Raw genomic sequence first — 72,089 nt, forward strand, 5'->3', positions numbered from 1 at the left:
ATTTTAAACACACACTTTATAACTTAACTTGCTATTTTAGTGTCATCCAGAGCTGGCCACAATTGTTTTGTGGCCAGAAAAAAATATCCAATCAGCATCTTCCCTTTTTTCTTTGCATTTGGGAAGGGCTCACCTTGTTTCTTTGACCTCTTTCTTGATTACACTATCTCTATTTGTTATATGATTTTTCATTGACCTTCCTCCCCTTGCATCTCTCTCTCTCTCTCTCTCTCTCTCTCCCCCCACACCAAACTATATGGGAGATTAGTTATCCCAAATTCCCTCTCGAATAACGAGACTTGAGTTCAACACTTGTCAGGGATGATCTTTGGGGTCTTTCGGAATTGTTCCTATGACGTTTAAAACTTCTCTTTTTCTTCTTCTTCTTCTTCTTCTTCTTCTTCTTCTTCTCTCTCTTCTCTCTCTCTCCCTCTCTATGCACACCCAAGTGCACACGTTCACCCCCTTTTTCCTTCTCCCCCACACTAAAGTTAGCATACTCAAGTAGTCAAGCATCCCTCAATACACACATATGCAAACATGTCTTTTCTTTTTCTTTTCTTTTTTTGTAAAACTCACAAGGGTGAGTAGATTATATTGATAAAACCAAAAAATTATAGATTCTTACCATGCTCGAACCGAGCCATGACATCTTCGAAAGATCATAGATACATCGGTTGAAAGGGGAGCCACCCCAAGACCATGGATGAGTTCATTTTTTTACATATGCAAGTCCATCATTGCAACGTCCATGGTCCTGCACCACTCTTCAGAATTCCTCTGTTTTCCAATGGCGATGATTGTCCCCGTCCTTTCTTGGATTATCTCCGTGAACTTAGTTTTAACAAGATATATGCAAACATGACTCAAACTCTAAAAGCTTAGTGCATATCTTTTGCATGCACACGTCCATCCCTGTTAAACACTCACACACACAAAATACATTAAATGTAATTGTATTTGTCATGTATTAAAAATATAGTGGGCAGATGAATTTTTTGTTTGATTCTTAATGGCTTGAAAATTGGCATGTCAAGCAAGAAAATTTATCATATTATTTACTTTATTGATCAACCTAAAACTTAATACCGTTCATCTATTTTATATCTTGTCAAAGAAGGTAATAGTCACAATGGCCTGCATAAGGTTGTGTGTGTGTGTGTGTGTGTGTGTGTGTGTGTGTGTGTGTGTGTGTGTGTGTGTGTGAGAGAGAGAGAGAGAGAGAGAGAGAGAGAGAGAGACCCTCGTTAATGCCTCTCTTTTCTTTTTTTACAATTCTTACATAAAATGAGAGAATATACTGTATAAAAAACCTACCATATACAAAGCCTGCCCATTTAGAGACTCTGCCATGGGCCATAGCTACAAATCAAACAAGTTAATGCCTCTCTAACCCACTCCTTCAAAAGTAGGAAAGAACATCAAGTTTTCCATGTGGCCCTATTGAACAAGTTTTATCCAATGGTCCACAATTGCTAGCAAGAAGCTTCCACTAGTCCACAATCCCCCCAAACCCCAAAATTAGTTTTTGGAGTATGTGCTACCCATTTTGAAAAAAAAAAGTATGGATGGAATCTTGTGTGGATGCCTTCCCCCCACACCCCAAAATTAGGTTGGGTTTAGACTGAACCGGCGAAAGAAACAGGCATTCCTAAATGTGCCGCCGCCTAGTGTGAACAGTGTGGAGGAGGAAAAGTGAAAAAGTGAAGGGGGTTGAGAGAGGCCATCAACTCTTCCCAGGGGCGGGGGGAGGGCCCGGCGGAAGAGTGCCTCAACTCTAACCAATTAAATTTCACCATGGAGGATCAACGCCCCCTTTGCATTTTTCTTTCGCCGCCTAGTCTGAACACACCCTTAGTTTCGTGAGTATGTGCTACCCATTTTGGAAAAAAAAAGGTACGGATGGAATCTTGTGTGGATGCCTTGAGCAACCAAAGCAAACGTCAACTCACGCATGTGGGGGAAGCAACCAAAGCAGAGGTCGTCAATGTAAGTGGCACAGACATGAGCAGCAAGGCGGTGCCCTCAGCAGGAGACGATAGTGCAGATGGAGGAGGAACTGGGAGGGGATTGTGAATTTTTTTTTTAGATTAAAGATGTTGAAAAAGTCAACATTGAAAGTATCGTGCTGAGGTGGTTAGCATAGGGAAAACCAGACTCATCTCTCCGAGTTCAAATCCTCCCCTGAGTTTTGCTACTCCATATGCGCCTGAGAAAGGCACGGAAGGAATCCGAATTTGGGAAAATTTGCTTCCCCCAAAAAAGGAGAGTTTGGGGGAGTATTAAGGCGTTATGTAGACCAATAAGGACGGTCTTTGTTATGATGGTTTTTTTCTTGATGTCTCGTTTAACTGCATTCATTTTGATGCAAGTAAAAGAGACTTTTTCTACGTTTTCTATCACAAAACCGTTGTGCACACCAATGTATTCACTTTAATCGATGCCTTCAAGAAACTTTGATATCTTTTTTTTTTTTGCAAAACTCACAATGGTGAGTAGATTATATTGACAAAATCAAAAAATCACAATGCTCGTGCCAAGCCATGACATCTCCAAGAGACCATAGATACATCGGTTGATGGGGGAGCCACCCCACAACAAAGAAAGGGCCCACATCTTCAATTATGTAGGTCGGTCAAAGCAACATCAATGGCCTTGTTCCACTCATCAAAGTTAATCTATTTTCATATGGTGATAATCGCCACTGGCTTTCTTGTATTATCTCCGTGAACCTGTCTGTTTCCATGGTGTTTTCGAAGACACATCAGTTCCTAGTCTTGCAAACCTATTTGAAGGAGCAAAATCTAACAATTTGTGTTTTAACAAAGTACTTTGAACTTGTAATCTAGTTGACCTTTGCCAATTTGTTATTCAATGTCACAAAGGGTTTGGTCCCTTATAGCTTAGTTCATGTATGTGAGCATGCACACATGCTAGTCTGTTTTCCTGAGCACGTTACTTTTTGTCATCACACTATACGTGTGAATTGCCCTTTTGTCTCCTTTGTACAGAGGCCGACACAATACTCTCTATTAGAAAATTGGTAGCCCTACATAATGAGTGATTCACATGATAAGAGTCATTGAACTACCTGCAAATTACTTTTCAGCAATCCACAAACTCATGACATACTTGTACGCATCGATTAAAGTGAATACATTGGTGTGCACAACCTTAGTGGCCAGAAAGATCATGCATACCTCCTAGTCTACTAGGGTAGTACCTACATTCTCCTATAGGATGCACAATTTCTCACTAGAGAGGAAGTGTTTCAATGGTACAACAAGTATTTTTTCCTCCAGTCATGTTTTTATGATTAATAAATTGTGACATTTATATGGAAGGTGAAACAATGGTATGATGTGTACACTTTTTTTTTTTGGTGAAACTATATATGCATACATGAGGCATGGAGTGGCTAGAGCGTGAGAAGAGGAGAAAAGGCTTAGCACAAAGAGCATGGTTGAGTGAATTCTAAGGGAACTAATAACAATGTATATAAATCACCAAGAGCCATTGGGAGCTCTCACAAAGAGAGATTATATGAGGTAGAAGAACCTAAGATTAAAATGGAAGATCATAGGCTTTTCAGTTTGCATATAGTCTCTTTATTTGCATCCATACTAGGGTCTCACTATTGTGCAATTGCTACATATGGTGATCCATTTAGTAGATGTGCATATTTGCCATCCACAGGCACATATGTACCTAACCGAAACGTGACCCAAGAAGAAATTAACATCTTTCATTTTGCTCTTAACCTTGAGTTCATGGAGGCCGAATGGTTCTTATGGGCTGCATTTGGATATGGACTACATACTGTTGCTCCATATTTTGCCAGAGGACCTCCACCCATTGGTGTTCATCGCGCAAATCTAGATGAACTTACTCATAGTATTAGTGCCCAATTTGGTTGGCAAGAAGTAGATCATATAAGGTAAGTAGCATCCTTTCTAATCCAAAATAATTATCCTTTAAGAAAATCATGTTTTCAGCCTTGATTTTCTAAGGCAAACTAAGTAGCAACCAGGGGTTATTATGAATTTTAAGAAATTAATCGAGATTTATAGCTATGAAGCCTTAATGTTGACCTTGAAATTCAAGGCCCCACGAAATTATGACAAAGATTTTTAATTATAAAATAGAAAAGTTATAGGATTATGTTAGAATTAATAAGTGTATTATCAAAATATATATATTTTAGCCTCCCTTTGAAGTTTCCAAAGGACTTCCCAGGGGGAATCAACTTTCAATATTACCCATAGCAAGAGAGTTCAATAGGTATTTATAAAACCCCTCTACACACGCTTCACCACCGTGAATTAAAAGACTCCTTTTCTTCCATAAACTAGTAACCTTCTTAAAAACTTTATTTTCTTAACCCCTCTTGTACGTGTAGTGTAATTCTATACCTCTTTGAAATATAAAAAACCCCTCTCGGTGAACTCACATGCTACACTTATACATTTTTAGGTGGATCGCAACCAACCACCCCCCCCCCCCCCCCCCCCCCCCCCCCCCCCCCACCCCCAAAAAAACAAAAACCAAACACGAAAAGACCAATGCGGAGTAATTGCTAGACATTGATGCTAGCTACTAATTAAATGGGGTTGTGCCTTTTTTTCACAAATTAAACATATTGTGTTAACAAAGGAGGTATTCCAAAAATCTACTCTCTCTCTCTCTCTCTCTCACTCTCTCTCTCTCTCTCTCTCACACACACACACACACACACACACAAATGTGACTTAGATCATTGTTTGATGTGGTGTATAGGCTTCAAGCATGGAGATTTGAAAATATTTCTTGACTCGAATTCCTTTTTATGATCTATTTGTCTTTCTAGCCACCTCCCAAAAACTTGATAGTCCGTGTGAATTTTCATTTGCGAAATAGTAATCGTTTTGTAACACGCTCTCCATTCCTCAAGAATGTTTTATTAGATACATTAGTCTTGAAAAGCTTATTACGTTTTCACTTTGATTCGACAGGAAACAATAATACTGGATTGCATGGCACTAATTGACTACAAATCCTCCTTCGATTAAAAAATGGATATCATATTTTTTTAATTGATTAAAAAAGTTTTATGTGCTCAATGTTTCTTTGGTTGAGTGTATGTTTGTTATATTAAAGCTCCATATACGATTCAATAAATACTTGATAGCACCGAAAGGCACAATACCAAAGGGTATGTCCAACTGGGAGAGCACTTGACTTATACACACATGTTGCTAATTTTTCCGCTAACTTTGTGACAAGATCATTTCTAAACTCTTTTCCCCTGATCACTTACAAGCTCCAATGACACTCCAAGCTACATTCTAGATAACTTATCCCCTCCATTCTTTGTATGTGGTTGTTCCCTTGGAATATTTTATGCATCTATTTTTGGTATGCATGCATATATAAATACAAAAATGTCAATGGGGTTGTTTGTATGCTTAGGTGAGTAAAGACCCAGGGTTCAATCCCCAGTAGCACAATCGAAGAAAAGCATACACGGTCTTTATTTTTTACAAAGTCCCTTGTGTTTTGACAACTTCCTCCTCTAAATATTATTTTGGTAAAGTAGCAAGAGCCCATTCCTCATGACTATCTTGATGGCAACATGATGGAATGATGAGTTGCACTTGAGGAAGAGGAATCACTCCAATGTTGAAGGGAAAGAGCTTAAGCAACAAAAGCACAAGCTTGGTGTCCCTTTTTTCATGAGTCAGCTGAAGGAGACTTGGAATTTTCTCTTGGTGTCCTTTTCTTCAAAAGAGTGTTGAAAAGGACTTGAACCCTTGACCTTGCTGCTATGAAGCACGAGCAATACCCTTACACAGTGGCCTTTTCTCTTAATTGTTGCAATATGCATGTTGGTGGGGATCTATTTATGTCAAATTAAAATGTTTATAGTCGCATGCATTTAATCATACAAAACTTTGTCTTAGTCACAAAAAAAAGGTGAGATGTCATAACTTAATAACAGACACAAGGCATTGTCGATCGATATCACGTGATAAGAATATGTGATTGGACCGTCATTTCTTTCCTAGAGCAATTTGGGTGTCAACTTGACTCATTTCTTGATACATGTGAGGAAAACAATGTAAAGAATTGCAAGGGCTCATCATCATGAGAATTTTTTTCACAAACAGTAGTGCTTTCACTCAAAACTTCTATTTTGTTTAAATCGCCACATTGTGTTCATATATGATATTCCTTATATTAACCATTGTTACCTAAATTAATTTGCATAATAGGTGTTTTAAGTGATTCATTTCAAGGTGGTAAATACTTAGCTCAAACAAATGCATTGTTTGTAGAAGTTTAATGATAATTAATGTCCTTTTTACAATCAACATGACTGAAAAAATTATTTTATTTTATCTTTCATAAACTAGAGCAATATGGGAGACTACTGGCGGAATGCCTCGTCCCTTGATGGATCTGAGTGTAGATGTGTGGGCAATGCTAATGAATGAAGCTTTTGGATTCACACTTGAGCCCCCATTCAACCCCTATGAAGATGGCTTAAAATTTTTGCTTGGTAGTTACTTTATACCCTACATTGGCTTAACAGGATATGTTGGTGCCAACCCATCACTAACAACAGCAACAGCCAAAAGGGTATGTGAATTTAGAAACTATTTTGTATGTAATTAAACTTGGAATTTGTTTTTTTTTTTTTTTGGGCGGGGTGTGTGTGTGTGTGTGTGTGTGTGATGGGGAGGGGGGGGGGGGGGGGGGGGGGGGGGGGGGGGGGGGGGGGGGGGAGAGAGAGAGAGAGAGAGAGAGAGTGCTTTGCATACATAATGAGAGTGTAATTGTGCAGCTATTGGCAGGACTAGAAGGAGTGGAGTCTGGGCAGGATGCAGTGATAAGGGCATACTTGTATGAGAGGAGAAATGAACTGGTGAGTGGGTACATCTACACGGTGGCGCAATTCACTATTGCAATTTCCAACCTAAGGAACCGTCTGGGGATGACTGGGGTGGTGGATGAAGGGCTAGTGGTGCCCATTTGCTTGGGTGCCCACAGCTCCACCACCCAAAACGTGTTGTCCGCTGACTACTTCTCGCTCTCCTACTCCCGCACTCCCGCGCAAATCCTACGCATTCTATATGGCACTGGGAATGAGTCCTTCCCTGGTGCTTTCTACCCCCAAGGTGGTAATGGTCGCATTGCGAGACAATATCTTGATGGTTATCCATACTAACCACACCAATAGTGTAATAGGTTTATCTAGCTATGTATTTTCCTGATTAACCAAACTTCTTCTACAACCGGTAACAATGCACATGAAGTCATGGAAGCATGTCTCGATGAAACAACAGTGACACATAAAAGGCGACAGAGAGTAGGTTACAATGAAGCAAAATAAGTAATCTGTTGTATGGAAACACAATTACTTGGATTGACAATGTCATAAAACCTTGCAATCTTCCTCAGGTAGTTGTAGGCTTCCTACTAATTGTATCTGGATTTTTAAGCTTTAATACATATAAGTTGAAGCTTCATGCACTGTAAGCATATCAGCTCCTGGCTTTAATCATAACACCATAGTCAGCAGCATATTATTCTTTTAAATTCGTTTCGAAGTTCAGGATAAGTCTCTTGGTTGTGATGTCTTTATGAAATTTAGATAAATGTAATTCTAATTGTCATCAAGAGCTGCCTTTGGACTTCTTGAAATGCAGAAGCGGTTGTGGAGAGTGTGACTACTGACATTAGATAGAAACCATGTACGAGGGCAGTGGCTGTGACATATGCTAGATACACACTTTAGAGGCGGATGATTATCATGTTAGATCAGCACCCTGCTTGTCAAGTAGACTGTCGCCAAATGACTCCACAGCGGACCAAAAACATAGGTATGCCTCTTCTTGTAAGCGATCATAAATTGCCCTAAAATGCATGATGTAAGATTTCTGAAGAAAAGCTGCAAAGCAAACATACAAACCCATGCCTCTTATCACAATGATGGCCTTATTCTGAGTGCACATTACAGGAGAGCATAGCAACGGATCTCCAGCTAGATTCATGGTATGGTTTTTCTGTGAGGTAATGCAAGGCCCTATTTTCAATATAGAATGTAAGCAAGACAACCAGCTGATGAATAGAATATGTACGCTTCCACACATGGACCTAATGTTTTTTTCTCACATAAGTTTATTCACTGCAAACAGTAGTTGTCACACTGCCGCTCATGGTATCCAACAAATGGAATTTTGTGAAGATCTGGGACCTTTATGTATTCATCAAATCGAAAAAACTGTGACGGATCCATAATAGATATTAGATAAGCATCAGAATTAGAGACATTACATATAAACATTATCAGTGCATAGCAAACGAAAAGAAAAGAGCCAGAAGGTTCTGCATTTCACTGCGATTAATGATGGTCACAAACCAAAACACATCCCACTTACTCTCTCGTCCCACAATCAAATGCCATCACTTACAAGTAGTGCATACATTTGAATGTTTGCATGCATGCTTAAATTCTCTGCTTGCCAGAGATGGCACAAGTGGGTGACGAGTCACAATTCATTTCGTGAGTATCCATACCATTTCAAAGATGGCACTCTGTATTGCTCAAGATGTTAACCCCTGCTTGCCAAGGCTCATAATGCTTTACCTAATCGAAAGTTGCGTTCGACAGGATATAAAGTTTTACAAAAGAATATAAGAAACTGCCTCATCCATTATTTGAAACTATTGCCATTTCAGGTGACTAAATTATATGTTGTATCTGTTTCTTGCTTACATGTATCCACCTAAAAGATTCTGAGCATATTGCGAAAGCTCAAACATTTCATGATCAACTGTCTGTGGATATTGATCAAGACCATCAATATGCATCAGGCACATGACTACCTCCACTTGAAATCAACCTTGTACACCGTCATTTTCCAAGGGGATCCAGCCTTGCACGCCAGCAACAGCCCAAAAAGAAAGATCACCAAGCAAGCCTCTTTGCAACTCCTTGTGTGTGCGTTGACACCATTGGGTCACATGACCAATATGAAGAGGGCACCTCATTCAGCAAAAAATTTGGTTTGCTCCTGCTTTTGCTTTATGGCAGAATACCTTTCCCTAAAATACACCCTGTGGATAAACTTAGGACAAACAGAGAACAAGGAATTTCAATTGCAGATTTAGAGGGTCTACCCTCAAACCGCAGTCCCATCCTTGATTGTAGAGTTTTTAAGAATAACTGTAATGCCAGAGCGAATGTAAAACCCATCTGCAGACCTATCTCCTTCCTCAACATTCTGGAACCAGGGTAGACGAAAATATGAGCTGACATTCAAACTTCTCATCGAATGGCATGACCAACAGGTCCGAATCATGTGCAGTGCTTACCTCAGAATTGACCAGCATTACATTCTTCCCAATTCTAGCATTCTTGTCAATGATGCAATTTCTGCAAACAATGTCAATTTGAGAAGATTAAGCATAAACTAATAAACAGTCTTTCAAGTATAGAAGCTTCAAAAATTCTACGACGCATGCAAGGGACGATAAACCAGCACCTTATTTTGGAGTTTTCCCCAACTCCCACTGGCACTTTCCCTTGAGCAAGAAGGGCAGCACGCTCAGCGTCAGTTTCATAATAATCAGCACCGAGCATGACGGTGTCCTGGAATTTAGACCAATTTGACACTCAGAAACAGAGCGGGATGGTAAATCTATGCCTCTCAAAACACCACACACACTTCGCTTATGGTTCGAATCCAACCTACGCTAGCTATTTCTTACCTTCAAATCTACACCATTCTCAATGCGAGACCTGATACCCACAATTGAATGCTCGACCGAGCATTCCCGCAGGAAGCATCCATGTGAGACAATTGAGCCTAATATCTGTAGACATGAGTCGGATGAAATTGCTCAGTTTAAAAAATAAATGATTGTATGCTATCCTCAAAATAGCCTTCACCTTGCAGCAGTCAACTTTTGTGGGTGGAAGGTAACGAGCAGATGTGTATATGGGTTTTGAAGCATCATAAAAGCTGAAATTAGGTGGCTGCAGCATTCAAATTGTCCATGAATAAGAATCACGATATAGTAGTGCAATTTGATTCAAACCTATCCTCAGGTACCTGAGCAGTAAGAGCCAAATTGGCTTCATAAAAGGATCTTATAGTTCCAATGTCCTCCCAATAGCCATTAAACAAATAAGCCTGTCCAGATGCAGCTTCAAAAAATTAAATCTCAATAACCAGAAAAGATGACAAATGTTATGTATGTGGTATGTCAACGAGGCAGCTCTTATACAGAACTCTACATAGGCCTTCATCTGTTCTTTAGTCCTATTTATGTTTGGCTTTGACAGGTTGATGATCAAGATGGGCCCTAAGTAGCTTAATGTTCCAGGCTAATATTAATCAGGAGCCACACACAACCATCGGATTGATCTTAGTAGCCAAGTAAACTTTTACATATATAGCACCCTCCTGAATGACATGCAATTATTAGAGCTACACATTGAAACCAGTAAAAATAAATAGAACAGTATAAACAAGCAATCCTTACCTTTACATTACATTCTTTGGTAGAGGCAGGAATTATTTCAGAACCAAAATCATTTGCCGTGGGATACCGCCATCTGCATTATTTCAGATTTCAAATTTAAAAACCCAACAGTTGGAAGTGGCCAAAGACTGCTCAGATCAAACGGGCACACGAATCAGCCTACCTAAGGAGTTTCAAAAGAATATCCTTTTTGAAGACATAAACTCCCATAGATGCAATGTAAGGTGTCTCTTTTGCTGCCTCCGGGGACAGGCCTAGAACAGTAGTGTCAACCTCCTGATGTAAGAGACAAGTAGCAATGTCCTGATGAGTTCATAGATAATAAACCCAATTTATATGAAGCTAAGCAAAGCTGGCACACTACTGAAAAGCACAACCAATCAGTTGCTTGATCCATACGCATTTCAAATGGACTTACCATAGCTTTGAGATCATCTCCTTTCGGCTTCTCAGAGAAATATAAAACACGGCCTTTACCGTCAATCTTCATCAAACCATAATCTGAAGCTCGGCTGCATCAATCAAAACACACTAAAGAATCAGACTGCTGGGCAATCAGTAACTTATGGTCCCTAACATCATAGAAGGAGTTCAATACATATGCAGGTATCCAAAACACTACGACACAGACTGCATTATGCCTCTGCAAGAAAATAACATTTGGCTTTACTACACAATTAATAAACGGTTTTCTAAGTGTATAACACTTAAAGAGTTGTACAAAGCCCATCTACCTGTCATCTATGGGGACACAAGATATTGTAATATCAGCATCGCTGTCCTTATGCTTCTGCAAACACACAATGCATTTCCTTATTATAAGACTTTGAAGGCATGATTAAGTGCCCATAAATTTTCAACAGTGAACCTGCACGAAGTCCATGTAGTCCATGCGATACAGATGGTCACCAGAGAGAATAACAACATGCTCAATACCTGCATTCTTAGTATCCTGTAAGCACTCCCACATACTTCTTGATGTTAAGCACGTGAGTCTAGACTTCCTCTATGGCTGTCCAGTTAACTACCAAAAGAAAACCTTGCGCAAAACTTCTCTTTTGCTCAACTTGAAAACAGGTTTTTAAAAACAGCACCTCAAAAAGCCATGTGAACTGTCGCACGGCATCAGCAGTGCCTTGAAACCAGCTCATCCCAGCCTCTCCAGGCCTTTGTGTGGCTGCCAACACCTAAAACAATCTTACATCAACTCAACAAGGCATTAATCAATTATGTGTCCTACCATGAGAAGATTATTCCAAAGTTATACTTAACAAATATCTAAGCTTAAAACAACAAGTATCTAAACTAACAATCTGATAATTGCATTGAAAATCACATCAAGTTTGCTGGAGTAAAACAGAAATTACTAGATTCTAATCTCAACCATTCAATGTTTATAACATGAAATTGAAATTATTTTAGGAACACACATCAATTTTGGTGAATTGAAAAAGGAACCAGTTAATTGAATGAAGATTGAATTCTGTCAAACTTTGAAAGATTGCTTTCCCACCCAGAGTACAAAGATCCCTGCTAATATTTTCAGTGAGTTTGGCTGCACAAATCCAGCATGTCTACAAAGACATCAGTCGCTGATCAGATCACATTTCTGTTGAGTTCTCAGATACAAATCATGATCATTGTCACCATTTAGCAATCACGTCCAGACCGCGCTGATCTTTTCACGGATGTCTTGATCTACTAGATCTTGTTACTATCAGATTCATATCCTTTCTTTTCACAATTCAAGCTAACCATGCCCATGACCATCCCCACAAGACAGTACATTCACAGAGCATGCAATTCACAAAATCGCTTTTGAACACTGTTTCAATCATTCAATCTGGCCATCTCATCTTTCCAAACTCTTCATGCACTCACAATAGTATCTAGTCATCTCATCTAGAGAGAAATCTTGATGCATTGGACATTCACTTAGCCATCACATCCAGATTTCGCTCATCTCTAACAGACGTCTAGATGCACTAAGTTCAAATCATTCATCACATAAAATGTTGCATACATTCCATCTTTTCATCACATACCCTAACAATACACACATGAAAGAGCAAATTCAATTCCAAGTAATTTCCAATGCAATGTACCTTTTCATAAAGTCATTCGGTAAAATATTGTCAGCTTGTTAGTATCCCTACAATCTCAAGGAGAAATTAGTGACTTTATTCAATCTAGGCAAGCTGTGACAACTTGTGTAGTCCGTACCGCACGAGATTCAACCTCCTGATTCATCGGTAACTTTCAACAGACACTGCTAATAATCCAAAAGCTTCAAGGTACACCTCAAAAACTGAAGAGAATCTGTGAGGTTCTCTTCCCCCATCCACTTTGCATCAAGAGCCAGAAAAACTTGCCCTTGACTAAACCCGTCACGGACCTAGCTTACCTTTTTTGTTCTTTTCTTGTGCCTTGTGAACTGTTGGTAGCCCTGCTAGCCTCCCCTATCCACTGGCACCTCAATATGAATCATCAGAATTCTCTAGCTGATTCCCTAGCTTCTTTGGAACTCTCTGATGAACTAGCATGCATACCAAAACCTTTCTTGGCATGGCCCATAAGTCTCTGAATAAGTCAGACTTCTTTTGCAGACAATACTGTCAAATCTCTTTGGAAATCCACAGCAGATGCGCTCAATCTAGTCCTTCAAAATGTCCTCCAAAATGAGGACACTAGGAAATAGATATCCCAAAACCTCTGGCAATAGTCATCCACAGAATCTTCTATATTCATTCTCATATGATGTAAAGCCGTGATGACATCTTCTTCATATTCTTCCATTATTCAGGTAAAAGTGAAAACTCTCTTGAATTTTACCGACTTCTTAGGTGCTTCTCTGTCCAACAACAAAGCAGACCACCATGTTTGTGCGTTTCCTTTCAAGTAAGATACCGCCCTTCATACCTTGGAGCATTCCGAAAAACGACCTCCCAAAAAGGTGACGTCGAACTACTGTATGAATTCAAGGGCTCAATGGGTGTCCTGGTAGCTTGAATATGTGTCAAACTTGACTACTTTGTCTTCTTGTTCTTTTTCTCACTGTCTAAACTATCAACAAGGGAAGGGGTCTCCTCCTCTAAACTGCTAGATGGCTCCCTGTGACTTCTAGATTTTTTCAAGAATCTGCTTTTCTTTCTTTTTCTCTGCTTTTTCTCATCCTCATTGGAGCTAGAGGACGACAAAGTGTCAAAACTCTTTGAAGACAAAAAACTTGTGGTGGATATTTTATCCTAAGTATCAGTATTAGGGCTCTTGCTGCATTCCATCTCTGCAAGTTCACTGTATATATGGTCCTTACGTTTCCTTCGGATCTCTGTTACTTTTTTCCTGAACATTATGAGTGTTTTTTGAGTGCTTGATATTGCCATTGTCCACGCTTTGGATGGAGTGAAGCTCTTTGAGAAAGCCTGCACCCATATTGCCTTAATGCTACTCTGTACCTCCTCCAATTGAAACAATGAGGTGTCTGTGTGGAGCCAGTGATTCCTAACTTTCCTACATTTGTCGTCCAAGGTTATCACTAATGGATAGTGGTCGGAAGTACAGGACGTGTGTCTCGGTTTGGCTTTGCTTCTATTAAAGCTTCTGGCAAGGGAGGTGCTTATATAGCATCTATCTAATCTGGTTTTTCTAGCATTGGGGCCTTTGGAATAGTTTTGCCATGTGAACTCTCTAGGTGACCCAACATCCCACAGATCGAGGTGTTCTTTAAGTTGATTCCACTCTCACGTGCACATGGCTCTCTGTGCCACGTGGACATGCTTCATGTCACAAAGTGATGACGTGGCTACCGACAGCAGAAACCCTAATTTCTGCCAGAAACCCTAAAATTCCTGCAAACCCTGATTTCTGCCAGAAATCCTAATTTGCAGAAACCCTAATTTCTGGAAACCCTAACCCTAACTGCTGGCTGAAACCCTAAAGTGGCTGGAAACCCTAAAAGCAGACGGCAAATGCCACATGGCAGCAGTACGGACACTTTCGGATTTTTCGGAGCTGAAAAAAAGCAGCAAGCGACGCAAAACTGCAGCTTTTTGGCTACGCAAATTTGAGTTGTGAGAGAGAGAATGGATATGCTTTATTTTTACGAGAGAGAGTGAAACAGGCCCGTAGGGCGGTACGCGTTGGCTTTCACCCGAAATTCTTTACTTTAAACACACACACAGAGCACTTTGCAAAGAGAACCTGCGACGGGAGTTAACACTTGAATACACACACGGCTCGGAAGCTAGAATGCTCTGAGCAGACGCCGACAACCTGTAGGCCCCAAAATTGGCGCCCCTTTCGGTATTTCTTTATTCTTTAGGAGGGTAAATTACAAGGTAAGGTCCTGGGAATCCTTCACGTGTATCCACCTAGATACCATTTGATTTGGCCAAATTTCGGCAACATAACAGCCCCAAAACTTGCGCGAAACCAATTCCCCTACTGGAACTCGCTTGCACTGTCATATACCCTCTGATTCCTGTCCAAAAACAGTAAATTCAGCACGCTGTATTTATTGGTTTTTGCCCTGTTTTCAGCCCCAAACAGTCCCCTAACTGTCCTTTGCCAGTGGGACACGATTCCCAATGATCCTGGCGTCCGTATGGCTGAAAAACAGTCAAATTACAGCGCATACACAGCGCTGATTTTGCACCTGTACGGTGAGGTTATGACCCTCACCAGTGCCTGCTTTGGAGCAGCAGTTAGCTACCCCTGTTCCTGCTCAAGGAGGCTCTTGCCTCAGCACAAAAGCATGAACCCACACAACTGTACATCAGTCAAATGAGTAGCCCTCTTGTGGGGCATCACATAACTGCACGTAGGGGAGAAAGAGAGCAGTATGTAGCGTGCGGGGCATCACTCCCGTCACCATACTGTGCATAGAGGGCAAGGTAAGCATTCCATAGCTTCTGTACCTGTTACAATCCGCCTGTGGCTGAAAATGGCGCCCCCTTTGATGATATGCAGCTCGTTTTTGCCTCCCAGAGTGGCAGAATCGCTCACAAGCTGACACGTCGCCCAGTTTCCGAGTTTGGGCTTTCCCTGCTAAAAATATCTCAACTGGTGCGTCAGTTGACTTCGCGGCAGAGTTGTAAAGTGTTCCCCTAGTCATACCGAAGGTAATGACGCGAACACATTTCGTGGCCCAAAATAGCAGTTCCCTAAATTTTAGGAGATGCTTCCGTTGGGCTCCCACTGGTCTTCTGACCATCTATCCTCATTGGGACCGCATCCAAAAATGCAATGTGGCCCAACTGTCGGATACTTTTTGTTGGTAGTCCCACCTTGACTTTACGCCTTAATTGAGTTCACTTCCTAGTATCCACCAACTTGCTAAGTGCGACGGGGGGACCTATATGATCTTGCTCTGAGCCTAGACATCCTCTTACCATACGAATTCCAGTGCCGACCCCTTCCCGTCTGCGGGTGAATCTACCGTTCACATTGGCCATACAATGTCCGACCGTTTGCTACATCAAAAAGAGGGTCTTAAACAAATAAAATAAACCCCATTGGAAAGAAACCAACAACCAAGGTTAGCAGTTGCCACATCTCTGTGACATGGTTAATAACTGCCACGTCCTCGTGACATACCCCCCTCTTGAAATCGCAAACGTCCTCGATTGCATACCATAAATACACGCCACTGATGATCTTGTGCTATTAACACTCTTTTATCATCGCATGTATCCGCAAGAAAGGTCGTAACATACATAGATACAAATGACTTAATGAGGCCTTCATACTTTTGCCATTTCCATCTATGGCACTGAATTCATATGTACATTTGATGTACTAGCTCTATCATTACCCCTCCTTTGCACACGTTGGGTTGGGGCATAAGTAGGCTGTAACCCAAAGGCTTCAAGGTAAAGCTGCAATACATTTGGTGACTCTGACAGTTCATGCTCTTCCATCCACTTTGCATCCATAGGCGGATAGTTCTTGAACTTCACCAAATAGCGTCTTGCAACTTGTCCTTTAACTTTTCTGTCCTTATGTGCCAAAACTTGCTCAGGTACCAGGATCTCATCAAGTTCCTCAACTTCTGGCTGATCCTCAACTGGCATATCTTCTGGCACATCACCCACAAAGGGTCTTAGAAGACTCACGTGAAACGCATTATGAATCTTCCACGCATCAGGCAATTTCAGCCTGTAAGCCACATCGCTGATCTTGTCAAGCACTTGAAAAGGCCCATAGTAACGCATGCTGAGCTTAGGAAACAGCCGTTCCTTGCCCTTCATCTTCTTTAATCTTGCCTTTTCGAACCTTAAGAGAACCCAATCACCAGGTGATAGTAGCAATTCACGACGGTGACGATCAGCAGCCTTTTTCTGTTTTGCCTGAGTCTTCTCCAAGGCAACTTTAATCTTCTTATACATCTCATCCATGTTCTCAACATATCGATCTGCCTCAAAGATCTTGTCCTTTGTGTGCAAAATGGGAGGAACCTTTTTGCCGCCTTCAACAATTTCAAAAGGTGCTTTGCCAGTAGACGAATGCACCGTATTATTGTACGCATACTCAAGCATAGGCAAATACTGTTCCCACTTGCCCTTATTATCTGACACATAGCATTTCAGCAGATCTAAGACAGTAGAATTGGCCTCTTCTGACTGTCCATCAGTTTGTGGATGAAACGAAGACGAGAACTTGAGCGTAGTACCCATGTTCTCAAACAATCCTCTCCAGAACAAACTGGTCATGCGAGGATCACGATCACTGATAATCGATTGTGGCATACCATGGTACTTAAACACATTGTACATGAACAAGCGTGCCATCTGATCAGATTTTATCTTCTTCCTGACAGGGATAAAATGGGCCTGCTTGCTGAACCTGCAAATAATGGTCCATATACCATCATTCCCTGTTGGCGTCCTTGGAAGATCAAAGATAAAGTCCATAGCAATGCTTTCCCATGGCTTATCCGGAATCGGCAGTGGTTGTAACAACCCTGGTGCCTTTTGCCTGTCAAACTTGACCTTTTGGCAAACTATGCATGCTCGCACAAAGGCATCCACATCTCTCCTCAAGGTAGGCCAATAGAAGAACGTCTCTACCGCTTTAACTGTTGCATCAATGCCACGATGCCCTGCATACGGTGGGACATGACTCTCTTCCATGACCTTATGTCGCAATGGCCTAGTGACACAAAGTCTGCCATGCATCATCATAAAACCATCTCTGAGGAGGTAGTGCTCGTGATGTTGCCCCTCTTGTAACTGTTCAAAGATCCTTGCAAAATCTTCATCAGCAGTATACTGTTCCTTCATGTCATCTAACTCATGATGATAAGGAATTGACACAGCTGAAATTTGTGGCTTTCTTGATAACGCATCAGCCACAACATTCTTCTTGCCTTCCACATGCATAATCTGGAAGTGGAACATGGAAAGAATGTTTGCCCATCGCATATGCTTTTCGGATAACTTTGACTGTGTCAAGAAGTATCGCAAGGTCTGATGATCTGTTTGGACAACAAAATCAGCACCTAAGAGGTAGTGCTTCCAGCTAGAAAGCGCATGAATAACGGCCAAGAGTTCTTTCTCATAGACTTGCATAGTCCTCTCTGGCCCTTGCAAAATTCGGCTTTCATATGCTACTACCCGTCCATCTTGCATTAGCACTGCTCCGATGCTACTGCCACACGCGTCACATTGGACCACAAATGACTTCCTGAGATCTGGCAAAACAATAATTGGATCTGAAGTCAACTTTTCCTTTAAGAGACTAAAAGCTGAAATCTCTTTTTGGGTCCATCTGAAAGTGACCTCTTTCTTTTGCAATGCGTGAAGAGGCGATGCTATCTCTGCAAAATTTCTGATAAACCTTCTATAGTAGGAACACAATCCCAAGAAGCTTCTGACATCGTGCACAGTCTTCAAGTCTGGCCATGTCTTGATAGCTTCGACCTTTGCGGGATCCATTCTAACACCATCCTTTGAGACTATGTGGCCCAGAAAGTGGATCTCTTCAAGGAAGAATTCACTTTTCTTAGGATTGACAAGTAACCTGTGACTGCGCAACTCTTCGAACACAATGGTCAAGTGACGCCTATGCTCCTCTTCATTCTTCGAATACACAATCATGTCATCGAAGAATGTTCCAAAAAACTGTTGATACGAGCGGAAAATCCGGTCCATCATTCTGTTGAACGTGGCAGGAGCATTTGTTAGCCCAAACGGCATCACTAGAAACTCATAAAGACCAAATGTCGTTCTAAACGCAGTCTTGTGCACATCCTCTGGGCTTATACGAATCTGATGGTACCCACTCTTCAGGTCTATCCTGCTGAAAATTGCAGCACCCTCTAAACGATCGAGAATATCATCAATGCGAGGAATAGGAAACCTATTCTTGATGGTATTCTTATTCAACGCACAGTAATCAATACACATGCGCCATGAGCCATCCTTCTTCTGCACTAGGAGCACTGGGGAGCAAAAGGGTGAAGAACTAGGCTGAATCAGCCCTTTCTCTAATAACTCCTCAACCTAGCCCATAATCTCTTTCTGCTGCGCCGCACTAACCCTGTAGGGAGGTCTATTTGGTGGGCTACACCCTGGCACCAAATCTATCCGATGGTCCTCAGGTCTCTCTGGCGGTAATTGCGACGGTAATGAATCAGAAAAACAATCACTAAACTTTTGCAAAAATGCTGACCTTTCTTTATCTAACACAGATAAATTTGACTGATCCCTATCTGAGACATCACGTGCAAAAATCAAGTACACAGAAAGATTATTCTTTATTACAGAAGTGATAGCAGAAGCAGATACAATAGGGACTGGCTCTCCTTTAAGCTTTACATCCAAGATGTGAGTTTTGCCCCTATGCTGTACAGTGATCTTTTTGTTGTAGGCATCCAAGACTCCATGCACTCGGAACATCCACGGGATCCCCAACAAGGCGTCACAACCTTCCAGCGGCATAATGTAAAACTCTTCAGTGTCCACATACGACTGAATATGCAGACGCAGTTTTCCAATGATGGGAGTAACACACTCTGAGTGGCCAGGACATGCCAACCCTGCCTCTGCTGTGTACCCCATCTCTTCAGCTTTGATGCCCAGCTTCATAGCTAACTCTGGTGAGATAAAGTTGGCTTTGGCACCTGGATCAAAGAAGATGAGTGCCGTCTGATCCCTAACTTTACCCCATGCCCTGCATAACTCACTGGCATCTGTGCTGGGCCTGTCACCCACCATGTCTGGCACTAAACCTGCCGTGGGTTTAGGTTTCTTGCCTTTCTGGTCTTCTTTATCCTCTGAGTCAGCTGGCCTTTTCCTTTGTGGACAATTGATAGAAATATGACCAGGCTGCTCGCATATAAAGCATTTGTTCTTAGCCATTAGGACCTTCTTTTCCTCGAGCGACTTGCGCACAAAAGGCTTCCTTTTCTGTTTCTTTGCCTGCGCTCCAGAAGTCCCAGCTGAATCCTTGTCTTTGGTGGCCTGTTCAGACCCCTGTGACGCATCAGGAGCCGTTTTCACAAAGGGCTTCTTCGCTGAATTTTTCTTTTGCTGCCCTCCTTTATCACTGCTCGGAAATCCACTGTCCTCTCCTTTCAACAGGGCAAGACCAGTGTTCGCAACTTCCATAAGCTGAGTAAGGGTAGCCACTCTATTCTTTGTACAATAATCGCAAAGCCCTTTAGGCAACCCACAACAATACTTCTCTATCTGCTCTGTCAGTGGCACAAATCTGTAGGAGGTCACTGAGAGTAATGCTTTACAAAACCTCCTATTGTACTCCAGCAAGCTCTTGCACGAAGCTGCCGTAAGCTGCTGCCAATCTGTCAGGACATCGGCTTCAAATTCATTTGATAGCCAAGCAGATGCAAACATTTGCTTGAAGTAAACCCAAGTGGCGGGTGCCTGTCCTTGCATTAACAATGTCGTCCACCATGTAAGCGCATTGTCCTTTAAGAAAGTGGCAGCTTTCCTAACCTTCGAGGCCTCTGTAAAATTCCCTCCCGCATAAGCTGTATCAAACTGCTGGAGGAAAGTGAGTGCCTTTGTCTTGTCCTCGAAACCACTGAAGGTACTGAACTTTACCGCTGCACCACCTTCTTTGTAAGCCTTCGGCTTCTCTAGTGCCCCCAAATTGTCATACGGAATGGTCTGTAACATGGGCACTGTACTAGGCATGATCGGCACGTGTTGGCCATTCACATTTTGCGTCAGAGGTGCGATATCTGGCTGCTGTCCAGAAAAACCAGCCATGCCAAAATGACCCTGTCGCACCCCACACTGGCCCTGGTTGCCGTGGAAACCTTGCTGCATGCCGATAGTACCATACATGGGGTTTGGCATGATGCCTTGCATACCCCCGAACACTGTTCCTGGCATGTACGGCTGACTTCCAGACGCATAACCAGCCATACTTTGGAACACTGATCCACCCCCGAAATACCCAGGATGTACCGTGGGTGGTGGAAAAACTGAGTGCATAGCCTGGTATCCAGCTCCCTGTCCATTCAAGACAGCATGCTGGCTCTGAAAGGTGGCGGGCTGAACTGGCATAACCTGTGGAATAGGCGTTCTAGCCACCTGTTCAAGCACGGGAGGAATCTGCTTTGGAGCCCCCGACTCCGCAACATGCGAGTGTTCCCTTTCCTCCTGCGCCTCATGAAGTACCTGGGCTTGAGCTTCAACAAGCTCCGTACGCGGCATAGGTTGCCTATTTTGCTGTTGCACTGGTGGCGCTTGCAAGAATTCCATAAACCTCGGATTCTGCACCAGCTGCGAAAAGACATTCACCGCGGCAACTAACTGAGTCTTAAACGCATCATCCTCAAGTTGCCCTGTCATAAAGCCCTGTACTACTGCAGGGACATTCACGTTGACAGGAGGTACAGACTGACGTGGCCGTGAGCTCTCGCCAATCTCAAAAACCATAGGAATCTCCTGCCTGTCCTTTTGGAGAGGAACCCTCTTCCATAATTCCCTTCCCCTTGTCGGCCATAGTGTAATCCCCGCGTTCTTGCACTGTGTGTCTTTACCCTGAACAATCCAGGCTCACTCTTTGAGGAAAAAGTGATTGATATCCCGGCAATGGAACCATGAAACCGGCCCATAGGGCGGTAGGCGTTGGCTTTCACCCGAAATTCTTTACTTTAAACACACACACAGAGCACTTTGCAAAGAGAACCTGCGACGGGAGTTAACACTTGAATACACACACGGCTCGGAAGCTAGAATGCTCCGAGCAGACGCCGACAACCTGTAGGCCCCAAAATTGGCGCCCCTTTCGGTATTTCTTTATTCTTTAGGAGGGTAAATTACAAGGCAAGGTCCTGGGAATCCTTCACGTGTATCCACCTAGATACCATTTGATTTGGCCAAATTTCGGCAACATAACAGCCCCAAAACTTGCGCGAAACCAATTCCCCTGCTGGAACTCGCTTGCACTGTCGTATACCCTCTGATTCCTGTCCAAAAACAGTAAATTCAGCACGCTGTATTTACTGGTTTTTGCCCTGTTTTCAGCCCCAAACAGTCCCCTAACTGTCCTTTGCCAGTGGGGCACGATTCCCAATGATCCTGGCGTCCGTATGGCTGAAAAACAGTCAAATTACAGCGCATACACAGCGCTGATTTTGCACCTGTACGGTGAGGTTATGACCCTCACCAGTGCCTGCTTTGGAGCAGCAGTTAGCTACCCCTGTTCCTGCTCAAGGAGGCTCTTGCCTCAGCACAAAAGCATGAACCCACACAACTGTACATCAGTCAAATGAGTAGCCCTCTTGTGGGGCATCACATAACTGCACGTAGGGGAGAAAGAGAGCAGTATGTAGCGTGCGGGGCATCACTCCCGTCACCATACTGTGCATAGAGGGCAAGGTAAGCATTCCATAGCTTCTGTACCTGTTGCAATCCGCCTGTGGCTGAAAATGGCGCCCCCTTTGATGATATGCAGCTCGTTTTTGCCTCCCAGAGTGGCAGAATCGCTCACAAGCTGACACGTCGCCCAGTATCAGAGTTTGGGCTTTCCCTGCTAAAAATATCTCAACTGGTGCGTCAGTTGACTTCGCGGCAGAGTTGTAAAGTGTTCCCCTAGTCATACCGAAGGTAATGACGCGAACACATTTCGTGGCCCAAAATAGCAGTTCCCTAAATTTTAGGAGATGCTTCCGTTGGGCTCCCACTGGTCTTCTGACCATCTATCCTCATTGGGACCGCATCCAAAAATGCAATGTGGCCCAACTGTCGGATACTTTTGGTTGGTAGTCCCACCTTGACTTTACGCCTTAATTGAGTTCACTTCCTAGTATCCACCAACTTGCTAAGTGCGACGGGGGGACCTATATGATCTTGCTCTGAGCCTAGACATCCTCTTACCATACGAATTCCAGTGCCGACCACTTCCCGTCTGCGGGTGAATCTACCGTTCACATTGGCCATACAATGTCCGACCGTTTGCTACTTCAAAAAGAGGGTCTCAAAATAAATAAAATAAACCCCATTGGAAAGAAACCAACAACCAAGGTTAGCAGTTGCCACATCTCTGTGACATGGTTAATAACTGCCACGTCCTCGTGACAAACACAGTCCCAAGAAGCTTCTGACATCGTGCACAGTCTTCAAGTCTGGCCATGTCTTGATAGCTTCGACCTTTGCGGGATCCATTCTAACACCATCCTTTGAGACTATGTGGCCCAGAAAGTGGATCTCTTCAAGGAAGAATTCACTTTTCTTAGGATTGACAAGTAACCTGTGACTGCGCAACTCTTCGAACACAATGGTCAAGTGACGCCTATGCTCCTCTTCATTCTTCGAATACACAATCATGTCATCGAAGAATGTTCCAACAAACTGTTGATGCGAGCGGAAAATCCGGTCCATCATTCTGTTGAACGTGGCAGGAGCATTTGTTAGCCCAAACGGCATGACTAGAAACTCATAAAGACCAAATGTCGTTCTAAACGCAGTCTTGTGCACATCCTCTGGGCTTATACGAATCTGATGGTACCCACTCTTCAGGTCTATCCTGCTGAAAATTGCAGCACCCTCTAAACGATCGAGAATATCATCAATGCGAGGAATAGGAAACCTATTCTTGATGGTATTCTTATTCAACGCACGGTAATCAATACACATGCGCCATGAGCCATCCTTCTTCTGCACTAGGAGCACTGGGGAGCAAAAGGGTGAAGAACTAGGCTGAATCAGCCCCTTCTCTAATAACTCCTCAACCTGGCCCATAATCTCTTTCTGCTGCGCCGCACTAACCCTGTAGGGAGGTCTATTTGGTGGGCTACACCCTGGCACCAAATCTATCCGATGGTCCTCAGGTCTCTCTGGCGGTAATTGCGACGGTAATGAATCAGAAAAACAGTCACTAAACTTTTGCAAAAATGCTGACCTTTCTTTATCTAACACAGATAAATTTGACTGATCCCTATCTGAGACATCACGTGCAAAAATCAAGTACACAGAAAGATGATTCTTTATTACAGAAGTGATAGCAGAAGCAGATACAATAGGGACTGACTCTCATTTAAGCTTTACATCCAAGATGTGAGTTTTGCCCCTATGCTGTACAGTGATCTTTTTGTTGTAGGCATCCAAAACTCCATGTACTCGGAAGATCCACGGGATCCCCAACAAGGCGTCACAACCTTCCAGCGGCATGATGTAAAACTCTTCAGTGTCCACATACGACTGAATATGCAGACGCAGTTTTCCAATGATGGGAGTAACACACTCTGAGTGGCCAGGACATGCCAACCCTGCCTCTGCTGTGTACCCCATCTCTTCAGCTTTGATGCCCAGCTTCATAGCTAACTCTGGTGAGATAAAGTTGGCTTTGGCACCTGGATCAAAGAAGATGAGTGCCGTCTGATCCCTAACTTTACCCCATGCCCTGCATAACTCACTGGCATCTGTGTTGGGCCTGTCACCCACCATGTCTGGCACTAAACCTGCCGTGGGTTTAGGTTTCTTGCCTTTCTGGTCTTCTTTATCCTCTGAGTCAGCTGGCCTTTTCCTTTGTGGACAATTGATAGAAATATGACAAGGCTGCTCGCATATAAAGCATTTGTTCTCAGCCATTAGGACCTTCTTTTCCTCGAGCGACTTGCGCACAAAAGGCTTCCTTTTCTATTTCTTTGCCTGCGCTCCAGAAGTCCCAGCTGAATCCTTGTCTTTGGTGGCCTGTTCAGACCCCTGTGACGCATCAGGAGCCGTTTTCACAAAGGGCTTCTTTGCTGAATTTTTCTTTTGCTGCCCTCCTTTATCACTGCTCGGAAATCCACTGTCCTCTCCTTTCAACAGGGCAAGACCAGTGTTCGCAACTTCCATAAGCTGAGTGAGGGTAGCCACTCTATTCTTTGTACAATAATCGCGAAGCCCTTTAGGCAACCCACAACAATACTTCTCTATCTGCTCTGTCAGTGGCACAAATCTGTAGGAGGTCACTGGAGTAATGATTTACAAAACCTCCTATTGTACTCCAGCAAGCTCTTGCACGAAGCTGCCGTAAGCTGCTGCCAATCTGTCAGGACATCGGCTTCAAATTCATTTGATAGCCAAGCAGATGCAAACATTTGCTTGAAGTAAACCCAAGTGGCGGGTGCCTGTCCTTGCATTAACAATGTCGTCCACCATGTAAGCGCATTGTCATGTCACCAGCGTGTGACTACTATCTATCCTTTTTGTTGATTTCTTTCTTATTATCTATTTACTTTCACTTTTTGGAAACACCCCTCGGGAAATCTAACTGCCCTGCATTGCATAGCTAGTGTGGAACTGTCCAGAGGGAGTCCAGGCCTGAGGGCAAGAGAGCACTAAGGTTGGACAAGGACTATGGTTAGCCAAGTGGGGTCATTGACTAGCCAAAGTGGAATCCTTTGCTACAGAGGCTACATTTCAGTTTTGGATGTGGCCACAGTGTACAAAGAGGGTCGGATGACCTAGAAAGATATAATGGCAGCATCTCCTAAAATTTAGGGAACTGCTATTTTGGGACCTGAAAATGTCTTCGCGTCATTACGTGCAGTTTGACATGGGGATCATTTTGTTACTCTGTGGCCAAGTCAACAGAGGCTGCAGGTGAGATATTTTTAGACCCGAGGGTCTAAAGCGGGAAAATGCACAAATGAGTGACACTTGGCACTCTGAGGCCAGTTTACTACTTATAGAGAAGGCAAAAACGTGATTTATAGCTGGGAGGCTCATTTTGCAAGTCTCTGTCACAGGTTAAGAGCTATGGAGTGCTTGCTTTCCCTCTTATGCACAGTGCGGTGCCAGGAGTGATGCCCTGCACGCTACGCACTGCCCTCTCTCTCCCCTTTGGCAGTATGTTATGCCCCTCTAGTGGGCTCTTCATTTGACCAATGTACAGTTGTGTGGGTTCATGCGCGATTGCCGAGGCAAGAGCCTCTTGCACAGGTACTGGATTAGCTAGCGGCTAATCCCCCCGCAGGTACAGGTGAATTCGGAGAGGTTTCACGCCAGAAATCTCGTCCGATTCAAAGGGCAAGTAGCCCTACAGGTGCGGGAGCTCGAGGACTTGCTAGGGATGCGACCGGCACGCGAAACGGAGCCCGAAACAGTGAATTACAGCCTGCTGTGTATTTTTGCAGGTTTAGGGTTTTGGCCCTAAACGGACCCTAATACCCCCAGGAGGTTCGGGGACGCAAGGGGACCGCTGTACAGGCGATCTGGAGCATTTTCAGGGCTGAAAACAGAGAATTCAGCGTGCTGCAGATTCTCGCCAGGTTTTGCAAAGTGCCCGTATGCGTCGGGAAAGTCAGTCAATGCGTGGGAATACTGACCGTGAAGGGTTCTAGTACAGTTATGCTGCCGAAATCGGGCTGGAACAGTGGAAATTCAGCCGAGTTTGTGCGGGGCAGCTTGTAGGAACCACAGCGTTTATTCCCTCTTATGAACAATAAAGAAATACCGAAAGGGGCGCCTAAGTTAGGGGCCAATATGGTGTCTGTCTACTCATACAGGTGCAATCTAGCAGCCTGTATCCCTCTCCCCTTTGTTGTGTCTTGAAAATACAGGTAAAATAGACGACTAATAATGGGTGAAAGCTAAATCAAGGTTTAAAGTAAAGTCTACCGCCCTTTTTGGATTGAACAGGCCGGTTTCATGGTTCCATCGACGGGATTAAATCACTTTTTTCCATAGAAGTGAGCCTTGGGCAGTTTTCGGCTTGAAGACACAGGGGATCATAGACGAGACACAGGGAATTGTAATTATGGCTGACAGACCAGATGATGTGACTGAAGAGGTTTCCTCTTCACAGGGTCAACAGACACATGAAGTGGGTGAGTCCTCAAGACCACCACAGACTGATGATGATATATTCAGGACCCAGTTGGCTACTGCTGTGGCTATGTTCACACAAGTAATGCAGAATCCGAGGTTTTTAGCCTTTCTGCAACCTCCGGTTCCGTCTCAGCAAGTTGGGTCACTGGATCATATTCAAAAGCCTGTTAAGGCTCGAACACAGGTGATTCATACCGCACAGTCAATGGAAACACCTGTACACTTGACGGAGAACATGCAGTCTCCACAACGTATGCCTAAGGTGCAAGAACAGGTGGCTGAGATGCCAGTTTTTCAAGCTGTACCAATTCAGCCCGCCACCTTTCAGCAGCCTATAGCTGGTTCTAATGGGCAGGGAAGCAACTTACAGGCTATGCAACAGGTCTTCCCACCACCTTCAGTACACCCTGGCTATTTTGGAGGTGGATCGGTATTTCAGAGCATGGCTGGTCATGCACCTGGAAATCAGTTTTATACGCCAGGAACAGTGTTTGCGGGTGCTCAAACGATGATGCCTAACCCCATGTACAGTGTCATGGGTATGCAACCAGGGTTTCAAAGCACTCAGGGACAATTTGGGATGCCACAAGCAAATTTTGGTATGGCTGGAATTACAAATCAGCAGCCAAATATGGCATTTCCAGGTCAAGTTAATAGCGGCCAAGGAACACAGATGAACCCTATTAGTGTTCCCATGTTTCAGTCACTTCCATATGACAATTTAACGCCGCTGGAGAGGCCAACTCCGTACAAAGAAGGTGGCAAAGGAGTGTCATTCACGACCTTTACAGGGTTTGATGACAGGAAGAAGGCTCTTTCATTCCTCCAGCAGTTTGATAAGGCCTATGCAGGGGGAAACTTTACAGAGGCTTCAAAGGTCCGCAAGGCAGCCACTTTCTTGACAGGGAATGCGGGACAATGGTGGACAACTTTATTGCTTCAAGGGCAAGCTCCGTCCACATGGATTTACTTCAAGCAGATTTTTGCAGCAGCATGGTTATCTGATGATTTCGAAGCAGATGTCATGACAGAATGGCACCAGCTTAATGCTGCCACTTGCAGAAATCTGGATGATTACAATCGGAAGTTTTGGAAAGCTCTACTTCCAGTAACTTCCTATAGGTTTGTGCCATTGACAGAACAGATTGAAAAATACTGTTGTGGCCTACCCAAAGGATTGAGAAAATACTGCACAAAGACCAAAGTCACTACTTTGACGCAGCTCATCGAGGTAGCAAACACTGGCAATGGTTTGCTCAAGGGAGAAGATTGTGAATTTAACACTGGCGTCAAGGCAGGATCAGGCAAGAAAAATTCAGCCAAGAAGCACGTTCCCAATGAGGCTCCTAAAGGGATTCAGGAGTCAGCCAACGCAGGGAAAGACAAAGCTACGGCTGAATCAGAAAAAGGACCAGCAAAGAAATGGAAAAGACGTTTTCCTCGCAAGTCAGAAGAGCAAAAGAAGGTCCTGAGGACAGAGAACAAATGCTTTATATGTGAGCAGCCTGGCCACATTGCTTACAACTGTCCTACAAAGAAAAGGCCAGCTGATTCTGAAGACAAGGAAGACAAGAAAGGAAAGAAGCCCATGGCTGGTCTAGTGCCAGATATGGTGGGCGATAAGCCAAATTCGGATGCAAGTGAGCTTTGCAGAGCATGGGGAAAGGTCAGGGATCAAACAGTGCTTATCTTCTTTGATCCAGGTGCCAAAGCCAACTTTATTTCCCCAGAATTGGCTTCAAAGTTGGGAATCAGACCTGAAGAGATGGGGTATACAGCAGAGGCAGGTTTGGCATGTCCTGGCCATACAGAGGCTGTGACACCCATCATTGGAAAGTTGCGTCTACATATCCAGTCCTATGTAGATGCTGAAGAATTTTACATCATGCCACTGGACGGATGTGATGTGTTGTTAGGTATTCCTTGGTTGTTTCGTGTACAGGGAATCATGGATGCCTACAACAAAAAGATCACTGTACAGAGCAGGGGAAAGACTCACATTCTGGATGTAAAGCTTAAAGGGGAGTCTATTCCTACTGTATCAGCTTCTGCTATTACTTCTGTAATGAAAAAGCATCTTTCTGCGTACTTGGTTTTTGCACGTGAAGTGTCAGATTGTGATGAATCAAATTTATCTGTGCTAGATAAAGAAAGGTCAATGTTTTTACAACAGTATAGTGACTGTTTTTCCGATTCATTACCGTCTCAATTACCGCTAGAGAGACCCGAGGACCATGCGATAGATTTGGTGCCAGGCTGTAGCCCACCAAATAAGCCTCCGTACAGGGTTAGTGCGGCTCAGCAGAAAGAGATAATGGGCCAAGTACAGGAGCTGTTAGAAAAAGGGCTGATTCAGCCCAGTTCATCTCCATTCTGTTCTCCAGTGTTGTTGGTGCAGAAAAAAGATGGCTCATGGCGTATGTGCATCGACTACCGTGCACTGAACAAGAATACCATCAAGAATAGGTTCCCTATACCTAGAATTGATGATATTATGGACAAATTAGAAGGAGCAGCTATGTTTAGCAGGATAGATCTAAAGAGTGGGTATCATCAGATCCGCATTAGATCAGAGGATGTGCACAAGACTGCTTTTAGAACAACGTTTGGCCTTTACGAATTTTTAGTGATGCCCTTTGGTCTCACAAATGCTCCTGCTACGTTTAATAGGATGATGGACAGAATTTTCCGTCCACACCAGCAGTTTGTTGGTACATTCTTTGATGACATGATAGTCTACTCAAAGAATGAAGAGGAGCATAGGCATCACTTGGCCATTGTGTTCAAAGAGCTACGCAGTCATAGGTTGCTCATCAATGCAAAGAAAAGTGAGTTTTTTCTGGAAGAGATTCACTTTCTGGGACACATTGTCTCAAAGGATGGTGTCAGAATGGATCCTGCAAAAGTCGAAGCGATCAAGTCATGGCCAAATTTGAAGACGGTGCATGATGTCCGAAGCTTTTTGGGACTATGCTCCTATTACAGAAGGTTTATTCGAAATTTCGCTGAGATTGCTTCACCTTTACATGCTCTTCAAAAGAAGGCAGTCACCTTCAGATGGACACAGAAAGAGATTTCAGCTTTTAATCTCTTAAAGGAAAAGATGACTTCAGATCCAGTCATTGTCTTGCCAGATCTTAGGAAGTCATTTGTGGTCCAATGTGATGCCTGCGGTAGTAGCATTGGTGCTGTGCTAATGCAAGATGGCAGGGTAGTAGCCTATGAGAGCAGAATTTTGCAAGGGCCAGAGATGACCATGCAGGTCTATGAGAAAGAGTTACTGGCTGTGATTCATGCGCTCTTAAGTTGGAAACACTACCTGCTAGGTGCAGATTTCGTTGTCCAAACGGACCATCAGACCTTGCGATACTTCTTGACACAAACAAAGTTATCTGAGAAGCATATGCGATGGGCAAATATCTTGTCCATGTTCCATTTTCAGATTGTGCATGTGGAAGGCAAGAAGAATGTTGTGGCCGATGCCTTGTCAAGGAAGCCACAAATTTCAGCTGTGTCGATTCCTTATCATCATGAACTTGATGATATGAGAGAACAGTATGCAAATGATGAAGATTTTGCAAGGGTCTTCGAGCAACTAATGGATGGACAACGTCATGAACACTATCTTCTTAAAGACGGGTTCATGATGATGCATGGCAGATTGTGTGTCACAAAGCCATTGCGACGCAAAGTTATGGAAGAGAGTCATGTCCCACCGTATGCAGGGCATCGTGGTATCGATGCTACAGTTAAAGCGGTTGAGACATTCTTCTATTGGCCTACATTGAGAAGGGATGTGGATGCCTTTGTGCGAGAATGCCTAATATGCCAAAAGGTCAAGTTTGACAGGCAAAAGGCACCAGGGTTATTGCAACCACTACCTATTCCAGATAAACCATGGGAAAGTATTGCTATGGATTTTATCTTTGATCTTCCGAGAACGCAGACAGGAAATGATGGTATTTGGACCATTATTTGCAGATTCAGCAAACAGGCTCATTTTATTCCTGTCAGGAAGAAGATAAAGCCAGATCAGATGGCACGCTTGTTTATGAGCAATATTTTCAAGTATCATGGCATGCCACAGTCGATTATTAGCGACCGTGATCCACGCATGACTAGTTTGTTCTGGAAAGGCTTGTTTGAGAATATGGGTACCACGCTCAAATTCTCTTCGTCATTTCATCCTCAAACAGATGGGCAGTCAGAAGAGGCAAATTCTACTGTCCTAGATCTGCTGAAGTGCTATGTGTCAGAGCATAAAGGAAAGTGGGAGCAGTATTTGCCATTGGTGGAGTATGCATACAATAATACAGTGCATTCATCAACTGGCAAGGCACCTTTTGAGATAGTTGAAGGTGGCAAGAAAATTCCTCCCATACTGCATACAAAGGATAAGATATTTGAAGCAGATAAGTATGTTCAAGACATGGATGAAATGTACAAGAAGGTCAAAGTGGCCTTAGAAAGAACTCAGGCAAAGCAAAAGAAAGCAGCTGATCGTCACCGTCGTGAAGTGGTATATTCACTTGGTGATTGGGTGCTTCTACGGTTTGAAAAGGCAAGGTTAAAGAAGATGAAGGGCAAGGAAAGACTGTTTCCAAAGCTCAGCATGCGTTACTATGGGCCTTTTCAAGTGTGCGACATAATCAGTGATGTTGCATATAGGCTGAAATTGCCTGACAGTTGGAAGATTCACAATGCGTTTCATGTGAGTCTTCTCAGACCCTATGTGGGTGATGTGCCAGAAGCTATTCCAGCTGAAGATCAGCCGGAAGTCGAGGAACTTGACGAGATCTTGGTCCCTGAACAGATTTTGGCACACAAAGAAAGGAAAGTGAAAGGCAAGGTTGCTAGGCGTTACTTGGTAAAGTTCAGAAACTATCCACCAATGGATGCTAAGTGGATGGAAGAAGGTGAACTTGCAGAGTCACCAACTGTGTTATCACTTTACCTGGAAGCCTTCGATTTGCAACCTACCTTGACCCCTTGAGTTTCAAAGCTACATGGATTGTCAGTGTGACAATGGCTTCTGAAACAAATGATGTACATGGTATTTAAAGTGAGCTCAAATGAAATACCTGTTACATGAATGTTAGAGCTGTACAGATTGTCAGTTTGGCAATTGCTCTTATGGAATGTCCAAAAGTTTGGTTAGTGCTATAGAAGTGAGTATTTCTTGTCAGTTTGTCAAGGATACAATGGTTGCTTCTATTCAGGAGTACATGTGTAACTGCATTCTTAAACTGTCGGTTTGGGTATGCTCGAAAGTGTTACGGGATCCAACGTGTACTATAAGACAGTGGCAAAATGTGCAGCTACCATTTTGTCATTGGAAAGTTAGTGACTCAAAGCAATGGCAGAGTGCGAAGCTACCACTATGTCATTGGGACAGGGTTCACACGCAGGCAATACATGAGTCGACGAGGTGTTGAATACACCAGGGTTGACAATGAGCATGTATGTGTCGTATATGTGTCGACAGGTGTTGAATACATCAGTGTTGACAGTAAGCATGTACGACATAGATGCAAACGAGGACGTTTGAGATTTCAAGAGGGGGGTATGTCACCAGCGTGTGACTACTATCTATCCTTTTTGTTGATTTCTTTCTTATTATCTATTTACTTTCACTTTTTGGAAACACCCCTCGGGAAATCTAACTGCCCTGCATTGCATAGCTAGTGTGGAACTGTCCAGAGGGAGTCCAGGCCTGAGGGCAAGAGAGCACTAAGGTTGGACAAGGACTATGGTTAGCCAAGTGGGGTCATTGACTAGCCAAAGTGGAATCCTTTGCTACAGAGGCTACATTTCAGTTTTGGATGTGGCCACAGTGTACAAAGAGGGTCGGATGACCTAGAAAGATATAATGGCAGCATCTCCTAAAATTTAGGGAACTGCTATTTTGGGACCTGAAAATGTCTTCGCGTCATTACGTGCAGTTTGACATGGGGATCATTTTGTTACTCTGTGGCCAAGTCAACAGAGGCTGCAGGTGAGATATTTTTAGACCCGAGGGTCTAAAGCGGGAAAATGCACAAATGAGTGACACTTGGCACTCTGAGGCCAGTTTACTACTTATAGAGAAGGCAAAAACGTGATTTATAGCTGGGAGGCTCATTTTGCAAGTCTCTGTCACAGGTTAAGAGCTATGGAGTGCTTGCTTTCCCTCTTATGCACAGTGCGGTGCCAGGAGTGATGCCCTGCACGCTACGCACTGCCCTCTCTCTCCCCTTTGGCAGTATGTTATGCCCCTCTAGTGGGCTCTTCATTTGACCAATGTACAGTTGTGTGGGTTCATGCGCGATTGCCGAGGCAAGAGCCTCTTGCACAGGTACTGGATTAGCTAGCGGCTAATCCCCCCGCAGGTACAGGTGAATTCGGAGAGGTTTCACGCCAGAAATCTCGTCCGATTCAAAGGGCAAGTAGCCCTACAGGTGCGGGAGCTCGAGGACTTGCTAGGGATGCGACCGGCACGCGAAACGGAGCCCGAAACAGTGAATTACAGCCTGCTGTGTATTTTTGCAGGTTTAGGGTTTTGGCCCTAAACGGACCCTAATACCCCCAGGAGGTTCGGGGACGCAAGGGGACCGCTGTACAGGCGATCTGGAGCATTTTCAGGGCTGAAAACAGAGAATTCAGCGTGCTGCAGATTCTCGCCAGGTTTTGCAAAGTGCCCGTATGCGTCGGGAAAGTCAGTCAATGCGTGGGAATACTGACCGTGAAGGGTTCTAGTACAGTTATGCTGCCGAAATCGGGCTGGAACAGTGGAAATTCAGCCGAGTTTGTGCGGGGCAGCTTGTAGGAACCACAGCGTTTATTCCCTCTTATGAACAATAAAGAAATACCGAAAGGGGCGCCTAAGTTAGGGGCCAATATGGTGTCTGTCTACTCATACAGGTGCAATCTAGCAGCCTGTATCCCTCTCCCCTTTGTTGTGTCTTGAAAATACAGGTAAAATAGACGACTAATAATGGGTGAAAGCTAAATCAAGGTTTAAAGTAAAGTCTACCGCCCTTTTTGGATTGAACAGGCCGGTTTCATTGTCCTTTAAGAAAGTGGCAGCTTTCCTAACCTTCGAGGCCTCTGTAAAATTCCCTCCTGCATAAGCTGTATCAAACTGCTAGAGGAAAGTGAGTGCCTTTGTCTTGTCCTCGAAACCACTGAAGGTACTGAACTTTACCGCTGCACCACCTTCTTTGTAAGCCTTCGGCTTCTCTAGTGCCCCCAAATTGTCATACGGAATGGTCTGTAACATGGGCACTGTACTAGGCATGATCGGCACGTGTTGGCCATTCACATTTTGCGTCAGAGGTGCGATATCTGGCTGCTGTCCAGAAAAACCAGCCATGCCAAAATGACCCTGTGGCACCCCAAACTGGCCCTGGTTGCCGTGGAAACCTTGCTGCATGCCGATAGTACCATACATGGGGTTTGGCATGATGCCTTGCATACCCCCGAACACTGTTCCTGGCATGTACGGCTGACTTCCAGACACATAACCAGCCATACTTTGGAACACTAATCCACCCCCGAAATACCCAGGATGTACCGTGGGTGGTGGAAAAACTGAGTGCATAGCCTGGTATCCAGCTCCCTGTCCATTCAAGACAGCATGCTGGCTCTGAAAGGTGGCGGGCTGAACTGGCATAACCTATGGAATAGGCGTTCTAGCCACCTGTTCGAGCACGGGAGGAATCTGCTTTGGAGCCCCCGACTCCGCAACATGCGAGTGTTCCCTTTCCTCCTGCGCCTCATGAAGTACCTGGGCTTGAGCTTCAACAAGCTCCGTACGCGGCGTAGGTTGCCTATTTTGCTGTTGCACTGGTGGCGCTTGCAAGAATTCCATAAACCTCGGATTCTGCACCAGCTGCGAAAAGACATTCACCGCGGCAACTAACTGAGTCTTAAACGCATCATCCTCAAGTTGCCCTGTCATAAAGCCCTGTACTACTGCAGGGACATTCACGTTGACAGGAGGTACAGACTGTCGTGGCCGTGAGCTCTCGCCAATCTCAAAAACCATAGGAATCTCCTGCCTGTCCTTTGGAGAGGAACCCTCTTCCATAATTCCCTTCCCCTTGTCGGCCATAGTGTAATCCCCGCGTTCTTGCAGTGTGTCTTTACCCTGAACAATCCAGGCTCACTCTTTGAGGAAAAAGTGATTGTTATCCCGGCAATGGAACCATGAAACCGGCCCGTAGGGTGGTAGGCGTTGGCTTTCACCCGAAATTCTTTACTTTAAACACACACACAGAGCACTTTGCAAAGAGAACCTGCGACGGGAGTTAACACTTGAATACACACACGGCTCGGAAGCTAGAATGCTCCGAGCAGACGCCGACAACCTGTAGGCCCCAAAATTGGCGCCCCTTTCGGTATTTCTTTATTCTTTAGGAGGGTAAATTACAAGGTAAGGTCCTGGGAATCCTTCACGTGTATCCACCTAGATACCATTTGATTTGGCCAAATTTCGGCAACATAACAGCCCCAAAACTTGCGCGAAACCAATTCCCCTGCTGGAACTCGCTTGCACTATCGTATACCCTCTGATTCCTGTCCAAAAACAGTAAATTCAGCACGCTGTATTTACTGGTTTTTGCCCTGTTTTCAGCCCCAAACAGTCCCCTAACTGTCCTTTGCCAGTGGGGCACGATTCCCAATGATCCTGGCGTCCGTATGGCTGAAAAACAGTCAAATTACAGCGCATACACAGCGCTGATTTTGCACCTGTACGGTGAGGTTATGACCCTCACCAGTGCCTGCTTTGGAGCAGCAGTTAGCTACCCCTGTTCCTGCTCAAGGAGGCTCTTGCCTCAGCACAAAAGCATGAACCCACACAACTGTACATCAGTCAAATGAGTAGCCCTCTTGTGGGGCATCACATAACTGCACGTAGGGGAGAAAGAGAGCAGTATGTAGCGTGCGGGGCATCACTCCCGTCACCATACTGTGCATAGAGGGCAAGGTAAGCATTCCATAGCTTCTGTACCTGTTACAATCCGCCTGTGGCTGAAAATGGCGCCCCCTTTGATGATATGCAGCTCGTTTTTGCCTCCCAGAGTGGCAGAATCGCTCACAAGCTGACACGTCGCCCAGTTTCCGAGTTTGGGCTTTCCCTGCTAAAAATATCTCAACTGGTGCGTCAGTTGACTTCGCGGCAGAGTTGTAAAGTGTTCCCCTAGTCATACCGAAGGTAATGACGCGAACACATTTCGTGGCCCAAAATAGCAGTTCCCTAAATTTTAGGAGATGCTTCCGTTGGGCTCCCACTGGTCTTCTGACCATCTATCCTCATTGGGACCGCATCCAAAAATGCAATGTGGCCCAACTGTCGGATACTTTTTGTTGGTAGTCCCACCTTGACTTTACGCCTTAATTGAGTTCACTTCCTAGTATCCACCAACTTGCTAAGTGCGACGGGGGGACCTATATGATCTTGCTCTGAGCCTAGACATCCTCTTACCATACGAATTCCAGTGTCGACCCCTTCCCGTCTGCGGGTGAATCTACCGTTCACATTGGCCATACAATGTCCGACCGTTTGCTACTTCAAAAAGAGGGTCTTAAACAAATAAAATAAACCCCATTGGAAAGAAACCAACAACCAAGGTTAGCAGTTGCCACATCTCTGTGACATGGTTAATAACTGCCACGTCCTCGTGACACAGAGAGAGAGAGAGAGAGAGAGAGAGAGAGAGAGAGAGAGAGAGAGAGAGAGAGAGAGAGAGAGAGAGAGAGAGAAGTTCTGCTTTTGTTTTTGAAAGCTTTTGGGGCTTTGCTTTTGGGCATCCCTTGTAACCTTTAAGTAAACGGTTTAGGGCTCACTTTGCAGAGCATCTGGACGCAGAGTCTGAGAGTGAAACCCTAACCGCTCTTTGTACTTTGACATTGATTTAATACATAAAGAAATACCGAAAGGGGCGCCACTCTTTGGGGCCAATATCTCTAGGCACGGAACTCCCCCGGGCCAGTGCAAATCTATTGTGATCTATGAATTGTTTTGAGGTGGTTATTTGGTGTTGTGGTGATTCTTGACTTGGAGTGTCCAAGTCTGTTATAGTGGTATCAAAGCACGGCCGATTTCTCTTCTATGGGAAATCCGATCCCCAATTTTTTTTCCGCGGCACCTATGGCTCCACGCAAGGATCAGTCGACTCCCTCTGCATCTGGAGATGCGGGCAGGGATCACAACGAAGATTCCGATAGAGAGTATGGCCCGCCTCGGCCTACTCAAGCGGAGCAAAGAGAGATGAAGCGTCGTCAATTGATCGGCGATGCAACAAAGATGATGCTCAGTTTTGCAAAGGATCCGAAATTGGCAAAATATATGAGCGAGACTTCTTTTCAGGAAGTGCATGAGCACCCGCGAAACCCGCTCTCAAGAAACCTTCTACTCACAAGAAATATTCAGAGAAGGAATTAGAAGAGGTGGTTGATGCACGGATTGCTCAGCTTTTTGACGCGCAAAGGAAAGCCAAAAAGCACGGCAAAAAGCAAAAGAAAGGCACTGACTTCCGGGTTATTTGGGTCGCCAGTCGACATTTGACAAAGCAAAGAAACAGAATAAGCGTGTTCACTTTGAAGGAGTACCCAATTCTTCTTCTTCTTCTTCTTCTTCTTCTTCTGACAGTTCTTCTAGCTCTTCAGATTCGAGCGAAGAAGATAGAAAAGGCAAAAAGCGAAGCAAGAAACAACGCTTCGGAAAGGGCAAGAAAAAGGCAAAGAAGGCTAAATCTCGCCCGAAGATTGACAGTTCTACTGAGGACTCCTCTACAGACAACTCAGATTCCGATGATGGAAACTTTTATGCGAACAAGAAGAATTTTTACAAAGCCAACCAGTACGACTTTCTCGAAGATAAAAGCAAGAAAGTTCGAGAGTTTAAGGAAGGTGGCCTCTCGATCAAGTTTGGTACTTTTTTAGGAATTAGGATACTCAGATGCTTCGAAAGCTTTGTCTTTTATATAGCAATTTGACATCGCTTTCGCGGGAGGACGCTATTCAGAGCACTCCAAGATTCGGAGAGCTACCTCTTACTTCAAGAGGAATGCTCGTACTTGGTGGTCCACGCTTCTTTTAAACAAGACTGCGCCAGTTAAATGGCTGAAATTTAAGAAGCTTTTTATTTCTTCTTGGTTGACGCAAGAATATGAACGAGATATACGAGCTGCTTGGAACCATCTTCGGATGACCAAGAAAGATACAATCCATGCTTACTGTGAAAGATTCTGGAGCTCTTTTCTACCCGCCTCTTCATTCAAGAAGATCTCGTTCAGAGAACAGATTGAGCGGTTTACCTTGGGTCTACCTATAGAGATTTGAGATCACTGCTTGGAACAGAAGTCAGCTTCTATTCAGGAGTTAATGAGTCATGCGAACCGGGGCTTTGCCATTCACTCTGGCAGTCTGACCTACCCCACAAATGAGGCCATGTCACAACGAGCCGAACAGACTTCTGGGAATGAAAGTAGAAAGAAAAAGGACAATCCAGAGAAAAAGGATGCACGACCCAAGCTTACTCCTGAGGAAAGAGCTCGCTTCATCAGAGAGGAGAAGTGCTTTGGATGCGGGGAACATGGACATATCTCCGCGAAGTGCCCTAAAAAGGCACCAAAAGAACATCATGATAAAGACGACGACAGGCCTGAGAGTTCAAGCGCAGCTGAGGAACGTGGCAAAAAAGGCAGATACAAAAGTAGAACTGGTACCACATTGTGTGGGACCTGCACCGAATCTAATGAATGAAAGTACAAACTTTGCCGCTTTGGGGGCAAAGTGAAGGATCGGGGAGCTCTTTTGAAGGAGCCAAGGCCAACTTCTTTTCACTGGGAATTGGCGGCTCGATTTGGAATTACGTCCGACAGACTGACGCCACAGGCGGAGGTAGTTTGACTGGCACCCGGATGGGATGTTGCCATTACACCGAGCATTGGCAAACTTCGTTTGCAATGACAGGGGTGTTCAGGGCACGCGAGTGACGTTCTACTCAAGATCCCTTGGTACCACAAAAACTATGCCGTGGTTGACTACCCGGCCGAGAAAGCGACTTTGATAAATGAAGGGCCCAGAGAATTGTACTTGATGAACTTCAGTTTCTTTACTCATTCTTTTGGGAGACAACTGAACGATGGATAAAGGTTGAATCTGTTTTGACCTGATCAAAAGAACGCCAAAATTTTTCTCCACACTCATGGCGATTGCTTTTTAGAGGGCCTGAAGATCAGACCATTGATCTGATACCTGGAAGCACACACCGAACCAGCCACCTTACCGTGTAAGCCGAGCACAAAATGAAGAGATTATGAACCAAGTGAAAGACCTCTTGGAAAAGGGTCTTGTCCAGCCTAGAACTTCACCGTATTGCTCTCCAGTGTTGTTGGTTTTAAAGAAATACGGATCTTGGAGAATGTGCATCGATTATAGAGCTCTCAACAAAATCACCATCAAGAACGGATTTCCGATTCCTAGGATCGATGGTATACTCGACAGGTTACAGGGATCCTCGTACTTTAGCAGGATTGACCTGAAGAGTGGATATCATCAGATCCGAATCGCGCCGGGAGACGTCTACAAAACAGCCTTTCGGACTACTTTTGGGCTATTGGAGTTTTTGGTGATGCCTTTTGGCTTAACCAATGCTCCTGCGACGTTTAACCGAATGATGGACAGGATTTTTCGAGAGTGCAGGCTATTTGTTGGCACTTTCTTTGACGACATCATTGTTTTCTCCAAGAATGAGGCAAAACACAGAGATCATCTGCTTCAGAAACTTTTTGGGACACTTTGTCTCAGCAGCAGGAGTGCAAGTGGATTCGGCCAAGATAGAGACTATACGTGATTGGCCCGATTTGAAGAATGTGTTCGTACTACAGGCGGTTCATACGAAAGTTTGGAGAGGTTGCTTCCCCTTTGCATATCTTTATACAGAAAGGAGTCCCTTTCTCGTGGGGATCCACAGAGGTGACTGCCTTTCAGACATTGAACAAGAAATTGACTACAGGACCAGATTTGACTTTGCTGGACTTGCAGAAGTCATTTGAAGTATATTGTGATGCTTGTGGTCGTAGTCTGGGTGCGGTCTTAATGCAAGAAGGCCATGTCATTGCTTATGAGAGCCGATTGTTCTCTAGGCCGGAGATGACAACACAGATATATGACAAAGAGCTTTTGGCGGTTATCCATGCTCTTACTCAGTGGCGGCATTACCTACTCAGAGCGGATTTTACAGTCTTTACAGACCATCAGAGTTTGTGCTACTTCTTGTCACAGAAGCAGCTTTCAAAAAAGTTGATGCGGTGGGCGAACATCTTGTCACAGTTTCACTTCTAGATTGTCCATGTGCATGGACAGAAGAATGTGGTGGCGGATGCTTTGTCTCGGAAGCCTTTGGTTCTGGCTATTTCCGCGATACATCATTGGGGATTCGAGGATATGGTCGATCAGTATGCCATAGATACAGATTTTGCAGATATTTTCACACGGATACAAGATGGGTAGACAGTAGCAGGATACTCCATTCGAGAAGGCTACTTGATGAGAAAAACCATGTTGTGCATCCATTGAGGGAAAAGGTTATGACTGAATGCCACTGTCCACCTTTTACGGTCACCGCGGCATTGCTACCACCATGAAGGGGATAGAGAGATACTTCTTTTGGCCGAGATTCAAAAAGGATGTGGAAGAGTTTGTGCACAGTTGCTTAGTATGCCAGAAGGTCAAGTTTGACAGGCATAAGGCACAGGGATTGTTATAGCCTTTACCCATACCCACCCACCCCTGGGAAAGTATTGCAATAAATTTCATTTTTGATCTCCCGAGAACACAGAATGATCACGATGATTTTCCGATTAGATGGTACGTCTCAGACGATTGTCTCCAAGAGAGACCCCAAATTTATGAGTTTGTTTTGGAAGGCAATTTGGGAGAACATTGGCACGCGCTTGCAGTTCTCGTCATTGTTCCACTTGCAGACTGACGAGCAATCTGAGATTGCCAATTCAATGGTTTTAGATTTATTGAAGTCTTGTATCTCGAATCAGAAGACTCAATGGGAAAAGAACTTACCTTCGGTGGAATTTGCCTACAATAACAAGATACACTCTTCGACGGGGAAGACGCCATTTGAGATTGTTGAAAGTGTTGCGAAGGTTTCATCCTTCATGAGCACGAAAGATTAGATATTTGAAGTGGACGAATATTCGCGAGATTTGGATACGGCTTTTGCCAAGGTTCGCGAGACTTTGCAGAAGTCTCAAGAACGACAGAAAAAGGCAATGGATCGCCATCGTCGCGATTTGAAATTGAAGGAGGATGATTGGGTGCTCTTACGTTTTGAGAAGGCACGCCTAAGAAAGAAAAAGGGAAAGGAGAGGCTTTTTCCAAAGCTTAGTATGCGATACTAAGGACCTTTCCAGAACACTGAAAAGATAAATGATGTCTCCTTCCGATTGAAACTGCCAGATACTTGGAGGATTCACAATGCATTCCATGTGGGTCTCTTGAAACCTTTTAAGGGTGATGTGCCTGATGATGGGGAGCCTGATGAGCAACCCGAAGTGGAAGAAAGCAAGTATACCCTTGTTCCTGAACAGATTTTGGCACATAGGGATACGAAGAAAGGTAAAGTCCGAAGGCGGTTCGTGGTTAAGTTCAAGAACTTTCCTGCATTTGATGCGAAGTGGATGGAAGAGGAGGACCTAGCAGATACTCCTTGGATTGTGAAACTTTACCTCGATGCTTTGGTTTAGCATAGTCTACTCCAAACGGAACCCGGAAATTCAGCTTGGCCGAAGATCTGGTGCAGTGGGATGCACAAGAGGGGAGTTACTCCACTCCTTTGTCAACAGATGCCTTGATTTAGATACTAGAGTCACTGATGTCCCTTTGAGCCTCGGGGATACTAAAAGCTGACAGTATTCTGCTGTATGACTTTAATGAAATGGAATTCCTGATTATGATACTTATTTGTTCTTGACTTTTTTTGAAGTGCAGGAACTAATAGACGAAATGACTGTAGTATTTTGGTCTGATTGATCTCGAATAGACATGGTTGCAATAGGGGTTAGTCAATCGGACATCGATGAGGTCCCGATTGGACCTAGATGCGATTGTTAGCTACATTGCCGATAAATCATCGTCTAAGATCCGAATGAATGTTGAATGTCATGTGATGTCCTGTGATGTCGTGTGATGTGACTGTCGATTGGTGTAATCGCGGTTCATTACAATGCTTTCAAGAGGGGGGTATGTCACATAGTGATGACGTGGCTACCGACAGCAGAAACCCTAAAATTCCTGCAAACCCTGATTTCTGCCACAAACCCTAATTTCTGGACCCTAACTGCTAGCTGAAACCCTAAAGTGGCTGGAAACCCTAAAAGCAGGCGGCAAATGCCAGTACGGACACTTTCGGATTTTTTGGAGCTGAAAAAAAGCAGCAAGCGACGCAAAACTGCAGCTTTTTTGGCTACGCAAATTTGAGGTGAGAGAGAGAATGGATATGCTTTATTTTTACTCTCTTGAGAGAGAGAGAGAGAGAGAGAGAGAGAGAGAGGTTCTGCTTTTGTTTTTGAAAGCTTTTGGGGCTTTGCTTTTGGGCATCTCTTGTAACCTTTAAGTAAACGGTTTAGGGCTCACTGTGTAGAGCATCTGGACGCAGAGTCTGAGAGTGAAACCCTAACCGCTCTTTGTACTTTGACATTGATTTAATACATAAAGAAATACCGAAAGGGGCGCCAGTCTTTGGGGCCAATATCTCTAGGCACGGAACTCCGCCGGGCCAGTGCAAATCTATTGTGATTTGTGAATTGTTTTGAGGTGGTTATTTGGTGCTGTGGTGGTTCTTGACTTGGAGTGTCCAAGTCTGTTATACTTCATCGACGTCCAGTGTCACAAATTGCTGACGTGTCAAGCCACATGGGATAACATTGGGCAGTTCACTTGAGATGCCTAAGCTTTAACACCCTCTTTGCAGCTCATAGTGGACATCAATAGTGAGACCAAGTCGATGAAGAAGCTACCATGGACACCCCAGTAGTGGCCACCAACTGGATACACCTCGGTGTTGCTCTCCTCAACTTTGTACCTGAAAGTAATGCCATCTTGACCATCGATTGCCTTCGTAGAAATTTTGAACAGTAGACCACAGTACGTCCAATAATCCCCATTCGTGAACTATGAACACATCACGTCCAAAATATAAAACTCCAAGATGATGAATTGTTGGAACACATCCTATCCATAATCTGACCAACAACAATGAATTGGCTAGCCCATCCATAGTCTTTAAACGTCTGATTGGTTCCCTGCCAGATGCATGTGCATTGAACTCCGACCTATAACTTGAACTCCAACACAAGGGTCCAAATTAATTATAGTGAGGAGTGTTTGCCCCTCTCTGCCACTGTAACAAACTGCTGACGTGTCAAAGCCTAAAAAATGGAGCCAACTTGTAGATGTCGGCCAAGGGGCCTAAACCCTAAGAAGAACGAGTAACAGAAGAAGAAGTCCTACCAACTTATGGGGACCCCGTTAGATGGGGCCCCAAGTAACAAAGGATTAAAATAAAGCAGGACCTGCACACGCACACACACAAACTGATGACGTGGTAGATTTTCAAAAATTGCGTTGACATGATGATGTGGCAGGCTGTACGGATTTCCGCGTTTTGCACTAGCTGATGACATGGCAGGCTGTACGGATTTCCGCAAATTATGCTTGCAGCTTTTGGCATTGCTTTGGGACCATAAGCTTTTGAGTTTGAAGGCTTTTCATGTAAACTGCTTTTTCAGGCCAAGGGCCTTTAAATATGAGGTTAGGGCTCATTCTCTGGCATGCTTCCTGGCGAAGGTGCAGAGTCTGAGTACCAGCTTGTACTGTATTGATGCAATATAAAGAAATAACGAACGGGGTGCCAAGGTTTGGGGCCAATACTCTCTGGGATGGAATTCCGCCACTCCGTGTCGCGTGTCGTCTCTCTCATTAAAACTCTCTTCTTCTTCTTCTCTCAGTTCAGTTGTTATTGAAGTGCTAAAAGTCTGTTTAGTATGTTCTTTTCTATTGGCATGTGGTGCCCATCTTGTGACAACCACTCACAAGCCTCTCTTTGGCTGAAGCTAGTGGTGGCACCTGTCATTTGACTAGAAATCTGACATCGAGGCCACTGTGGCCACCGCCACGTGTGCCATGTCGATCTCCTCTGCCAAATCTTTATTACCGTAATCTCTGTCGAGCTTGCCTTGTCGTTGTCTATTTGTGAATCCCTACTTTTGCCTTTGGCTTCAAACTCTCGAGACAAACAAAGCGTCGAATCACAATCATGACTGTGGTCGTACCTCCTAGGTACCGAGGCAGCTAACTGAGTACTGGTAGTTTCATCCATGTCCAACTGACCTTTGCCAATGTTCTCTAGCAAACTCTGCCATTTTCTTTTGACTTCACAAACTTGAGCCAAACAATTTGTCGGGTTCCTTGAGAACTGTGCCAGTGCATAGGCCGCTAAATGGATGGTTGACAATATGCTATCCATAGCTTTCGGTTGGTTTTGGTCAATGTTGTCGTCGCATGCACTCAAGCAAGGTAGGGACATATTGAAGTTGCAAGATCTGGTAATCGGGTACCTTCTCGCACTCCAAAAAATGGTCGTACAAACCAAGTCGAAAAAGATCCAAGCCGCTTCAACTCCACCAGCTGCTGCTGCAGGCTACAACGAGAGAAGGGGGGGGGGGGGGGATGGTGCCGGCAACAACAAGGGAAGAGACCGCTTCTTCTTCTCTTTGCTCCTCCACGCCAAGGCCTTCAAGGAGCACACAGCTCTGATACCATGTCAAAGTCGACGATACGGAAGCGTAGATACCAAGGGGAGTGAGCACGAGAGAGAGAGAGAGAGAGAGAGAGAGAGAGAGAGAGAGAGAGAGAGAGAGAGAGAGAGAGAGAGAGAGAGAGTCTCCTGAACCAATCAACCTTGGCAATGAATAACTGAATGGTGTGTACAATGGAGGCAAGGGGTTGCTTATATAGCAATCCTAGTAAATTGTCCTACCCAAGACTTGACAAATAAGTAAAATAAATACTTAGAAGCCAAACTAAATAATGGGATCACATTGAGCAGTTCAGTTGAGATGCCTAAACTTTAACAGTTTTAGGCTAGAGCAATCCAACAAGCCCTTCCCCACGTCAATCGGATTCCCAGATCGGCAAATGTGGGACAGTTTCACCTGAAACTTGGCCCTGATAAAAACTTATGAATTAAATCATTTCATGGATTAATTTGTTGGGTTGGTGGACAGTTTGCCCCTACTAGCCCTTAGCAAATATATAAGCCCTTATACCCTTGCCTATAAAGGAAGCCCATCTGCCAGCGTTTTATCTCAAATTTTTCCTAGCGCTAGAAGGTTGCAAAGATCAGCCTAGCATTTTGCACCACCTACCGTTTTCAACAACGGCAGCGTTTTGCTCATCTCAGCCCAGCTCTAGTAGCAGATCAGCCTCGGTGTTTAGATTGATCCGAGCGTATGCAGCCTTGGGAGGATTGGAGAGGACGTGTTCACAAGTTCAATTCCAAGAACCTCGAACAAAACTTTGGCTCTATGATACCTTAGTAGCTTCAGCTATGCTCTATGGGGTTCAGATTTGGGGACCCTCTATGTAAGGATTCCAGTTGCTAATCCTTCATTGATTACTTAAACTCATGATTAAGACTTAAGAAACTTGAATTGTACTCAGAAACAAGACTCAGAAGACTCTGTGTTGATTGCTTGAATGTGTGATACAAGGGCTCCTTATATAGGAGACGAAGAGACACAAATGAAAAGATATGTCTCTTGGTGAAGAGGCACGACTTTAGACGTAAAGACACATTCTTTCGGCGAAGAGCTGCAACCATTGGGCGAAGAGTCGCAACCGTAGAGCGAAGGGGTGTGACCTGTCATTAAAGGAAAGTGGCTTTTGGCAAAGAGACATCTTTTGGGCGAAGGAGTGTGACCATCCAAGCGTAGGGGTTCTCCTTGGCATGGCACTTCGCATATCTGTAACTAGGAGTAGATGTAATACTGTTAACATAGTCACAATCGTGACATTCCCTCCCATTTAAAATGAGAGCCTGTGTCAAAGAAATGACTTCTGATGTTGATAGAACTTTGGAAAAGCATTGAATCTTCGAAAATCTTCAATCTTTGAGTTATTGGAAACCTTTGTTTTGAACCTTTGCTTCTAGCGAAACCTTTTTGCTTTGACTGCTGAATCCCATGTCGTTGCATTTTTTTAGAAGAATCTTGCTTAATCAGGTTGACTACAACAAGAGATTGATTGCGTCAACCTACAACAAGAGATTGATCTTCAAAATTCTTCATGCGTCAACCTACAACAAGAGATTGATCTTCAAAATTCTTCATGCGATGTAAGATTTCTGGTTCAAAATCTTCCAGTAATTGCGAAGTATTTGGGGAAGAGAAAATCTTCTCAAGGTACTCTTCAGATGGGGTAACTTCAACTTTAGTAATCATTGGAGAGAATTTTGGATTGAGAGTGTGATCATCGTCCAATAATGAATCCCAAAATTCTTCAAAATCATCTTCAGAAACTGTCACTTCATGACTTGCAATTGGCATATCATCATCCAACAAAGAATAGACTCGAAATCTGCAACTATGTCCTTATCTCTGTTTGGTAACGAAGTATCACTTGGAAAAACTTCTTGTTTGAAATCATCTTTGTCTTCAGCAATTGATTCGGGAAAAGTTAATGAATTCAAAAATTCATCAATTAAAATTTTTGCATCTGCATCGTTATCATATTTGCATCATAATCCTCTGTATCATGTTGTTTGACTAGTACCCGTGAGGCTTGAATCACTCGTTCCGCATGATAAAGCCCGTGTAAAATCAGTTCTCGTCCATCTTTGAACAAGTTGATAGTCCTCGAAAGCTAATTGCTGGATCATATTGGAATAACCAATGCTGGCCAAGAATCATGTCATCATAAGATAAAGGCATGACCTTGAAATCCAGTTGATTTGCATAATTTTGAATATCAAATTGCAACTGCCGAACTATCTCATCACAAGTTAAAATTGATCCATCTGCTAATTCCACATCATATAAGTGAGATGTCTTCTGAGTTGGTAAGCCAAGCTCTTGAACTATCTGAGTGCTGACGAAATTATTAGAGCATCCGCTGTCCACCAAAATGTTACATAGTGCCTTGACAGCCAGCTCTTCCCAACCCCCCTAATTCATGCCCACACAAATGTGCTTTTTTCACCGCTGAGATGGTGAAGAAGGCCATTGTGAGGATGAGGACCGAGAGAGCATATGATCATGATGGTTTGGTAGCAGAGCATTTGATACATGTGAGGGATTTGCTTTCAAATCTTATAGCTATGATGTTTAACCGTACCATGTGTGAGGGCTTGCTTGATACTTGGAGCTTATCCACTATTGTGCCTATCTTCAAGTCAGGAGACTCTATGGAGCATGGCAACTACCGCACTATCATGATTAGACACACACTGGCACGGTTGTACGCATTTATACTTGAGCAGCAGTTGAGTAGATAGGCAGAGCAGGAGAGTGTACGAGCCGTAGGAGCATGGCAACTGTAACAAACTGCTGACGCGTCAAAGCCTAAAGAATGGAGCCAACTTGCAGATGCTAGCCGAGGGGCCTAGACCCTAAGAAGAAGAAGTTACAGAAGAAGTCCTACCAACTTATGGGGACCCCGTTCGATGGGGCCCCAAGTGACATAAAGGAAGAAAATAAAACAGGATCTGGACACACGCAAAAACTGATGACGTGGCAGCCAAAAATTGCGCTGGCATGATGACGTGGCAGGTTGTACGGATTTCCGCGTTTTGCGTTGGCTGATGCCGTGGCAAGCTGTACGGATTTCCGTAAATTACGCTGGCAGCTTTTTGGCTTTGCTTTTGGACCAGATGCTTTTGAGTTTGAAGGCTTTTCACTGTAAACTGCTTTTCAGGCCAAGGGCCTTTATATATGAGGTTAGGGCTCGTTCTCTGGCATGCTTCCTGGCGAAGGTGCAAAGTCTCGAGTACCGGCTTGTACTGTGTTAATGCAATATAAAGAAATACCGGAAGGGGCGCCAAGGTTTGGGGCCAATACTCTCTAGGGTGGAATTCTGCCACTCTGTGTCGCGTGTCGTCTCTCTCTTTCAGTTCAGTTGTTATTGAAGTGCTAAAAGTCTATTCAATCTGTTCTTTTCTATTGGCACGTAGTGCCTGTCTTGTGACAGCAACTACCACACTATCATGATTAGACACACATTGGCACGGTTGTACGCATTTATACTGGAGCAGCAATTGAGTAGATGGACAGAGCGGGAGGGTGTACGAGCCGCAGGGCAAGCAGGGTTCAAGAGAGGTTTTTCTACTCTCGATCTGACTCTCCAAAGGGGATGCAGCGTCATTTGCATGCATTGCATAGGTTTGCTCATGATAGTGGTTTGTCTATCAACCTTGGCAAAACCAAGGTTATGGTGTTTAACACCACCCCATTGTGGATTAAGAGATCAGCACCGGCATTCACATACGGTCATGAGACAGTGGAGTATACAAATGCTTACACTTACCTCGGGGTGATCTTTGTTGGGCCTATATTTTCATTAAGGAGAGCAGCAGAGACTAGATTGACCAGAGCCTATGAAGCATTGGGTGGATTAGAGGATGTGTTCACAGATCTAGTTTCAGGAGCCTCGGACGAAGCTCTGGCTTTTTGACACTCTAGTGGCTTCTACATTGTTATACGAAGTTCAGATATGGGAGCCTTCCGTGGACCACCACGGGAGGAAAGGTCGCACTCGATGGGGAGGTATGGAGAAGCCTCTGGTCTCTATGATTGCATAGCTTATTAGAGCCAAGGCTTCAATACCACATGACATTATTCGAGCAGAGCTAGCTGCCCCCCCATAGCGGTTGAGGCGTTACCATATTAGTCTCCTTTATACACCGTTTGTGGGACCTTCCTAGAGAAAGATATGCCCGCTTAGCACTCGAGTCCTCTCAACAGTTAGCTTTGCAGGGAGACACGACATGCTTGTATGGAGAGATGACATCATGGTTTGAGCTACATGGATTTAGCATGGACAGACAACCCCCCTTCCAGTACTCATTGGATGCCCCCTCTCTAACTCTTACACAGTCCGAGATCACCAGGCCCATTCGCCACAACATGACTCAGCTGCATACCACGACTTGGATTCAACCGACACAAGAGTTGGGCACGAAGATGGCTTTCTATAGGGAGCATCTTCTCCAACTCACTGAGGATGGTTTTGTGGTGAGGCCGAGATACATGGACACCCACTTATCTCACAGGATACGGTGTGCTATTGCCAGATACGCACATCTTCACACCAACTTCGGGTGGAGACTGGCAAATATATTGGAGTGTCAACAGAGACCAGGAATTGTTCCCTATGTCATACAAAGGCTTAGATAGAGTTGCACTATGTATGCCATTGCCCAGTTTATTATGAGATATTTTGGACCGCTTTCAAGAGTGGGTATGAGGACCAGAGATGTCTGGGATTGTTCTTGCTAGAGCTACGAAGAGACAGAGAGAGCTTATTGAGAGGAGAGGCTAGCCAGTCTCAGAGACGCGTCACAAACTTCTTCTGTAGAGCGGATGTTGTGCAGCCGAAGGTGCAGCGACCACAGCAGAGCTCATACTCTCCTCACACCACAGGCACGCTGATCGACCGGGCGACTGACCTCGGGAGATCCAGGCACCGACGGCTGAGGAGGACTACACAGCATCGACGGAGACTACATCAACGGATTCGGGTCACCCTGGCCCGATATGCACGAGGCCCGGTCAGACTACTACCATGGAGGAGATTGATGAGATCCGCCAGCGACCAATGATGGACTTCCTGTGATCCTGATGAGGATTATATATCATGCTCACTCTTATATCTGCCCTTGTATCACTTCTATCTCAGCCTTGTATCAGCCTCTTTATCAGATATTGTATGAGCGCCCCTCCCCCCCCCTGTTGGGGTATAAAGCCCAATGTGGTCGCCCAGGTAAGTGGGCGGGCCGCCAGGTATGTACACATATTCTTTTGTAAAAACCAAATAAGAACTCACTATGCTCTACACATTACAGTAGAGCGAGTTCACCATATCGTCGTGCTCTTCTTCTCGCACTCTCTCTCGCGTCGCACTTCCGCTCGTACTCCTTCAACTGGTATCAGAGCTCAGATCGAGGCTCGGGGCAGCACTGCAGGAGGCTAGAGTCACCAGCTCAGATTGGAGTGAAATTCGACAGGCGAAGACACGGCCCCAAATCTCGTGGGAGAGCCCGAAGGTCTTGGTGTTGTCAGAATTTCATTCTGAGGTCATCTCGGCCACCGTTCGGCTTCGACAAAGGTCTGCGCAGGCCATTTTCGACTACGTGGTCTCAGTGGGTGCAGATCCGACTCTGCAAATTTGGGGTTTTCGGCCTACGACTGCAGGTGTTGAGGATATCGACACTCCCAGAGTGTTGATTTGTGGTTGTCTACACATCGAAGGACGGCTCACAGTTCTTGGAGGCGTCACATACGACACGGGCGCATCTACACACAGACTGTAGGCGACATCCACTAGTTCATCAGGTAGCTTGTGTTTGCTGCTTGATATTCCAGATTTCATCCTGACATTGCAAGTACTTCCACATGGGATGTATTGTCAGAGATTATGTATGTCTGTTGAGGGTTTGCTGGCTGTGAGTCACGCAGCAAACAACCGCCGCAGCGATTACAGCATACAATGGGAAATTTGTGGATGTATGACTTTGTGGAAAGTCTATGTACTGTCAGATTTACTGCAACCTTTGTTGAGGGTAGAGTGAGGTTTTATTTAGCTGGGGGATTCTCGAATGTTGAGATCCTTCCAGTGATACAGGTCTTGGAGCGATCCCTCGAGCACCCTTAGATAGGCAGCTAGGATGTATTGACTGTGAGTTAGACAGTTGGGATTGCATCTTTGCTTTACTGCCGTTGAGGCATTGTCGCAATCTATGCTTACAGGACAGTGACAGGACAGTCAGAGACAGTACAGGTGCAGGACAGGTTTACCCGCAGCTTACAGTGTCAGAGAGACAGTGTTTTTTGAGCTGTTTTTGGTCTGTTTTTTGAGTACACCAGAGCCATTTTACAAAGGAGACTGCCAAAATTTCTGCAGAATCTGAAGCTTTCTTGGTTCATTTGACAGGTTGATATTGGTTCAGAGGTCAGTTTACAGGGGAAACTCTGCCGAATTTTTCCCAGAAAAGTAAACTACTGTGAAGCGTAGCTATGGCTGGATCACAGGACACTGCTCTTTACAATATCAAGAAGCTGGATGGAACCAATTTCCCATTGTGGAAGAAGCAGATTTGGCACGTGTTGGTACAAAAGAAGCAGATAAAACCTATAAAGCTTAAGGGGATAAAGCCAGAAGATATAGACGAAGATGAATGGAGCGAAATGGATGAATTGGCACTTTCTACCATTATGCTGACTTTGGCAGAAAGCGTTTACTTCAATGTAGCAGACGAGATGTCGGCTTATCAAGCATGGTTAAAGCTGAGTGATCTTTATGAGAAGCAAAGTGCAGCTTCACAGGTATACTGGCTTAAGAAGCTTGTTGACTTGAAGATGAAAGAAGGGACACCTATGTCCAATCATCTGAATGAATTCAACACAATCTACAGTCAGTTGTCAGCTCAAGGTGTCAAGTTTGATGAACCTGTTAGAGCTATGTTCCTGTTGATCACATTGCCGGAAAGTTGGGACACTTTTCGCACAGCTTTGAGTAATTCTGTACCTCCAGATGGTTTGAACATAGCAGGTGTAGAAGGAAGTCTGCTTACTGAAGAAACCAATAGAAAGACAATGGACAAAGGCAAAGGAACAGCCTTAGTTGTCAGGGGAAGGACCAAAGAAAAGTACAAAGGTGGAAAGAGGAATCAGTCTCGTAGCAAGTCCCGTAGTGCTAAAGGCAAGAGTGACATAGAATGCTACCATTGTGGCAAGAAGGGTCACATGAAAAGAGACTGCAGAGAATGGAAAGCAGAAAAAGGCAAAGAGAAAGCTGAAGACCATGGTGAGAAGAACAAGTCCTCAGTGAAGATTCAAGAAATAAATGTGACAAACACTGTTGCAGAGAATGACAGTCTAGTGTCAGGAGACATCTACTTCTTGAAGAATACAATGGACTCAGCTCTTCTTACAGCATCTGATGGAAATGCACTGAGTGACTGGATTATAGACTCAGGGGCATCACTTCATGTGTCTCCAAACAAGGAGTGGTTTACTTCTTATGTGACCACTAAAGATCATGTTCGGCTAGGCAATGGGCAGACATATGAGATCTTAGGTGTTGGAGATGTTCAATTGAAGTTTCAGAATGGCTCTTCTTTCACGCTGAAGAATGTGAGACATGTTCCCGCAATTACAAAGAGCTTGATAAGCACAGGTTTACTTGATGATGCTGGCTACGTCACCATTTTTGGACAGAACATGTGGAAGATATCCAAGGGTTCTATGACAGTAGCACATGGAGTAAAGTCTGAAGGACTTTACATGATTTATGTATCAAATGTAACCGAGCAGCCGAACGTTTCTTTGTGGCATAGCCGGTTAGGACATATGTCCAAGAAGGGAATGGAAATCTTGTCTCGTTCTGGTTATTTGCCTGGCTTTTCATTTAATGATTTTGAATTCTGTGAACATTGTCTGTATGGTAAGCAAACACAGCAGCCACATAAGCATAGAAGCAGTAGAAGAGATACACAGTTGGCACTTGTTCATAGTGATTTGTGTGGACCTATGCCTAACCTATCTCTAGGGGGAGCTTCTTACTTTATGACATTTATAGATGATTACTCGAGGAAAGTATGGGTTTACTTTCTCAAGCACAAGGATGAAGCGTTTAGTGTTTTCAAAACGTTTGTGACACTTGTGGAGAATCAGAGTGGCAAGAAGCTTAAATGCTTACGCACTGACAATGGTGGAGAGTATGTTTCAAAGGCCTTTCAGGACTTTTGTGAGTCAAAAGGTATAAAACGTGAACTTACTGCTCCTTACAATCCTCCTCAAAATGGTGTTGCTGAGAGGATGAATAGGACCATACAAGAGAAGGTCAGAAGTATGTTGTCTAATGCACAGCTGCCAAATGGGTTTTGGGCTGAAGCTGTATCAACAGCTGTTCATCTTGTAAATAGATCTCCTAGCAAGGTTTTGCAGAAGGATTCAGTGCCAGAGATGGTATGGTCAGGCAAAATGCCCTCATACAAGCATCTCAGAGTCTTTGGCTGTGAGGCATATACTCACGTTCCAAAGGAATTTAGGAACAAACTTGAGCCAAAGAGTAGAAAGTGCATCTTTCTAGGCTATGGTAATTCTCGTGAGATGGGGTACAGACTTTGGGATCCCGAATCCGGAAAGGTTGTCCGCAGTAATGATGTTCACTTTAATGAATCCAAATATCATTCTAAACCAGAGAGGGTTGAGGAGATTAGAAGAGTTGTCTTCCAAGAAGATGGACCTGCACGTGCAAGACAAAATGTCAAGGCTCAAGAGGAGCAAGGACAGGATAGATTGGAACCACAGGTTGTGGCTGAGCCTGAGCCACCTATTGTGCGTAGATCTGGACGTGTCACGCGACCTCCTGATAGGTTTGTTTCATCTATGAACTATGTCATGTTGACTGATTGCAATGAGCCTTCATGTTACAAGGAAGCAGTGCAAATGAAGGACTCCGGGAATTGGCAATTGGCCATGCAGTCAGAGATGACAGCTCTGCATAAAAACCAGACATGGAAGCTAGTTAAATTACCACGCGGCAAAAAGGCTCTACCTTGTAAATGGGTTTACAGGTATAAGATCACCGCTCATGATAGTCAGCCAAAGTACAAAGCAAGGCTTGTTGCCAAGGGCTTTAAGCAAGAACAAGGCATTGACTTTGATGAAGTCTTCTCTCCGGTGGTCAAAATGACTACATTGAGATGCTTTCTTGCATTGGTTGCCATATTAGATTTGGTGTTGCACCAAATGGATGTCAAGACAGCGTTCTTGCATGGTGATTTAGATGTGGAAATTTACATGCAGTAGCCAGAAGGGTTTGTTGAGAAAGGCAAGGAAGATTGGGTATGCCAGTTGTTAAAAAGTCTTTAGGGCTTAAAACAATCACCGAGGGCATGGTACCATAAATTCCACAAGTTTATGCTTTCTCAAGGCTACAAACGTAGTGAGTTCGATCACTGTCTATATACAAAGAAGGCTAAGGATGGTAGTTGGCTGATCCTTATTTTGTATGTGGATGACATGTTAATTGCTGGCAAGCACTTGGAAGAAATTTCAGCTTTGAAGTCAAAGATGGCAAAATCGTTTGACATGAAAGACATGGGTGAGGCAAGTCATATACTTGGTATGCGCATTGAGAGAGACAGATCAAAGAAGTTGATTTGGTTATCTCAAACAGAGTATATTGACAAGGTTTTGCAACGTTTCAATATGGAGAAGGGAAAGGCATTGAGTGTTTTATTGCCACCATATGTGAAACTTAGCAAACAAGATTGTCCTGTGTCTGAGGAAGAACAGGCTGAAATGAATAAGATTCCATATGCGTCTGCAGTGGGTAGTTTGATGTATGCAATGATTGCTACTCGCCCAGACATTGCATTTGCAGTGGGAGTAGTAAGTCGATACATGTCAAACCCAGGCAAGAAACATTGGGAGGCAGTGAAAGGAATATTGAGATACCTGAAAGCTACAAAGAGTATGCATATATGCTATGGGAGTCAGGAGCTAAGTGTAAAGGGTTTTACAGACTCAGATTATGCAGGTGACTTAGACAGCCGAAGGTCTACGCCAGGGTATGTCTTTACATTGGCTGGTGGAGCAGTATCATGACGTTCTAGATTACAAGATTGTGTTACTCAGTCTACTACAGAGGCTGAATATGTTGCAGCATCAGAGGCATGCAAAGAATCAATTTGGCTTAATCGACTAGTAACAGATTTGGGAATCAAAGAAGAGATGCCTGTGTTATATTGTGATAGTCAAAGTGCTATACAATTGGCTCGCAATCCAGTTTATCACTCAAAGACAAAGCATGTGGATGTGAAGTATCATTTCATCAGGGAAATGCTCGAGGATAAGCAACTTCAGCTTGTCAAAGTTCACACCACAGAAAATCCTGCTGATCTACTTACAAAAGGACTTCCCTCAGAGAGCTTTGCGCATTTTCGCAAGCAGTTAGGTGTAGGGTAGTACATCACTTCTCTACATCTCTTGTATATTTGCTTGTATAGTAGCTTCTCTCACACTTAAAGTACCACATTGGACTTTAAGTGGGAGGTTGTTGGGGTATAAAGCCCAATGTGGTCGCCCAGGTAAGTGGGCGGGCCGCCAGGTATGTACACATATTCTTTTGTAAAAACCTAATAAGAACTCACTATGCTCTACACATTACAGTAGAGCGAGTTCACCATATCGTCGTGCTCTTCTTCTCGCACTCTCTCTCGCGTCGCACTTCCGCTCGTACTCCTTCACCCACCCCCCCCCCTTACCATCTAGTAGGTAGGGATTTTTGATATTTTTTTTCAGCATCCCACTTTTTATCTTTTGTGCCCAGACATTGTACTAGATTCCACCATGTTGTAACTTTGTGGTCTCATAGGTCATTTTGGTCTTCTGAAGACGTCAATATAGAATTTCATTACATTTCATCTCTCTCTCTCTCTCTCTCTCTCTCTCTCTCTCTCTCTCTCTCTCTCTCTCTCTCTCTCTCTCTCTCTCTCTCTCTCTCTCTCTCTATATATATATATATATATATATATAAAATTCTCTTCTTCTCATGTGTGTGTGTGTGTTAATAAAAAGAGAAAAATGATATAACCTTTCTATCACCCAAGTGTGGTAGATTGGTTATGTCATTTCCCTCTTGAATAAAGAGATCTTGAGTTCAACTCGCGTCAGATAGATCTTTGAGGTCTCTTGGGATAGTTTCCTACGACGCTAAAATTCTCTTTTTCTCAGGTGTGTGTGTGTGTGTGTGTAAAAAGAGGAGAATCGTTTAGCCTTTCTATCACCCAAGTGTGGTAGATTGGTTATGCCATTTGAATAAACAAGTCTTGAGTTCAACTCTCGTCGGATAGATCTTTGAGGTCTCTTGGGATAGTTTCCTACGACGTCAAAACTCTCTCTCTCTCTCTCTCTCTCTCTCTCTCTCTCTCTCTCTCTCTCTCTCTCTCTCTCTCTCTCTCTCTCATACACACCTCCACAAAGCCATCACCAAAGTTGACACCGTTTCCGAAATTATAAGTGCGGGCAAGGTGACGATTGAGTGATTGCGAGTTGAATTGGGTAAGAATGAACACTTTATTTATGCCGGAATTGATGCAATTGCTCATGGGTACGTCAATCAGTCGATAAGCACCTCCGATGGGCACCTGTAAGAACAAGCCAAACTTGATTAACACATAAACATGCAACAAATCAAAAGAGCCTAAGAATCAAATATAAAAACAGTCATACTGCTGGCTTTGCGCGTCGTTTTGTGAGGGGGAACAATCTAGTTCCTGCTCCACCACCTAGAATGATAGAAACCACATTTCGAGGATCAACACGGGCTTTCTCTGTCCCCTGCACAAAAAACATAATATTTTTGGTGTTAATTTATTTTTATTTAAGAAAAAAAATACTGTATCCTCACTACAAGAGCTGTCTAAATTTGCACTATCCAGCAGCATGTATGAAAGAAAGCAATAGAAACTTGAGGCAAACCCGTGAACTTTATACACAAAACATGAATCCGCCTTTTTTAAATGACATCAGGTACGTTCAGGTCTGAAAATGCTAGCGAAATAAGTGCCCATTGTTATAAATGGCAGATCATTTGCAATACAAACACGAGATTTCACGAAATGTGATCAGCTCTCATGCCTGTAAGCCAGCACTAGTGTAAATAGAGAATGATCCTACATCCTAAATGGAGATATTGAGAATCAACTCAAAGAATGTTGCCGAGAAACAACTTGACATGTGGCACCTTATGCTTCAACCATTATTTGGTCCCCTGTGCATTGAATACTGCTCATAGTTGCATGTAACTTGAAGATGGAACCTACATTTTGCCATATTTTGTAACAAGATTTTGTATATCAGCAATAAATCACACCGAGTCCCATTGCTTGAGAAAGAATACAAAGAAAACATAGTAGAATCTTTTTGTTAAAACAATAAAATATGAAAAGTAGAAATGAATTGAGACAGCCTGTATACTTCTGAGGAAATCCGTCTTTTTGTAAAGAAGAGTTAATATCCATGTCTCCAACTGTAAGAAAAAAGTTCCTGCAGATACTCATAGGGATAATGTGTTTTTTAAACAGCCCAGAGTGCCAGTGAACCTCTTTACTTTGGGGGAGGGAAGCGGAGGGTGGAGAAGGGGGGGTTTGGGGTTGGAAGCAACTATCTTTCAACGCAAGTAATAGGTCTTCGATATTATTCAATAAATTAAACATGTACGAGAGAGCATTTGCTCTGTATTGAGAAGAGATCCAGATAGCTTTAGACCTGCTTGGTGTCTCACCAGAAACCTAGCAGCACGATCTCCAGAGAATGTGAGATACGATTCTTACAACAGAATGCTGACACCAGTTATACACCTTTGAATACTGAGACTCGTCATGGTCATCCACAAGGCAATACTGAGCAGATACTACAATATACCCACTAACATCATCAGTGCCGTACCAATATATGCTCCTACACACACACACACACGAGCATACGTCAATACAAAAAACTGTTGACTGAGTTTCTGTCATAACTCTAGAGATGAAACTCCAGGCCGAGACTCGAGTGAAGCTTCATCAATGCACAGACAACAGTCAAAACATGCTCACAACAACTGGGACAAAGCATTTCCATCATGAGTCAAATCTAGAATATTGTAGCGCACAAAACGCTCTCCTACAACCATGTGTTGTGTCTTATAGAGAGAGGCAATGCTATGATGCCAGTTTTACTTCCATACACAGTACATGACATCACAGTAAGCCATGGGACTTACTTCAATTCATTATCTCCAGCTACTTAAATTCTTGTGGTAGCATGTTTCTGTCCATCTATGAATGGCTGTTCTATAACACATCAGGCGCATGCAACAAACTCTGTCCCATGCCATGTTTAGTAGATACTGAAAGAATTGAAAGCACCATGTAGGGTGAGACACGTTGTCTTTTGGTTGCATATACCAGAGCAGACGCAAAAGTTAATATTGGATCAATGATGGATAGCTCATAACTTTCTAGTATGTGGCGTGGACCAGTAATTCCCCTCGTATAGAAATGGGCTCTTTCAAAGTAGCAGTTAAGAGCAGCACAATTAGGCAATCAGCAACCATAAAAGCTTACGGCGGGCTCATTCTAGTCACAAGTATAGTCAATCCAACAGCTTGAAGCGTTGAAATGTTTGATTGTTACCTGCACGAGCTGGTGTGCAAGCTCCGAAACGACAGAAGTTGGAGATACTGAGGCGAGACACAAATGCTGATGATGGGGACGACAAGAATGTTTCCGCTGCTGACGATGCTGAGCTCCAGAGCTGACGTTTGAAGAAGGAGGAAAAGAAATGCCAAGGAAGGAAGATGAGGAGGAGGAGGAGCCACACGCAAATCGCGAAGAGAGGAGCGCATATTCGAGAGAGGCCATGGCGACTGTTAAGCTCTCTGTGTATGTGAGCAGGCACTTGTTCCTCCTCTCTACTCTCTTTCGCTCCTCCAACCGCGTGTAGCATGCGCAGACAACAGTAGCCACCAGAATTCTCCCTTTTTATTCTCGTTCAGTACTGCGGGACTCTTGAGAGACAATACGTTTGCGATCCCACATGCAGTACTTTGTCGTCTCCAGCCACACTTTAGTAAGTGTTTATCAAGGTATGAGTCACCCTTGGCATGTTTTCAAGGTATGAGTCAACCTTGGCATGTTTTCCATGGCCCTACCAAAGGTGTGTTTGTGGTGGTTTTCAGTACTAGTCTTCTTCCCTTCATTGGGGTGTTCTATCAGACAAGTGCATCTTCCAACTAATGCACCCCATATCACCATGCGCCTCCTATACCCTCATTGGTGATGGCCATTGGGTCTAGCAGCATGGCGGGAAGCCGATAACTAGAACAAGCTTGTTGTGCACCTCCACAAAACCCTTCTCATCCCATGACTTCTAATGGTTTTGAGCACTAGACGTCCATCCCTTAATGCTCGATGGCACAACAATGTAAATGCAAGGGAGAAAAGGTATACGTAGAGCGAGCTTGGTGGTAAATTTTTCACTCTCTCTTGAATCTTCACCTCTAGCCCCACATTCTCGTGGCCTCTTCCATACTTTCACCTCTCTCTCTCTCTCTCTCTCTCTCTCTCTCTCTCTCTCTCTCTCTCAAAGATTTAGCATTTTGTCATATCATGTTCCCAATGATTGGCATCATTTCTAGCCATTTTGTGTGAATTGAGCTCAAATTTCAAACACTAGTTAAGTTGTCTAGGGTGGATAATGAATCTTGGACAAGAAAAAAGAGCTCAAGGACACACAACAAGGAAAGTAGTGTTACTTAGTGTGATAGGGCGAAGATGAGTGATGCCCTTGAGGTACAGGCATATATAAAAGGCAGTGGGAACACCTCCTAGTGATGGAAGAGATTGCCCCGATGGTCTTAAGTGTGTTTATGCACATCACTTCTATTTGACAGCAATAAATGCCTCCATGGAAACACGAAGCAAAAAGCTTCAAACTTCATACGAAGCAAGGCCATTGTGAAAAGATCTACGGCAACTACCAACGTGGGCGACAAAGGAGTAGACAATGAGTATCCATATACAATTTGAAATGGTGATTTTTTGATGGATGAATGAGGAGCGTCGTTGTATGCAAATTGAAGCAAGTGGATGTATGTGTTCCAAGTTATCTCTCATGAGTATATGTTCTTAAAAGATCAAGAATGGTGCTATTGGTCGCTTTTGTTTGTCCATTAGATTTCATATGAAGGGCAGAAGTGAACTTTATTTGAGTGCCCAAATTTGTGAAAAGTGTCACTCAAAAATCATTGTAACAACATCTATTTCGATCAAATATGATAGATTTAGGAATTCTATGTACCTTACATACATCCCTCGCATTCCATTGCATTGCCACCATGTACATTAGATCTTTACTCCATTGTAATCCTTAGGTAGCTATAAGCAAACACACTTCGACTAGAAATTACTTGCATAGTGCATATTTCACACACACACACAAAAAGAGTAAGAAAGGTGTTGACCGCTGGGTCAACAACACAACATAACTCAAGGTTCGTACCAAAGTCTTATCTTTTGCGAGTTATGAAATGCTGTGGATTATGGCTATAAACGTCATTTGTAATGAGAAGTTATTCTAGTTTCAGAAGCCGGGGTGCAATGGCACTTCTACATTGTAAATACAAAGCCATTTGACCCTTTCAACCCCATTTTTGGTTAAACCTAAGGTAGCCTTAGTATATAAGGTACCTAGGTCATTTTGTAAGGAGACTTTTTATCATAATCAAAACTTAGCGCTGCCATCTACTGTGTGTGAGAGAGAAAGAGAGTGAGCGTGAGCTTCATCCTCTCGCTACGCTCAGCTCGCTCAACACGTTGGAGATCCGACTGCATCATTGTTGTAGGCTCGAGGAGAGCTACGCGACAACGCCAAGCATTCCACGCGAGACGAAGCGCACACGCCAACGCATCTACGAGCTATTTGTGGTCGTAAGTGTATCAAATGATGTCTGTTTTCTGCGTGCTAGTAGTCTATAGAATCGTGGCGACATAAGCTACGCATAGGTACTCATAAATTTCAGTTTCGAGCACTTTCAAAATTCAGATCTGTCATCCTACGTGTTTTCCGCAGATGGGTTTAGAGTGAGGGTTTTGAGTGTAGAAGCTTAGGGACAGGTGTATCCTAGTGTGGGGATGGTGTTCCTTAAGTTTCGTATGAATCTGGCATGATTAGGTGAGTTACCTTCCGTATGTGTGTATGTGGCTAGGTGGTGTAGTTGAGGGCAGTGAGATTCTTGATTGTGGTTTAGTTGGCCTTCCAGAGTGTTGTATGTGTAGGATGGTCTCAGCCTGACAAGCTTCATATATTTCCTCCGTGTGCCTATCATGCCATCTGTGTCCTCGATTGACATTATGTTGATCTAGGTAGTGTTTGCATGCACTTCATGGGTGTGTGAATCTCTCCCCGTCCAACATTGGCGCCGTTGTCGGGGACACAAGGACCTAAGTAGGTTTCCTACTAACACTCGTGTGATGGTTGCTTGATTTAGTTTCGGCTAAAGAAAGCGTTTTTCTCAAGTGGATCCGGAAGAGGATATTCCGTGATCAAGTGGATAGCCAGGAAGTGTGTGTCTTGCCGAGGGTCTGCGACTAGATAGGTTTAGTTAGGATCTGGGGATTAGAGTAGTTGTTGGTGGTCGAGTGATTTGTGAGGTGATAAAAGCGTTTACTAGTCCGTGTGTGGCAGTGAAGCGTTTTTCTACTCATAGATGCAAAACCCCATATGATTTGTAGGAGTAGCTTTAGGTAAGTGATCCGATTCTGATCTAGAGCTATTAATCACTGAGTTATTTGCTAAAGTACTTGATTGCATTTGAAATCACGAAAAAGTGTGCTTTTGAGGGTAAAAATGCATTAAACAAGCTTTTGTGGATATTTTTGTATGACTGACTGATGTTGTGCATATAAAAGAGCATTTGCAAGGGTTCTGTGAAGAAAACCTGCAATTCTGTAAACATAGACATCCTACGCGTACCTACGCGTAGGATGTCTCAAGGGGGTTCTGGAGACCAAATTTGAAAATTTTGACTGCACCAGTGGGTTCAGAGGGTAGGTTTTACCCTAGTAACATATTGACTTGGGTGTTTTTCCCTATTTTTGTTGACCAAAAGCAAAAAGGCGGAGTCAGAAAACGTAAAATTTCAGAAAAGACTTAAACTGAGTGATTTTTGCATGTTTTTGCAATTGTGAAGCATACTTGCACTTGCTGAGAGCATAAGGAAGCATCAGGGATACTTCAGTCTCAAAAAATCAGCAGTAGACATCCTATGCGTAGGATGTCTACAGGGTGATCTGGTGGAAATTTTGAAATTTTGAAATTTTGAGTTGACCAGTGTGTTAAGAAGGTAGGTTTTACCCTATTTTCACATGGGAAGTGGAAATTTGATCAAATTTTGATAGATCAAAGCCAAAAGACGAGAAATTGCTAGACATCCTACCCAAATTGTGTCCAAGGCCTAATTTTGAGACCAAACCATAGGATGACTCCATAGGCATGTTCTAAATGTTGTATTGAGTGCATGTGATAAATTTCATCTCATTTGGGTCAGTGAAAGGGAAGATTGAACAGACTTTAGCATTTTTGACTGAAAAAGGCAAGGATAGCTAGTTTTGGAGTCTTTTGACATCCAAACCAAAATCTAAGCATACCACTGGGTTACTAACATCAAGGGGAAGCTGTGGGACAAGTCTGGGGTCAAACAGGCCAAAAAGACATCCTACGCGTAGGATGTCTTATGTGTGATTTTGGACTCCAAACAAAATTATGAGCATACCACAGTGATCAGCACCTTAAGGAGAGTCTGTGGTTCAAATTTGGGGGTTTTCTGAGCAGTTAGACATCCTACGCGTAGGATGTCTAAGGCATGATTTAGAGGCCAAATTCAAACTTTGGACATAGCAGGGTGTTGTATAGCCTTAGGCAAGCCTCCTAGTCAATTTTGGTCCAATTTGGAGTTGATTTGACTTAGGAATTCATCAGATTAGACATCAGGCTTCTGGAGCAGATTCTGGATCATTTGACCAACCTATAGGTGTCAGAATCAAAAAGTAAAAATAGCTGTGAGTTAAGCACATCAAGGGGAAGCTACAGTACAAGTTTGAGCTGAAACAGAGCAAAAAGACATCCTACGCGTAGGATGTCTCCAGCTTGATTTAGGACTCCAAACCAACTTATGAGCACACCACTGTGATCAGCCACATCAAGGAGAAGCTGGGGTGAAAATTTCAAGTCATTCTGAGCAAAAAGACATCCTACGTGTAGGATGTCTCAAGGCCATTTTTAGGTCCAATTGAAATTTTGAGCATACCATTGTGTTGCTGGACTTAAGGGGAGTCTCTGGACCAAATTTTGTTAAATTCTGAGCATATAGACATACTACGCGTAGGATGTCTCTAGGCCAGTTTTAGGGTCCAATTGTAATTTTGACCATACAGAAGTGTTCACAGTGTCACAGAGATCCCAAATCTTTTTTTTCAAAATTGAATTTGGACTCATTTTGACTAGTTTAAACTGCATTTCACTGTTTTGGCCATAACTTTCACAAACGGTATCGGATCGGAAAAGTTTTTATATCAAAACGCAGCCTGAGAGCGACTCTACAAATCTTAGAGCAAAACTTGAACTAAGTGCATGCCAACGGCAATCATTTAGTTCAACTTTGAAAAAAACATCGTTTAAGGCCTCAAAATTCATACGGAAGTCAGGGGTGTCTAAAAGCGACAATTTGCGAGAATTGTGAGAAAACGGTTGCGGTTTTGGACATAGTTTCGACTTTTCCCTAACCAAAGCACTTGAACACAGTGGACTAAGTCTACTTGAACCAAGAAAAATTTCTTAAGCCCAGAAATAATGTCTACCCTAGATTCAAACGCAGCTTACACAAGCTTGGAGATCCCGACGATAGAGGAATATCCTCCCACAATGGATCTTCCAAACTTGCAATTGATAAAGACCCATCTTGTTGAGAGAGTTTGGATGATTGGTCATGAGAGTGAAGGACTATATAGATACATTGCCGACAATGAGGTCAATCTTTATAGGTGCTCAGATCCATACCTAGAAGAGATAACGGATTACAAGCTCTTATATGTCTACACATACGGAGTCGACTATCAATGGAGATCTATAGTTGTCGACAAGTATGGACAAGAATACAGAGTTGTAGAAAGCACAAATCCACATACTGTACTAGAAAGAGGTGGATATTTGGTCAATGAAGGACTACAAATGCCTCCACCAAACACGAGAATTCCTATAGGAGTTCCAAGAAGAGAGCCACCAGGATTCCTTTCAAGAGCGATAACGAGAGAAGGATTGGGAGAGTCTCTGGTTAGACTTGTAGACAATCGGAAAGTTAGACCATCCCAAGTCCAGAAATGGGTAAACAGAAAATACTCCGGAGATAAAGATCCGAGAGATCACGTAACGGCTTTTAGAAGAGTGATTAGAGCAGAGGAAGTTTCAGATTTTGCGACACATTTTGTGGGATTTGGATTGACTCTAGAAGATGATGCAGCTGCATGGTTCGACTCGGTGGAAAAATGGGATTTTGAGACCCTAGATGAGTTGTTTGAGGAGTTTATTGAAGAATTCTCGCCAAAAGGCATTGCTCACAACACGGTCTCGCAAATCCATAGATTCAAACAGAAAGAGAATGAATCAGTACGCAAAGCATCATTACGGCTCAAGAGATATGTTAAGCTCTATCCGAGAGCGGAATTACCTACACAAGAACGACTGATGTTGATCTTTATCCAGGGAATGAGACATGCGGGCCTTCAGAAGGATCTGTATATGATAAGGAGGATGACGCTAAACGAGTTGATCAAAGAAGCTCTTTATCTAGTGGATAACTGTGAGGCATACAAAGAAAAGGACTTAAAGAGTCAAGGAGATGACACATCCTCTGAGCACAGTGTTTCACAGATAAGTGAGTCCATTGCCAAGCCAACGGCACCTATTGATCAAGAAAATCTTATCGACGACTTGGTCGAGAGGTTGATTCCTCTTGTAAGGTCTGATTCGGGAGAGCCGAAGTGGTGTGAAATTGAGAGAAAATGGACGAACCATACGGGGGAAGAGTGCTATTATAGCATGGAAAATGCTAGGGAGAGGTATGTACAACCTGTTCCAGAAGCACCTACTCCACCTAGATACATAACGGGGAATGCGCCAAGACCAGTAGGAGTTTTAAGGCCACAGCTTGTCTTAGGACAACAACCTCCGCTGCTGCCAGGTGCTAGAATGCCAGTAGACATGAGATACATGCCAATGATGGAAGCATCAAATAAACCAACGCCAGTACCAACTACAATGTGGTATAGCAACCAAAGTGAGTACTACCCTTCGGAGAAACAAAATGTGAGAGAAACACATGGAGTGGTGAGGCCGGTACAACCTCCACCTCCTGGGTTTCAGTCGAAAGAAAGAAGGTATGAAATGGACGAAAGGACATTGCGATTCATTGCAAATAACGGCTTATCTAGGTCAAAGATTGCTTATAGCCAAGAGGAAATGCTAAAAGAATCTCCTCAACCAGAGACAGATTGTCACAAAAGTCGTGACAACCACTTGGTCAAACAATGTCCTCATACGGAGATCATTGAAGTAAATGCCTATTGTCTTGAGTGTGGCATCACTCACTTGATCCCCGATTGCCCGAAAAACCCAAACCAAATCAGGAAAATCACGACAAATGTATCAGGGATTGTTCAGCTCCCTAGTAGCTCAGAAAATGAAAATGTTGTACCAGTTCAAGTGGTTACGAGAGCACAAGCTCAAAAGAAAGATGATGAGAATCCAAAGACAAAGAACACGAAAAGTGACACGAGTCCAAAGACAGATGATGGACCAAAGACAGACGCATCTACTCAGAAAACCAAGAGCAAACAAAATAGTTGGAAAGCTAGAAAGACTAGGATGAAAGCACGCAGGGAACGAGAGCAAAAATCCCTAGCTGAGAAGCTTACCGAAGCTGAGGAGAAGATAAAACAACATGAGGAAAAGGAGGCACCTTCTCTTACACAGATGGTTAAAATTCTAGAAGAACCATCCACGGATGAGAAACCGAGAAGTGCTAGTTCAAGAGGATCTGTGTTGGCAGAAAAGGTTAATGAGACATTAGATGCCCTCTTGAAAGCCTATGATGCGAGGCTCAAAAACAACCAAACCCAAGAACACAGGTTGATGACATATCCCTATATGGAACTAGAAAAGAAAAGGTTTGAAATGTGCCATAAAATGATTCAAACAGCCCAAGCTTTACTAGAACCACCAGTTGCAAAACCTGAGGATGTGAGCCGTGTCATGCCTAAACAAGTAATCCCACCAAACCAGGAACTAAAAGAGCCAAATTCTAGTCATGAGCACAGACCAAACCTCAAAGACCCAGCATTAGAACTAAGGATAGTACTGAATACCACGGATAACTCTTCCGAGGGATTTCACCAAGTTATACCTGCGGATTGTAAAGAGATAGATGGTCTTGACGAATTGTGGAAACAAGTCAAAGAGGCCAATGAAGCCGATGATCTAAGAAGACGAGTAGACAATACTGGTGATAAACGAGGAGTGTTTCTACCACCAATAGAGGAATTTGAAAGTGGATCTCAAATGAATCTAGACGTGAGATCGTGTTGGGGCGACAAAGGATCTGTACAATCTATGGATAGTCAACCCCATTCGCTAAGAACACTACCATGCTACATGGGAGAGTACGAGACCAAGTCAGATGTGGTTGCAGTCCCATCACAGAGACTGTCTCCTAACAAGGACATTGATTCAAAGGGGCTAGTAGATATTCTATCTACCCTAGTCACCTGTACAATAATGTTAGCCGAGTTGCTCAGAATAAGACCAAACATGTGGGCTAATGTGGGTAAATGTCTAGAGAAATTTGGTGTAAAAACCCCAATGACTCAAATCGAGAAAGGCATCAAAGAGCTTGAAATGCCTCAACCAAATACTAGGCCAGTTCCATTAAACAAGGTAGGCGAGTATTACGAGGGAGAAGATGGAAACACCACCCTTCCTATGGAATTCAATGGTGTAAAAACCATGGCAATCCTTGACAGTGGAGCTGGTGTGGCCATTGCAACCAAAGAGGTTTGGAAAAAGTGGGGAAAACCTGCCTTGATATCCACACGAATGACCCTGCAGCTTGTAGACGGACACAAGGAAAAGCCCCTAGGACTGCTAGAAAAAGTACTTGTTACTTCTTGTGGCATTGAATATGAACACACTTTTGCTATTGTTGACTTTGGCAAGAAGAACAACTATGAAATCATTCTGGGAAGACCATTCATGCGACAATTGAAAATGGTCCAAGATTGGGGTTATGACCATATATACCTGAGACATATGGAGACCATAACAAAGATAAACTTGAGGGACCATAGCTATAGGATGTGACGAGAACACCGGTTGAGGAGTTTGATTCCGCCACAGTAGCAGGATCAGAACTTCCAGCTTGGTTAGGTAAGCCTAAAGAATTGTGGATGTGTGGAGCTTCACAATGTGGTAGCTTGAAACGTGAGGAATGTATCCTAGAGCGAGTTATAGAGGATATGGACTATATCCCAGAACCATTTCCTGAAGAAGAGTTAGAGCCTTTTGGATGGGAACACATCTTGGCTACTCTGGACGTGTGCGCCGTGGAGGATGCTCCCACAACAAAGTTTTGTGATGAAAATGGCTATGATGTCGTTCCTTATTTTGCAGTGAGTGTAATCCAGGAAAATGAAGAGAACCAGACATCAACAAGCTCTCGCAATAAGGAGCAAACAAAGAAATGTGGAGAATCAAAAGATGAAGAAGACGACGAGCTCTATGACTCTGTAGAACACTTCGAGCTTCAAAAAGATCAACGACCCGGGAATCAATGTCATCGCTACACGAATAAAGTGCATCAAAAGTGGATTCCAAAGTCCTCGGTGAAGACACAGCCACCACAAGCATCCTCATACATGGCTCCTAATAAGGATGCAAAGACTCAGCTAGGAGGAATACGACCAAAGCAACGAGCTAACAATGCTCTGATCAATGGGCTAGAAAAGTCCTCCAAGAAACTACCACCCATGAGCAAACAAACAGTAACTTTCCACTACCAGCCAAAAAATCAAGGGAAAGTACAAGAAGTCAACCTTGCTGAGGATAGTAGTGATAGTGATGAATCTTACGACATCCCCTATCATCAACTCAGGCCATCACTATCGCCAACCCCTTCAGCAACAACCATGACAGGTCAAAAGAACAGGACAACAAGTCAAAGCCAAAAAGCTCGACAAATCTGGATACCAAAAAGCCAGATCGGCCAAAAATAGATATGGATCAAGAAGACAAAGATCTCTAATGACAAATCACAAGATCCAACACCAAAACAAAAACAAGGAAAGCGTGCACGAACGGGTAAGAATATCACAAAGTCGCAAGCTTTCACAACTCAGGTTTGGGCTCCAAAGAAGTTGATTCAAGCACAAAAAAGTCAGGAATTCATTTGGATTCCAAAACAACCACAGTATCAACTTTCAAAGCTTGACACCCGCCCCCAACCAAGCATACCAGGGTTGAAGCAAAGACCACTGTCGACTCACACAACAAAAAGGTGGATCCCAAAGAAGTCTCTTCAAACACAAACGAAGCACGGGCAAGTATGGGTTCCCAAACGAGCGTCAGCAACAAAACAACCAATAATCACAAAGAAATGGGTCCCAAAGAAGAACAACAAAATTGATGTCAGTGCATCGCCGCTTGAATTCTTACAATTCTTCCTACGATTACAGTACATTTAGAAGAGAGCAAGTCGCTTCAATCAAGCAACGATACAGGAGCTTCAAAGACCATTACATTGCTTAGAATAGGAAACCTCGCCAACAAATGCCAATAAGCAAATTGCTTATACCCACATCTTGCACAACATAAATCTTTTCCATGCATTGACCGTGTATGCATAATAGGGCTACATTACAAGGCCTGCATAGGCACAGCTTCTAATTGCCCAAGCACAACACATACCCTTTGCGATACCCTGTCGTAAAGGATGACTCCAAATAGGAAGGGGGGAGGCATTCTGAATGCGGACCTAACATTATGACTATTAGAGGGCAATGTTTTGTGAGATGCATTGAATTTTTGCGTTTTATTGTGCTAAATTTTTGACGAAATTTAGAGTATATGCCCTCATAGTAGTGTTACAGAGGAGTATGGGGACGAAATCCATATATGAGCCCCTAGGGACATGTGTATAGTGTACATAGCATTTAGATTTCTATTTGAATGATTTTTCTTTTGTTGAGTTGTTTTAAGATTTTCTTTGTTTATTATTAAGAAAAAAAATAAAAAAGTCCATAATCCACATGAAGGAAAGACTGACGAGAGGCCTGAGCACTACAAAGAGAAGAAGGTACAGGAAAACGATGAAACTTCACGAAGTATGTCTCAGCAGCCACTACAACAACCGAAGAACTTGTCACAAGGCAGTGTCAACAGGCAACCGACAAGTCATACAAGTCAGAGTCGAGTAGCTAAGCCACAAAATGAGTGAGGTGTTAGTCCCAAAGCTTCAAGTAATATTCTCTGTGGTCTAAGCGTCTTAGCTATTCTAGGTACTGCTCAAGCTGGAAGAGTGAGCATATTTAAGTTGTGTCGCTCATGCTGGTATAGGTGAGCAAAAGAGTCGAAGTCTAAGTACTTAAGTCTGGTGAAGTGAAGGAGAAGGTCCAAAAGACACTCACGTACTGAGCACAGTGAGATACAAGTGGAGAACCTTCTACATCGAAAACCCTTCTTGGAAAGGTGGAAGCTATTGAGACATCTTTTGATGTCACATGTGCTACATTTATTCCTCGAAACACCCATCATCTCCTTCTTTCACATTGCATGCTTTTGTTGACAAATTTCTCATATGCATATAGAGTGTCCCATAATTGGCACTTGCATCAGACACTCTTTCCGTGTTTCACCCAAGCACTCACCTTTCATGAACATGTACTTCACGTTCAACTGCTCAACTCCAATAAGAGCGTATACCAAAGGCATTTTTTTTTCCCACTTGGTTTTTTCCCTTTGGTCATCCAGGTTTCAGACCCTAATCTAAAGACACCTATCACCATCCTCTTATACATATTCCTTTTACATCAACAATAAGGAATCTAAAGATCTGGCAGTAGACCTATAATGACAGAAACAGATGCTGCAGCTCAGAGCGTGGATGTGAAAGACATAAAGTTCGTCATCAATTATGATTTTCCTGAATCATGTGAAGACTATGTACATCATATTGGACGAACAAGACAAGCTACTGCAAAGGCTTTAGTCTATACTTTCTTTACAACAACAAAACGACAGCACAGACCACATCATCATCGACAATCAGGTCATGTCGGGGACGACATGAACGCGGAAGGGGGGAATGTTGACCGCTGGGTCAACAACACAACATAACTCAAGTTTTGTACCAAAGTCTTATCTTTTGCGAGTTATGAAATGCTGCGGATTATGGCTATAAACGTCATTTGTAATGAGAAGTTATTCTAGTTTCAGAAGCCGGGGTGCAATGGAACTTCTACATTGTAAATACAAAGCCATTTGACCCTTTCAACCCCATTTTTGGTTAAACCTAAGGTAGCCTTAGTATATAAGGTACCTAGGTCATTTTGTAAGGAGACTTTTTATCATAATCAAAACTTAGTGCTGCCGTCTACTGTGTGTGAGAGAGAAAGAGAGTGAGCGTGAGCTTCATCCTCTCGCTACGCCCGGCTCGCTCAACACGTTGGAGATCCGACTGCACTATTGTTGTAGGCTCGAGGAGAGCTACGCGACAATGCCAAGCATTCCACGCGAGACGAAGCGCACACGCCAACGCATCTACGAGCTATTTGTGGCCGTAAGTGTATCAAATGATGTCTATTTTTTGCGTGCTAGTAGTCTATAGAATCATGGCGGCATAAGCTACGCATAGGTACTCATAAATTTCAGTTTCGGGCACTTTCAAAATTCAGCTCTGTCATCCTACGCGTTTTCCGCAGATGGGTTTAGAGTGAGGGTTTTGAGTGTAGAAGCTTAGGGACAGGTGTATCCTAGTGAGGGATGGTGTTCCTTAAGTTTCGTATGAATCTGGCATGATTAGGTGAGTTACCTTCCGTATGTGTGTATGTGGCTAGGTGGTGTAGTTGAGGGCAGTGAGATTCTTGATTGTGGTTTAGTTGGCCTTCCAGAGTGTTGTATGTGTAGGATGGTCTCAGCCTGACAAGCTTAAGAGATTTCCTCCGTGTGCCTATCGTGTCATATGTGTCCTCGATTGACATTATGTTGATGTAGGTAGTGTTTGCATGCACTTCATGGGTGTGTGAATCTCTCCCCGTCCAACAAAAGGAAATGTTGCAGCAACTATGGAAAGAGATTTAGAAAGGATAGGGAGCTAGAGTAGGAAATTTGATGTTGCACATCAAGCAAGAGGTTATAGAACTTAAACAAAAAGCTTGGGAAGAGAGCAAAAGTGTGCTAGGAAACCTTGATCAAGGAAGGAGATGTTGGAGATATAGAGAAAGAGGTTGAAGATCTAGAAGGAGACGTTGGAGCTATGGAGAAAGAGGTTGCAGATCTAGAAGGGGATGTTGGAGGTATAGTGAAAGAGGTTCCAAGTCTAGAAGGAGATGTTATATTTATGGAAGAAGAGATTGCAAATCTAGAAGAAGAAGATGTAGCTATGGAGGAAGAGGTTACAAATCTAGAAGGAGATGTTATAGAGTTAAACTGATGTGTGATAGGCTACTTTAACAAAACGTCCCCTAGCATGAGAATAGGAGGACAGAGAGATATAACATGGAATTTTAGAGAGAGAGTGAGAGAGATGTAATGGAAATGACCTATGAACTTTGAGAATAGCGGAATTAAGAGAATTAAAGTGAGCATTTTTGTGAGATCACTTTGAGAACGTAGAGGGTGAACTTAATTGATGGTAGCAACATGAACATAGTACTTGATTAACTTGGCATGAACAATACTTTTGCAAGAGAGAGAGTATTAAAGAACATGACAAATAGTTGAGGATCGGATTTGCTTGGAAAGGAGTTTGTATTATAGATTCTCCCATCAAGAGAGGCTTGGTACAATGCAATCTTTGTGTTCCTTGTGACCTTGGTGTTGCTATGAAGATGGAAAGCTTCATGCATCACGAGCTAACATAAACTTTCAAAAAGCATTAATTATCCCAAGCCTCAGTCCCAACGCTTCAAACACCTTTGAAGGTGGAGAGGAGCTAGCGAGGAATGAGGGTAGGGAAGAGGAAGAAGAATCATTCATAGAAGAAAGAAATAGTTCCTCACTTATCAGCACTCTTCTTGCTTAGCATAGCATAATAGCATAGTAATGAAGATGAAGAAGATGGCAAGATTAAGCATTGAAGCATGGCTCTTGGTTGGATTTGCATTCCATAGCC

General features: G+C 43.6%; 2 protein-coding genes across 2 annotated transcripts; one reads left to right on the forward strand and one right to left on the reverse strand.

The window, feature by feature from the left end:
• Positions 1-3,525: 3,525 nt before the first annotated feature.
• Positions 3,526-7,506, forward strand: LOC147423197 (ferritin-like catalase Nec2). The gene is made up of 3 exons (XM_086502013.1): positions 3,526-3,937; positions 6,393-6,618; positions 6,824-7,506. Exons 1-3 carry the CDS (start codon positions 3,570-3,572, stop codon positions 7,205-7,207), a joined length of 978 nt encoding a protein of 325 aa, XP_086358139.1. The 5' UTR covers positions 3,526-3,569; the 3' UTR covers positions 7,208-7,506.
• An 839-nt stretch (positions 7,507-8,345) lies between these two features.
• LOC147423198 (glucose-1-phosphate adenylyltransferase large subunit 3, chloroplastic/amyloplastic-like) lies at positions 8,346-58,704 on the reverse strand. The gene is made up of 15 exons (XM_086502011.1): positions 58,288-58,704; positions 56,339-56,446; positions 56,080-56,253; positions 11,625-11,717; positions 11,399-11,482; positions 11,265-11,320; positions 10,949-11,042; positions 10,694-10,806; positions 10,531-10,603; positions 10,098-10,178; positions 9,935-10,021; positions 9,754-9,858; positions 9,528-9,634; positions 9,358-9,418; positions 8,346-9,266 (listed from the first exon to the last, which is right to left on the reverse strand). The coding sequence occupies exons 1-15, from the start codon at positions 58,513-58,515 to the stop codon at positions 9,165-9,167; spliced, it is 1,566 nt and encodes a 521-aa protein (XP_086358137.1). The 5' UTR covers positions 58,516-58,704; the 3' UTR covers positions 8,346-9,164.
• Between the last annotated feature and the right edge of the window lie 13,385 nt (positions 58,705-72,089).

Source organism: Adiantum capillus-veneris, chromosome 26, assembly GCF_014529385.1.
Source record: "Adiantum capillus-veneris isolate H3 chromosome 26, ASM1452938v2, whole genome shotgun sequence".
NCBI lineage: Eukaryota > Viridiplantae > Streptophyta > Polypodiopsida > Polypodiales > Pteridaceae > Adiantum > Adiantum capillus-veneris.

Excerpts from the sequence above, each read along its gene's own strand:
- LOC147423197 (XM_086502013.1), top strand. The coding sequence starts at position 3,570 with ATGGAAGATCATAGGCTTTTCAGTTTGCATATAGTCTCTTTATTTGCA. Across the intron at positions 3,938-6,392 it reads CAAGAAGTAGATCATATAAG|AGCAATATGGGAGACTACTG; the intron begins GTAAGTAGCATC and ends TTCATAAACTAG. Across the intron at positions 6,619-6,823 it reads CAACAGCAACAGCCAAAAGG|CTATTGGCAGGACTAGAAGG; the intron begins GTATGTGAATTT and ends GTAATTGTGCAG.
- LOC147423198 (XM_086502011.1), bottom strand. The coding sequence starts at position 58,515 with ATGGCCTCTCTCGAATATGCGCTCCTCTCTTCGCGATTTGCGTGTGGC. Across the intron at positions 10,604-10,693 it reads ATTCTTTTGAAACTCCTTAG|ATGGCGGTATCCCACGGCAA; the intron begins GTAGGCTGATTC and ends GAAATAATGCAG. Across the intron at positions 9,859-9,934 it reads CAAAAGTTGACTGCTGCAAG|ATATTAGGCTCAATTGTCTC; the intron begins GTGAAGGCTATT and ends TCATGTCTACAG.